This window comes from Sturnira hondurensis, unplaced genomic scaffold (assembly GCF_014824575.4).
Source record: "Sturnira hondurensis isolate 20B ecotype Veracruz unplaced genomic scaffold, ASM1482457v3 Scaffold0020119, whole genome shotgun sequence".
Taxonomy (NCBI): Eukaryota; Metazoa; Chordata; class Mammalia; order Chiroptera; family Phyllostomidae; genus Sturnira; species Sturnira hondurensis.
In genome coordinates, this window is record NW_028092750.1 from 3905397 (window position 1) to 3977485 (window position 72089).

The following is a 72089-nucleotide window of genomic DNA, read 5'->3' on the forward strand; positions in this document are numbered from 1 at the left end:
CCTCCTCAAAGGAGACCTGATGCCTGCCAGACACCGCGGGAGAACAACCTACTGTCCGAGAACAGTCTGCGCCCTCACTCATCCTGGGACACAGAACCAAAACCGCCCGGCTGTCTACAGTTCAGGGATGTTCCGCCTTTTGGCGTCTCTGGGCCACACCGGAAGAAGAAGAGTTGTCTCAGGCTTACATGTGACATGTAAGCACAAAAAAATCTCATCATGTTCTAAGTAAATTTATGACATTGCGTTGGGCCACGTTCATAGCCCTCCTGAGCCACATGAGGCCAGGGGCCATGGGCCACGGGTTGGACAGCCCGGGGTACATAAACGCACGAGGCACTCTTCCTCTGTCTTCATGAGCACAGCTCTGTTCTCCCAGGGGTCTCCTGCCCAGGCAATCTGATAGCTCATTACAGAAACTTTCCAAAAGACTCCCGAATTCTCCAATGGAAAACATCAACAATCAGTGTATACCTCAGATTCCCCATCCCACTGTTCCACTGGACTGTGGGATGGGGAATAGGGGAAACCCTTTTTATTACTTTGTCATAGAGGAGAGTGACAACACAGCTATGTTAGTAGGTTAGTGTAACTAACAACTATTCAGCATGTCCTAAGTGCTGGGGACCATGCATTTGGCTATAAAGTTTTTCTCTGCCACCCATACCGCACTGTGTGCTTCGGAAGCCTCTAGTCCACTGGACTGTGGTTGTAGGAAGAAACAAAGTTTTCCTTGATCCTCTCAAGGCCCCAGGCTGGGCCCAAAACTTAAACTGGCAGGGTTCAATCAGCAGGAGAAGAAGAATGTGCACATTTATTAATTACATTTGACGAGACGTGGGAGCCTGCGTCAGGAAGTGAAGACACACAGAAATACCTGAGGACTTCTCTGCGAAGTTTGACCAAGAGCGGAGAGTGGTGGGAAATACATAATAGGTTGGGGAGTATGAGGCAAGTGTCATAAACTGGGGGAAACTGAGTCAGGCCTGTTAATTAGGATTCTTCTCAGGGTCTCTTTGTCTTTCTTCACAGATAAGGATGTTCCTTTCCACCGGGTGGAGGGAAGGCACTTCTCACAGGAGGGTTTCCCGACCTGTTTCAGGGGATAAAGGTGGGGAGAAGGCCCCAGTGCCCTTCCTGCTTCTGCCATTTCCTCAAACTCCTCTGGCTGAAAATATTCAACACGTCAAGGTCGCCTTGTATTCCTTACTCAACCTCTGCCTTTAAAGTCCCTTCTTAAATCAAACGTCCACTTCTCTATGAATTCTGACCCGACCAACCCTGCTTGGAGCAAGCTTTGCCAGCACGCGTTTCTCCCAACTGAAGGGAGTAATAAACTCAGCCTTGATTCACCACAGATTCTGTTGATGGTATTTTGGGAGCATCCAAAAGGGGCACTTAAATCCAGATGGACCTTGCTGGACCTGCCCGCTGAGATGATCTCCCCACCTTTAAAAAAAATGAACTGCCTGCCACCTAGGTTTCCCTTTTTGAAATTTCCTTTCATTTTGGAACATGGAAAACCCTTTTTATTACTTTGTCATAGAGGAGAGTGACAACACAGCTATGTTAGTAGGTTAGTGTAACTAACAACTATTCAGCATGTCCTAAGTGCTGGGGACCATGCATTTGGCTATAAAGTTTTTCTCTGCCACCCATACCGCACTGTGTGCTTTGGAAGCCTCTAGGCCTCAGCATCGCAGATGGAAGACATCTTCTTTTGGGGGGGCAGTGGGGGGCGCTGGTACAGTTAAGGGCACAGATAGGAGTAAGGTTTCTGACTTGGCTGGCTCTAAAATGCAATGGTCTTGGATTACGAGGATGGGCCCAGTGTAATCATAAAGGCTCTTAAAAGAAGAGAGACACAGAAGAGTTAGAATCAGAGAGATGCATTGTGAGAAAGAATCAGCCAGCCCTGACTGGCTCTGAAGATGGACAATGGCAAGGAGCCACAGTCCATCAGTCCCAGCCCTTGGGTTTGTCCCTGGCGCCTATTTTCAGAACCACTGATAGCTTAGCCTGCATTTCCCCATTTGCTTGGAATCAGTCCACACCCCCATTCTTTGAGGTGTGCTGGCTTGGCCTTTCCCCCAGTTTCCAGTTCTTTGGTCACTGCTGGTGTCCAAGTCCTGTTTCCTCTGTAGGTGCTGGTTTCTGCTGTGGGCACACGAGGTGAAGACTGTGCCTGATGGGAATCTTAGATGCCCAAAGGCTTAGGTGCTATTTTGGCTCCCAGAAACCCAAAGGCCTGGCTAAAGGAAATGGGATCTTTTATAACCAAGGAGTGGAGTATGTCACCTCCCAGCACACCTGCTTATTTTATGCGTAAGAACTATAGTCCCAGAAGCTGCAGATAGCTAGAAAGCTGGCAAAATTTTACTAAAAATAACCTAGAATTACAATGGCTATTTTGAGCAGCATTCCAATTAAACAAGCTCATTCATTTGAGAAGTGCACTCAAAGCAAGGGCTCTGAAATCAAACAAACAGAATGGAACAGCTTTTTAATTGGCATGAAGATTCCAAAAAGCCTTGAAGGTTCCAAAATAGCTTCACTAAAAGACTTATTACAGAAGATGAGTGAAAAATTGCAGACACAAGGCGTAGCAAGAACAAAAGACTGTGACTGACATGACCCCTATTGCCGTCCCCTCCCAACTGACTTTTCACTCTAAAAAACAATTGGACCATTACTTTTTAAAGTAAACCTACCCAAGGTTACAGACAAACCTCCTCGGGTGAACAGTTTCTTAAATCCAGGAAAGATCCTCAAAAGTTTTTGTCAGTGGCTTACCCCTGAGCCCAGTGAGAGAAGGGAACAAAACTTCACACTGCCCCTCCCTTTCCAAATCCAAATTGGTTATTGAGTCTTTCTCTTCCAGGGAGAGCTGTTGCCTTTTTGCTTGTCTCTTCGATGTCCAGAGAGCTTGCCTTGGCCCTCGCTTCTCGCCTGGGGCCCACAGGCTGTCCGAGCCCCCTTTCGGCTGTCTTTGGAGTCACTCAGGATCCTGGGAAGGCAGTCGACTTCTCACGTTCTTGGGTTGATGGGGTTGTTTCGTGCCGCCAGGAATGTTTACTGTTGGCCCCAGCTGAAACCAGGGAAGGTATTTGATTTAATAACCCTGTGATCAGAAATTTGGCTAAATTAAAAGCTGACATGCAAAGCCCAATAATATTTCCGATGCCTTTCCCCTAAGTTAAATGTACCCAGACTGAAGAAAACAGTCTGATGTAGGTGGGTGGGTGTTTCAGTCCTTTAATATAATTCGGGCAGAAACCCAATGTTTTGAGGCATTGAAAACAGCTGTCTTTTTTTAAATGAATCTAGTCTTTGCAGGACCCGAAGTCTGGCTGCTGGTCCAGTGCATTCTCTGTTACACCAGTGATTTGCACATTCTTTGCCTTATATTCTTTGAGAATCTGATGAATGCTATAGGCTGTCTCCCAGAAAAAGTGTGCTATGTGCTTCTTAGGTGTTAAGTATAATTTAAGCCCTGGCTAAGGTGGCTCAGCATCCCGGTTGGAACAGCACCCCGTGACCGAAGGGCTGTGGGTTCGATTCCCAATCGGGGCACACACCTAGGCTGTGGGTTGATCCCAGGTCCATGTACAGCCCCTGGTTTGGGTGTGTACAGGAGACAACCAGTTGATGCCCCTCTCTCGAATCAATGTTTCTCTCCCTTCCTTTCTCCCATCTTCTCTGATAGGAATGAGAAAATGTCCTCAAATGAGGATTTAAAAATTAAATATAATTTTTAAAAGATTTTATTTATTTATCTTTAGAGCAGAAGAGAAGAGAAGGAGGGAGGGAGAGAAACATCAATGTATGGTTGCCTCTTGTGCATCCGTTGCTGGGAACTAGCCTGCAACCCAGGCATGTGCCCTGATTGGGAATCGTACCACAGTTGTTTGGTTTGCAGGCCTGTACTCAATCCACTGAGCTATACCAGCCAGGGCTAAAAAATTAAATATAATCTAATAGACCTCCAAACTTCATCCATGAGCAAAGACCTCCTGGAAAGAGGTTTGCAGACTCTAGGTTAGGACCAGTATCATGCTGTTAAATGCGTAACAATATCTTCTTTCCATTACTTTTGCTATAAATGTTGGTTGGTAATTTTATTTTTTCTAACAAGACAAAATTGAAATAATGATGTGTGTTATAATTCTACTTGTTTCTCTAATGTCACTAATAATTCCTTGCCAACCAGATAATAGTTTTAAAATGCTGAAAGAGTATTTCTCAAATTTTATGTGCTATTCACAATGTGAAGACAACAGTCACACTTACTTTTTTAAAGACTTTATTTGTTTATTTGTTTGTTTGTTTGTTTTAGAGAGGTAGAAAGAAAGAGAGTGAAGCACTGCTGTACGAAACACCCCAACCAGGGACCTGGCCTGCAACCCATGCAGATGCCCTGATCTGGAATTGAATCGGTGACCTTTCGTTTTGTGGGAAGATGCCCAGCCCACTGAACCACACCGCTCAGGGCCATGTCTTACTTTTAAGTTTAAGCTGCATTATGAACATTATCCATCACTTTCTTAAGTCTAGACAATCAACAAAATCTGATAATAATCAAACAATAATTTGATTTGTAATGTTTGCTGATTTATGCAGTGCAAACACTCCCAGGGCACAGACTTCTGAGCACCAAGAGAATGTAACTGAATGCGAAGCTGGGTCGGTCTGCAAGAGCACAGTATCAGTAGTATTTAGCTGCCATAGACACAATTCACTTCCAGGACACAGATAACCATAGAACACAGTTGTTAGAATTGGAGAAGTTTTGTCTCTTTATTAGCATTTTAAAAATACAATTTATTTAATAGGTTCATGTCATGTAATGTTTAATAATGGCTGTGTTTAACAACTTGGTTGCAAGTCCCTGACAATTCAGCAATGGGCTCTTCAGTGCCAGGTGTGAGCTGGCCCCAGCAGGCCACCAGCAAGGAGCGGCAGTGCCCAGCTGTTTTGCCTCCTATCCACTCACTGAAACTTGCTTAGCTGCCTTAGGTCTTGGAACCCTCCCCTGCAATTCTCAAGCCTACTTTCTTCTTTGTCTTCACCAAAATTACCTAATTAAAGGAGGGGCATGATTGCAGGGTCACTTCTCTCCACCTATGATGTCGGGATGACTAAGTTGTTTTTCTGTCGTTCCTCCCTCCTTCTGCTGGGTTCCACTAGGCACTTTGTGGTCGAGTTTCCCCGAGTTTCTGAAAGGCCTGGTTTGCTTAGATACATCTATAGACCTGCTATCCAGGACCAGGCTGACAATGCTGTATGTAGGACTAAATTTTATATAATGGTGGTGGCGGCGGGCGGGGGAGGGGGGATGTTTTAAGAAAAAAAGAATACAAAATACAAGTTCAAGTAAGGTTCAGGGCTTTAGGAATTTCTGTCCCTGGATTTCATTGATTTCATGATTAACTTTAGACTCTAATAAGTTTTTAAAGCATTTATTTAAGCAAAAGAGCTGCAGCCAGGAGGCACAGATTCGGGCAGCATCTGAAATCGTGCTCCACGAGACAAAGGGAAGTTCGCCTTTTACAGCAAAGTTCCTGTCCAGGTTTCCAGTGAGGTCCATTTTATACAAATGAGATATTTGGATCGGTCCAAATTGCACAGTCTGGATTTGTTATCATTATGTCTCCTGATTGGTCAGTGTGGAACAGTCCAGGGCAGGTGTTAGTGTACTGATCGGAAGCTAAAACCAGGAACTCTCTTGTAAGAGTTGACTCCGCCGGTGCAGTGCAGCAAGTTCAGTCTGAGGCTCTTCTGGGTCTGCAGAGCATGTGACAAACACCTGTGGGCCAAGGGCCACTAGGTTCTTATTATTTATAAAACTTGGGTCCTTGGTTGGCCATGGGGAGTCCATCTAAGCAGATAAATTCTTCCTTGGGTTCACATCAAATGAATCTTCCTGGGGCTCACAGTTATTTCTCGAAATAGAGGATAGTTGGAGGTAGAGGGGGGGTGTGCGCATGTGAATGTACGTGTCTGTTCATATCGGCATGATGGCGGAACATCCGGAGGGGCGCTAGGGTGCTGCTTGGGAGAGCCGGGACCAGGCTAACTTCACATCTAACTGGACTCCTGTTCATTTGCTGTGTGACTACAAGCAAGCTATTTTACATCGGGAAGCCTCAGTTTTCTCATTTGTAAAATGGATCACACTGAGTCCCTGTTTTAAAGTATCCATCAGTGTGATTTATATTGAAGGTGTATGTGTGGGGGAAAGTAAATACCACAATATAATGTGTATAGAATGAATGTAGGGTCTGTTTATGATTAACACAATGAGGGGTGGCATGGCCATAAGCAAACCACCTGTTCTGTTTCAGTTGTTGTGGGAAAGACTTGCCTGCCGGGGAAAAAGAGGGACAGCTGAATAAGACACTGAGCCTTCCTCTTTTTTTAGGTGTATTTTATTGATTACGCTACTACAGTTGTCCCAATGTTTTTATCCCCTTTATCACCTTCTTCCCTGCACCCCACCACCTTCCAGCATCCCCTGCCCCTTAGTTCATGTCCATGGGTCGTGCATATAAGTTCTTTGGCTTCTCCATTTCCTATACTGTTCTTAAGCTCCCCCTGCCTATTTTGTGCCTACCTATTATGCTTCTTATTCCCTGTACCTTTCCCCTCATTGTCCCCCTTCCCCTACCTGCTGATAATCCTCCATGTGATCTCCGCATCTGTGATTCTGTTCCTGTTCTAGTTGTTTGCTTAGTTTTTGTTTTTGTTTTTTAGGTTCACTTGTTGATAGTTGTGAGTTTGGTGTCATTTTATGTTTCATAGTTTTTTATCTTCTATTTATTAGATAAGTCCCTTTAACATTTCATATAATAAGGGCTTGGTAATGATGAATTCCTTCAACTTGACTTTATCTGGGAAGCACTTTATCTGCCCTTCCATTCTAAATGATAGCTTTGCTGGATAGAGTCATCTTGGATATAGGTCCTTGCCTTTCATGACTTGGAATAGTTCTCTCCAGCTCTTTCTTGCCTGTAAGGTTTCTTTTGAGAAATCAGATGACAGTCTTCTGGGAACTCCTTTGTAGGTAACTGTCTCCTTTTCTCTTGCTGCTTTTAAGATTCTCTCCTTATCTTTAATCTTGGGTAATGGAATTATGATGTGTTTTGGTGCGTTCCTCCTTGGGTCCAATTTCTTTGGGACTCCCTGGGCTTCCTGGACTCTCTGGAAGTCTATTTCTTTTGCCAGATTGAAGAAGTTTTCCTTCATTATTTATTCAAATAAGTTTTCAATCTCTTGCTCTTCCTCTTCTCCTTCTGGCACCCCTATGATTTGGATGTTGGAATGTTTCAAGTTGTCACAGAGGTTCTTCAGCCTCTCTTCATGTTTTTGAATTTTTGTTTCTTCATTCTGTTCCAGTTGGATGTTTATTTCTTCCTTTTGTTTCAAATAATTGATTTGAGTCCCAGTTTTCTTCCTTCACTGTTGGTTCCTTGTATATTATTCTTTATTTTACTTTGTATAGCCTTTATTTCTTCCTTCATTTTGCAACCACACTCAACCATATCTGTGAGCATCCTGATTGCCAGTATTTGAACTCTGCATCGTGTAGACTGTCTATCTTCTTGGTGCTTGGTTCCTTTCCTGGAGTTTTGATCTGTTCTTTCATTTGGACTATATTTCTTTGTCTGGGTGCACTTATTACATTGTAAGGGGCAGAACCTTAGGTATAGCCCAGAGTGGGGAAACCCTCTTTGCTGTTTGGTGGCACTGTAAGTGGGGGAGGGGTCCAAGAGGGGAATATGCCACTTGCTGGCTCTCACTCCACTTTCCATAACTTTCCTTGCTTCCCATGTGCAGATCGTGCCCGTTCGGGTGCTGATTTGCAGGTGGGTGGGTTTGTGTACATTCTAGGACCCCATGGGCCTCTCTAACAGACTCTCCCATGAGGCTGGGAGTTTCTCTCACCACCACAACACCCACAGATTTTTGCAGCCAGAGGTTTTGAGTCTTCGGTTTCCCTGCGCTGAAACCTGGGTTCCTCAGTCTGTCTCTCTCCCCAGTTGTTCTCCCTGGCCTATCAGTGTGAATGTGGGACCACCCGCTTCACCAGCCACTGTCTCATCCACTCAGTCCGCCAGCCACCTCCTTGCCACATGTCCTCACTGCGCATCTCCTCTCCTCCTACCCATCCAGATGGATGACTTCTTCTTTAACTCCTTGGCTGTCCGACTTCCATGCAGCTTGAATTTCTGGCAGTTCTAGTTGTTTTATGTTTTTAAATTGGTTGTTATCCTTCTTTGATTGTGTGAAGAAGAGAAGCAACTCTACCTATGCCCCCATCTTGGCTGGAACTCGAGATTGGGCCTTTCTTAAGTAACCTATATTTAAACTCAAGGGAACTCCTCTAATTAATTTCTCACAATAGCTCTCCAGCTAAGTTCCTAGCAGCAGTAGTGTTGTGACGTTAACTCACTTTTCTCCAGGAGAGGGGGTGTGTCCTTCTCAGGAGAAGAAACATCTGTGGTCATCCCTGGATTACAGTGTGCCTCCCTGCTGCCCGTCCTCTCTCTCCAACTCCAAATCTACATTTCAGAAAATTCTCTTTGATGTGTTAAATAAGGGTGTCACAGATTTCCCAACCTCACCCTCACTGGCTGCTACTTCTCACCCCACCTCCTGATCTCATTTTCCATCAGAGTTCTCTAAGGCCTTCAGTTGCTGGCACGTTCCCAGCTGGTCCTCACTTGCAGACTGGAGCCCCACCAGCACCTTCAGTAATGACGCCTGGGCCTCACGGCAGGCAGGCTTCAGCAGTGTGAAGGCACAAGGATGAGACGAACCCAGACTCCACCACTTACCCAACACACCACCTCGACTGGTCATTAATTTAATCGGTTCTTAATTCATATATTTATTGTGAAGATTAAATCAGTTAATGTGCATGAAGGACTTAGCACAGTCCTGCCAGACAGTAGAGAATCAGTAGATGGAAGATATTATTATTATATGTTTATGTTGTCATGTGTCATATATTCTGTGCATACTCCCAAGGCAGGGTTTGCAAGCAATGCAACTGCTTCTAGTCCAACTGCACAGCTGACAAAATTTACTGAAATGTTAAGATTTTTGCTAAAGCCAATTACTTTGCATTGTATAAAAATTCCTTTCCTATTTCCCTTCAACAATAGTTTCTTTAATTTATATATATGCATTACTATGACATTTAGAACCGAATGTATCCTTGGTTATCACTAAACATTAAATAAGATGTTGATACTCTGTCCTTGACCAAACTTTAGTGATTCTCCTCTGAGCCCTTTTGACTAGGGCTGGACCTTGGCCCCAGTCTTGCTGGGCCTGCGTAGTCCAGTTGTAGCAAGCATCCTGCTAAATTAGCTTAGACAAAATTCCTCCTCACTCAATATCTGATTCAACCTGATAGCTGATTAAATTCCACATGGCCCACTCTTGGTATCTGATTACCCTGGCCTGCCCTCAGCAAGAATCTTGTTACTCAGATTAGCAAGGAAACCCCCTACTGTTAATGTCTCCTTTTAGTAATTTTTGATTCACCGACCTCCCCCGAGCTCTGCTCCTCAGCTGTAAATCCCCAGCTATCTTCGCTGTACATGGAGGTGAACCTGACCTCTCCTCTGCTGTGAAGTCTTGACACCTATCAGGGTAGTCTCGGATAAAGTCTTCCTTGCCATTTAACAAGTGTCTGCATAATTTTTTCTTTTATAATATATCCAACCTAACTGAAGAAAGTGAAGGTGGAATTGATTATTCTGAAGCTAGACAAGATTGTTTTAAAATATAAAATTCAACAAGAATTGGTTTTCTGAAATAGTCAGTTGGATTCATTTGAATTCACACAGACATCTGCTTTGCAAAGGAATTGTTCTGTTTTAAAATTAAGCATCCTGCCCTGGCTGGTGTGGCTCAGTGGCCTGAGTGCTGGCCTGCCGACTGAAGGGTCGCTATTTCAGTTCCCAGTCAGGGCACATGTCTGGGTTGCAGATGTGGTCCCCAGATGCAGGCATTTGAGAGGCAATGGATGGATGTTTCTCTCTCACATTGAAGTCTCTCTCCTTTTCTTTCTCCCTCCTCCCTCCCTCTCTAAAAAAAAATTTTAAAATCTTTAAAAAAAAATTAAATATCCTGCCCTGGCTAGTGTAGCTCAGTGGATTGAGCATAGGCCTATGAAGCAAAGGGTTGCCGGTTCGATTCCCAGTCTGGGTACATGCCTAGGTTGCAGGCCAGGTCCCCAGTAGGGGACACATGAGAGGCAACCACACATGGATGTTTCTCTCCCACTCTTTCTCCGTCCCTTCCCCTCTCTCTAAAAATAAATAAATAAAATATTTTTTAAAAAATTAAATATTCTGTCCTACCTGGTATGGCTTAGTTGGTTGGAGTGGTGTCCTGCCTGGTCACAGCGCAGGGTGCATGAGAGAGACGGCCAGTCAGTGTTTCTCTCTTACATCAATTTCTCTCTTCCTTTCTCTCTCTCTCTCTCTGTCCCTCCCTCTCTTCCCCCTCCCTCCCTTTTTCTCTCTCAAATCAATACACATATTTAAAAGATACATTGTTTAGATATATATATAAATTTATATATATATATATAATATTTATAAATAATAAATATTATAATAAATATTATATTATTTATAAATAATAAATATATAAATAAATAATATTTATTTATATATATTTATATATATATAAATTTGGCTGGTTTATCATTTTGGGGAGCAGTATCATGTATGGTCCCCTATGCACATTTATTCAGTTGGGTTTTCTCCTTTGATCTGGTCTTTATTTCAATGTTATTTATTACCATCCAGCCATGAGAACTCAGGCAGGATAGAGGGGAAGCGCTCACCCTCCCCAACACCTATCTGTGTCAGGGGTGTCTGGGTAAGAAGACTGGCCGAGAGAGCGGACTTCAGGTCTTAGATTTTGTTTCTACTGTGTTGGATGTACTACAATTTGTATAACTACTTAGGAGTTCATGTGTCACCTTCTTTGTTTCCAGTTTTTAGCAAATGTAGATCAAGATAAGCAACATAGTGCTCTGCTCCAGAGATAGTTGGGTCTTAATCCCCAGAAGTTGTGAATATGTTCATGGCAAAGGATTTTTGCAGATGTGATTAAGTTTAAAATGTATATATATACAAAGAGGTTATTTTTATTATCTGTGTTGACCCAATACAATCAAAATTGTCCTTGTAAGGCAAAGAGGCAGGCGGGAGAGTTAGAGGAGATGTGGCCACTGAAGTAGAAGGGAGAGGCAGAGAGGGGCGGGTGGAGGGAGAGTGACAGACAGGTTTGAAGATGCTTCACTGCCACTTGGAAGAGGGAGGGGGTGAGTAAAGTTGCCCTCTTGAGTGAGGGTCGCCGAGAAAATGGATTCCCACTTAGCACCTCCAGAATGAACAAAGCCCTTCAGATTTCGGATTTTAGCCTAGTGGGAGTGATCTTGGACTCCTGATCTCAGAACTGTAATATAACCATATAAGTTTGTGTTCTTTTAAGCCACTACATTTGTAGTAATTTCCTACAGTGGAAATAGAAAGCTAATTCAGCTGTTATAAACATTCACTACCGGTCTTTGTGTAGATATATATTTTTATTTCTCTTGGTCAAATTCCAAAGAGTGAAAAGCCAGGCCCCAAGATATGTGTAAGTTTGATTTTATAAGAAACTGCCAAACTGTTCTCAAAAGTGCCTGAACCATTTTGCATCACCACCAACAATGTATGAAAGTTCTAATTCCATATTTTTGTCAGCACTTAATAAAAGTAAGTCTTTCTCTAATTATTATGACTAATGATTATCTTTTCATGTGCTTATTTCCCAACCACATTTTTTCTTCAGTGAAATGTCAAAATACTGTGCCGATCAGTAAGCACTTTTACTGAGATATTCACATATCATACAATTCACCTCATTTAAAGTGTACATCTTAATGGTTTTTAGTATATTCACAGATACTTGTAATCATTACCACAGTCAATATTAGAACATTTTTTATCACTGCAGATAGAAATCTCATACCTGCTTTCACTTCTTGTTTCCCGTCTCTTCCACCACCCCAACCTTGGTTTACTTTCTGTTGCTATAAATTACCTATCCTTGGTGTTCATGCTAATGGAATCACATGATATGTGGTCTTTTGTGAGTGGCTTTTTTCACTTAACATGTTTTCAAGGTTTATCCATGTTGAAGCATGTATTAGTATTTTGTTACTTTCTGTGGCTCAATACTGTTCCACTGCATGGATGTACCATATTTTGTGTGTCCATAAATAGGATAAACAAATTGGCATTTTTGTTTTATTATGAATAAAGCTGCTCTAGATATCTATGCAGCTTATGTGGATGTATGTTTGCATTTCTCCAATTTGTATGCACAGAGTAGAGTTGCTGGATCACAGGGTAACCCTGTTTAATTGTTGGAAATACTATCAGACTATTTTCCAAGGTGGCTAAGCCCTTTTACTTTCCCACCAGCAATGTCTGAGGATTCTTTTTCCCCCCTTTTTTAAATAAACAATGAAAGAAGAAGTAAAGAAAGTAATCTCAAGGACTTCTGGGCAAGATGAAGGCATAGGTGGAAACACTGTGTCCCCTCCCACAACTAAGTTTAAAGACAGCAAAGTTTTAGTAACAAAAATGCAGCCAAAACAGCAAAAATTGAACTGTATGGAAGTCTGACAACAACGAACCATTCAGCCAGACCCATAAACCAAGCGAAGGAGCGAACAGTGAGACAGACTGCTCAAGCTAGGGCCCTAGCGATGGGAATTAGAGCCTGAAAGCACCAACTCGAAAGACTTTCTCGGGGCCCAGGGCCTGGGAGAGGCTCCCAGGCTCACAGAGAGTTCGTTGGAGAGACCCACAGGGTCCTGGAGAGTACACAGGCCCACACACCTGGGAACCAGCACAAGAGGGACCCAATTTGCTTGTGGGAAGCCGCAGAGGGGACAGAAATCTGAGAAAGAGCGGAGCAAAGCAAAGCGCCATTTTTTTTTCCTCTCTGACCCCGCCCCCACATACAGCATCACAACCCAACAACTGGGTTGCTGGGCCCTGGTGAACACCTAAGGCTCCGCCCCTCATACATAACAGGTGTGAACAAACCAAACATTATGACTCAAGAACAGCTCAAAGCCCCAGAGCCTATAATTCTAAGTGACCAAGAAATAGCCAACCTTTCAGATGCACAGTTCAAAACACTGGTGATGAGGATGCTCACAGAATTGGTTTTTTTTTTTAGCCACAAATTAGAGGAACATATGAAGGCTAAACTGATTGAAATGAAGGGAAATGCACAGGAAACCAATAGTGATGGAAAGGAAACTGGGACTCAAATCAAGGGAGTGGACCAGAAGGAAGAAAGAAACAACCAAACAGAAAAGAAGGAAGAAACAAGAATTCAAAAAAATGAGGAGAGGCTTGGGAACCTTCAGGACATCTTTAAACATTCCAACATCTGAATTATAGGGGTACCAGAAGGGGAAGAGGAAGAGCAACAAGTGGAAAACTTATTTGAACAAATAATAAAGGAGAACTTCCCCAGTCTGGCAAAGGAAATAGACTTCCAGGAAATCCAGGAAGCTCAGAGAGTCCCAAAGAAGTTGGACCCAAGAAGGAACACACCAAGGCACATCATAATTACATTAACCAAGATTAAAATGAAGGAGAGAATTCTAGAAGCAGCAGAAGATAAGGGGACAGTCACCCTCAAAAAAGCTCCCATCAGACTGTCAGCTGATTTCTCAAAACAGATCTTACAGGCAAGAAGAGGCTGGAAAAAAGTATTCCAAGTCATGAAATCCAAAGACCTACATCCAAGATTACTCTATCCAGCAAAGCTTTCATTTAGAATGGAAGGGCAGATAAAGTGCTTCTCAGATAAGTTCAAATTCAAGGAGTTCATCATCACCAAGCCCTTATGATATGAAATGTTAAAGAGACTTATCTAGGAAAAAGAAGATAAAAGATATGAACAGTGAAAGGGCAGCAAACTCACAGTTATTAACAACCACACCTAAAACAAAAGCAAACTAAGAGGACACCTAGATCAGGAGCAGAACCATAGAAATGGAGATCACATGGAGGGTTAGCAACAGGGGAGTGGGAGGAGGAGAAGGGGGGAGAAGGTACAGAGAATAAGTAGCATAGATGGTAGGTAGAAAATAGACAGGGGGAGGGCAAGAATAGTAGGGGAAATATAGACTCTAAAGAACTTGAGACACGTGTTAATAAACTAAAGGGAGGAATGGTGGGGGAGGGGGTGTGCAGGGTGGAGGAGAGTGAAGGGGTGGAATGGGACAATTGTAATGGTATAATCAACAAAATATATTTTTTTTTAATTTTATTTATTTATTTATCTTTAGAGGCGAAGGAGAGAGGGAGAGAGACATCAATGTATGGTTGCCTTTTGTGCATCCCCTGCTGGGAGCTGGCCTGCAGGGAACTGGCCTGCAACCCAGGCATGTGCCCTGACTGGGAATCGACCTGCAATCCTCTGGTTCACAGTCCTGTGCTCAATCCACTGAGCTACGCCAGCCAGGAACAAAATATATTTTAAAAAATAAAAATAAAATATACTTTTAGAAAAACTAAAAAAAAAGAAAGTAATCTATTTACAATTGCATGGAAAAGAAATAAGTGCCTGTGAATTGGAATAAACAAAGAAGTGAAAGACCCATGCCCTCAAAATTATAGGACATTGAAGAAAGTGAAATGAACATATAAAAAATGGAAGGATAAGTCATTTCTATATAATGGGAAGATTAAATTATTATAATTACAACACTTCCCAAAGCTATTAGTTCAATTCAAACCTGATCAAAGTACTTCTCAGTAGGGAAAAAAACCTTAAATTTTTTTCCATTCCCATATGGAACCAAAAATACCTTAAATAGCCAAATATAAGTCAAGAAGGAAAACAAATATTGGAGAGATCATACTCATGTTCTCAAACTATACCATAAAAGTATAATAATCAAAACAGAAAAGTATCAGCACAAAACAGATGCCTAAATCAATGGAAGAGTATAGAGACCCCAGAATTAAACCCTCCTATATGAACAACTAAACTATGGGAAAGAAGTTAAAAACATACACTGAAGAATTGACAGACTTTTCAAAATCTGGTCTTGGAGAAACAAAATTTATACATGCAATAAAACTTGTCTACATTCTTACATCATATACAAAAATAAATTTAAACTGATACAATCTCTGCCTACTTCTTCCATATTTTCTTTTTTTAAATATATTTTATTGATTATACCATTACAGTTGTTCTATTTCCCCCCTTCATTCCCCTCCACCCTGCACACCCCCTCCCCCACCATTCCTCCCTTTAGTTTATTAACACGTGTCTCAAGTTCTTTAGATTCTATATTTCCCCTACTATTCTTGCCCTCCCCCTGTCTATTTTCTACCTACCATCTATGCTACTTATTTTCTGTACCTTCTCCCCCCTTCTCCTCCTCCCACTCCCCTGTTGCTAACCCTCCATGTGATCTCCATTTCTATGGTTCTGCTCCTGATCTAGGTGTCCTCTTAGCTTGCTTTTGTTTTAGGTGTGGTTGTTAATAACTGTGAGTTTGCTGTCCTTTCACTGTTCATATTTTTCATCTTCTTTTTCTTATATAAGTCCCTTTAACATTTCATATCATAAGGGCTTGGTGATGATGAACTCCTTGAATTTGAACTTATCTGAGAAGCACTTTATCTGTCCTTTCATTTTAAATGAAAGCTTTGCTGGATAAAGCAATCTTGGATGTAGGTCTTTAGATTTCATGACTTGGAATGCTTCTTTCCAGCCCCTTCTTGCCTCTAAGGTCTCTTTGGAGAAATCAGCTGACAGTCTGATGGGAACTCCTTACTTCCCTCTTACCCACCTCTCCCTGCCTTCCCATTGAAGTCAGTACCTCACTGATCTCTGCCTCACAGATAATTCTGGACCATCCTTCTCTCTTTGCCTTCCAACTGACTCCATTCCTGCCCATATTCCCTTCTTTCTCACTGATGTCAGGCATGGTTAAGTCGCCTTGCTTTTTTTAAATATATTTTATTGATTATGCTATTACAGTTGTCCCATTCTCCACCCACCCCCCACTTTATTCTCCTCTGCCCTGCACACACCCTCCCACCCACATTCCCCACCTTTACTTCATGTCCATGGGTTGTACATATAAGTTCTTTGGCTTCTATATTTTCTATACCATTCTTAACCTCCCCCTATTTTCTACCTACCATCTATGCTACTTATTCCCTGTAGCATAACCTTTTCCCCCTCTCCCCCTTACCACTCCCCCACTGATAATCCTACATGTGATGTCCATATCTGTGATTCTGTTCCTGTTCTAGTTGTTTGCTTAGTTTTTGTTTTTGTTTTTGTTTTTTAGGTTTGGTTGTTAATAGTTGTCACTTTGGTGTCATTTTATATTTCATAGTTTTTTATCTTCTATTTATTAGATAAGTCCCTTTAACATTTCAAATAATAAGGATTTGGTGATGATGAACTCCTTCAACTTGACCTTATCTGGGAAGCATTTTATCTGCCCTTTCATTCTAAATGATAGCTTTGCTGGATAGAGTCATCTTGGATATAGGTCCTTGCCTTTCATGACTTGGAATACTTCTCTCCAGCTCTTTCTTGCCTGTAAAGTTTCTTCTGAGAAATCAGATGACAGTCTTCTGGGAACACCTTTGTAGGTAACTGTCTCCTTTTCTCTTGCTGCTTTTTAAGATTCTCTCCTTATCTTTAATCTTGGGTAATGGAATTATGATGTGTCTTGGTGCGTTCCTCCTTGGGTCCAATTTCTTTGGGACTCCCTGGGCTTCCTGGACTCTCTGGAAGTCTATTTCCTTTGCCAGATTGAAGAAGTTTTCCTTCATTATTTATTCAAATAAGTTTTCAATCTCTTGTTCTTCCTCTTCTCCTTCTGGCACCCCTATGATTTGGATGTTGGAATGTTTCAAGTTGTCCTGGAGGTTCCTCAGCCTCTCCTCATTTTTTGAATTCTTGTTTCTTCAGTCTGCTCTGGTTGAATATTTCTTCCTTCTGCTCCAAACCATTTATTTGAGTTCCGGTTTCCTTCCTGTCACTGTTATTCCCTGTATATTTTCCTCTATTTCACTTTTCATGGCCCTCATTTTTTCCTCTATTTTGCAACCATACTCAACCAATTCTCTGAGCTTCCCGATTAGCAGTGTTTTGAACTGTGCATCTAATAAGTTGGCTATTTCTTCATCACTTAGTTGTATTTATTCTGGAGCTTTGATCTGTTCTTTCATTTGGTCCATGTATTTTTGTCTCAGTGTGCCTGTTTCATAGTGAGGAGCAGACTGAGGAGTCTTACATCACTGCATCCTTGCAGACATTTGCTACTTATTACTCTAGCCATCCAGTGTATGTGAAATGTTCTCTCATTGTGGTTTTGATTAGCCTTTCCCTAATGACTAAGCTCATCAAGCATTTTTTCGTGTGTTTATTGATCATTTATACATCTTTTTGGAGAACTGTGTTCAGATATGTTGAAGTGTGTTCAGATATGTTGCCCATATCTTTAATTGGCTCATCTTTTTATTATTGGGTTGTTAAGTGTGCTTTATACTCTAGATACAATCCTCATATCAGATAAGTAATTTGCAAATATTTTGCTCATTCTGTGTGTGGTATTTATACTTTCTTGATATCTTTGAAGCACAAAAATTTTCAATTCTGACAAAGTTCAATTTATTTATTTATTCTTTTGTTATTATACTTTGGGTTCATACCTAATAATCCATTGCCAAATCCTACATCATTGCCAAATTCTGTCTTCTAAGAGTTTCATAGTTTTAGCTCTTACCTTTAGGTCTTTGATTCATTTTGAGTTAATTTTTGTGTATGATGTGAGGCAGATGTCCAACTTCATTCTCTTGCATGTGCCTCTCCAGTTGTTCCAGCTCCGTTTGTTGAAAAGACTACTCTTGGCGTGCCTTTTGAAATCAGTTGACTTGAGGTGTATGGGCTTATTTGTGAACTTTTAGTTCTATTCCATTTGTCTGTATTTCTGTCTTGTGCCAACACCACACTGTCTGCATTACCATTCTTTTGTTGTAAGTTTTGAAATGTGAAGCCCCCTATTTTGTTCTTTTTCAATATTATTTGTGTATTCTGTGGCCTTTGCAATTTCAAATGAATTTCAGAATCATTGTGTCAGTTTCTGCAAAGAAGATAACTGGAGATCTGATGGGGATTGCACTGAATCTGAAGATCAATCTTAACAATGTTAAATTTTCTGATCCATAAACATGAGGTGTTTTACTCAGATTCTCTTTAGTTTCAACAACAGTTTGTAGTTTTCAGATTATAAGTTTTGCATTTCTTTTGTTGAATTTATTCCTAAGTATTTTGCTTTTATGCTATTGTAAGTGGTATTGTTTTCCTAATTTTATTTTTATATATTTTATTACAAGTGTATAAAATACAACTGATTTTTTAAAATTGATATTGCATTCTGTACTTTTACTGAACTTGTTTTTATTGTAATAGTTTTTTAGTAGATTCTTTAGTATTTTCTACATGGAAGATCATGTACCTATAAATTGAGATAATTTTGCTTCTTCAATCTGAATGCCTTTTGTTGAGTGCTTTTGTCATGAAATAATGTTGCATGTTGTCAAACACTGTTTCCGTGTCTATTGAAATGATCATGTGATATTTATTTTCTATACTATTGATAATGTAATGATATATAACATTAATTAATTTTTAGAATGTAGAACCAACCCTGCATTGCTGGGTTAAATTCCACTTCGCCATTATGTGTGTGGCTATCCATTTTTTCCAGCTCCATTCTGTTTCTACACTGCAAGATTCGATTTCCTAGCAAAAGTTGAGGGGTTTTGTGTTCATATTCATAAAAGCCATTAGTCTGTAGTTTTCTTTCTTTCTGATGTTTGTCTGATTTTAGCATCAGGGTAATGTTGGCCTCATAAAAGGAGTTGGGAAGCGTTCCCTCCTCTTTTACTTTTTGGAAGAGTTTTGGACTATTAGTATTAATTGTTCTAAAATGCTTGGTAATTCAGCCAAGAAGAATTAGTTTTTTCTTCTTTTCCAGTGTCCTAAGATGGAAGTTCACGCTATTGATTTGATTTGAGATTCTTGTTCTTCTTTTGTTTTGCTTCAGTGTCTCAACAATGGAATATTACAGTGCTTTGGCATCCAGACTTCAGCTGTTACGGCTGCTCCCTCGAGATGGGGGCTAAATGGCCCTGCGCAAAATCCAAGAAAGTCTTGATAAGCAAATTTCCACTTGGTAGGCCATAATACAGAGTAGGCCATTTGTTCAAGTAAACAGACTCTTTATCTGTAGAAATTTTCTAAAATAATTGGTGGAATTATTTTTTGTTTTACAGTTTAATTTTCCTCTGGAACAGAGAACTATGTCGAGTGGACATAGGGGGTCTACAGACTTATCTAAGTCATGTGGACACAGATGGTTTCAGTTCTCACCTCCCTGAACCGATCCTTCTGAGACATTTCCTGCCTGAGTCACTGGTAACACCCACAACCCTCCTACTCCCCTGGGGGAAAGCACTGAGTGTTATTTTTACTTCCCCTTTGTCCAATGCAATCTCTCACCCTCAACTCCCACACTTTGCAATTGCTTCCCAAATGCTTTTTCAGCATCTCTTCTGTCTCCATTCTTTCTTTCACATAAATTTTTATTTCTGAAATAAATAAGCAATTTTCCCCCCAAATGACTTCCAATAGTTCCACAATGTTTGTATGGGGGTAGGGAAGTGGGGGGATGAGAGTGGGGAAGTAGGTTTACAGTTGTGAGTACGAAAAACACAGTTTATTGTTGTATTAGTATTTATTAACTATTATATTATTTTCCATATAAATAACTGTAAGCCTACTTTTGTCCCACCCTGTACATTAAACTATCATGTGCACATCCTATCAAATAATTTTTATTTGTCGACTATACCTCAGTTAACCTCTTGGAAGAAAGTTTCCCAGTGCTAAAAATAAAACCTGAACTTGATAGCACTCACTTCATGATGCTCCCTGAGCTGGTCCAACCTCTTAATTCACTTCACACTACATACATTTTATTCAATTTATTTAAACTAAAAATTAAAAGAAAAACAGTTTACCTGTTTCTCTCCATTATTTAATATAGGCATTCACAGCTAAAATTTTTAATCTAAAAACTGCTTTAGCTGCATCTCATAAATTTTGGTATGTTGTTTCTACATTTTCACTCACCTCTAAGTATTTTATAGACTCCCTTTTGATGTCTTCTTTGATCCTTTAGTTATTTATGAATATGGTGCTTAATTTCCACATATTTGTGAGTTTCCCAATTTTTCTGCTATTGACTTGTAATTTCACTCCACTGTAACTGGAGAACATGCTTTGCATCATTTATAGCCTTGTGATTTTATCGAGGTGTTTTTTGACCTACAATACTGTGTATCCTGGACAATATTCCATGTGCACTTGAGAAGAACATATATTCTGTTGTTGAGTGCGATGTACTATAGATACCTGTTAGGCCCACTTTTCTTTCTGATCTTCTGTCTCATTTTGTGTTTGTTATTGAAAGCAGGGTATTGACATCTCCAACTATTGTTGTTTAACTGTCTAGTTTTCATGTCTGACAGTTTCTGCTCTACATATGTTGGTGCTCTGTAACTAGTTGTATATGTGTTTATAATTGTATTATTTTCCTGATTGATTGGCACTTTTATTATTAGAAAATGTACCTCTGTACCTTTAGTAGCACTTTTCATTTTAAAGTCTATCTTATCTGATAGTAGAATAGCCACTTCACTTTTCTTATGGTTGCTGTTTGCATGATATATACTTTTTCCATTATTTTACTTTCAATCTAATTTTATCTTTAATAGTTTACTTAAAGACTTTAATTTTAATTTAACTTAAAAATATTTTACATGTTGGGTTGTGTGTTTTCTGAACATTGAGTTGTGAGAATTTTGAATACATTTTGACTACAAATCCTTAATCAGACATTTGTTTTGCAAATATTTTTCCTAGTCTGGCTTGTCTTTTCACTTTCTTTTTATTTTTTCTATAACTGAGCATTACTTCTATTTTAAGCTCTCACTTGGCTGCAGCAACAATTGTCTTGTTGATGGGGGTCTACCTCCTTCCTCAGGGCTGTGTCCAGACTCGGGAATTTTTGAAGGGCTACAATGGAGAGAATTGGGAGGTACCAGGTCTTTGCATCACTGGCCCCACAGATGCTCCTTGTCCACTCCAGTGTTGGTTTTCAGTCTGGCCCCTCCAGTCATGGTGACTGCCTGGCTTGAGGGTGGAGGCATCTGTGGCTTCCTTGCCCTGTGATGTGGCGGAATCTCTGTCAGGTGGCCTTGCTGCCTGCAGCAAAACATGTGGGCTGATAAAGGGCTTGAGGTTTCAGGTCAGCTGACAGGTGCAGAAAACCTCAAGGAGAAAGAATACATCAAGGACTTCACACATAGTAAATGTTTGAAAACTTTTTGGCATTTGTCACCGATGTTCTGTCAATTGTTTTCTTATGTGCGCAGGTTAATGCAGTTATTTTTTCAGGGAACAAATACTTGAGTGCCTACTATGTGCAAAGCACTGAGAATTAATGTCTCTAGCCTTACATCATATTAAAGAATGTTTAGGAAACAAACAATAAACTGGTTAAAATAAAGAAAACCTAGACAGTTTCAGACAGGACAACAGCCATATTTAGGGTAACAACTTGTCTTCTTTTATTATTATATTATATTGACTATGCTATTACAGTTGTCCTGATTTTTCCCCTTTGCTCCCCTACACCCACCACCCCACCTCCCTCAGTCAATTCCCCCCACCATTGTTCATGCTCACAGCTCACGTGTATAACTTCTTTAGCTACTCCATTTCCTAGACTACTTTACATTCCCATTTCTTCCTGTAATTACCTATTTGTACTTCTTAATCCTCTCTCTTCATGCATTCTCCCCCACTCTCCTCCCGTCTGGCAACAATCTGATAGCTAACTTCTTTTCTCTTCCTGCTTTTAAGAGTTTCTCTTTATCTTTAACCTTTGCCCTTTTAATTATGTGTCTTGGAGTGGGCCTCTTTGCATCCATCATAATTGAGACTCTCTGTGCTTCCTGGTCTTGCATGCCTATTTCCTTCATCTAACTAGGGGAGTTTTCTTTCACTATTTTTCAGATAGAGTTCCAAATTCTTGCTCTTTCTCTTCTCCTTCTGGCATCCCTATAATGTGAATGTTGGACTTCTTGAAGTTGTCCCAGAGGCTGTTTATACTACCCTCATTTTTTTTCTTTTTTCTTCTTACTGTTTTGCATGGTTATTTTTTGCTTCCTTATGTTCCAAATCATTGATTTGATGCTCAGCTTCATCCACTCTACTACTGTTTCCCTGTAAATTGTTCTGTATTTCAATTAGTGTGTCCTTTATTTCTAACTGGGTCTTTTTTATGTTGCTGAGGTCCTCACTGTGTTCCTTGAATATCCTTATAACCAGTGTTTTGAATTCTGATTCTGATAGGTTGCTTATCTCCATTTCATTTAGCTTTTTTCTGGAGTTTTGATCTGTTCTTTTATTTGGACAATGTTTCTTTATCTCCTTGTTTAGGCAGCTTCCCTTTGTTTCTATGTATTAGGTAGAGCTACTTTGACTCAGTGTCTTGGTGGTGTGGCCTAATGTACTAGGTGTCCTATAGGGCCCGGTGACACAGCCTCCCCTATCACCCAAGCTGGGTATATGAGGTGCACCGTTTGAGTAGGCTGAGTACACTCTCCTCTTATAGTTGAGCCTTGGTTGCTGTTGGCAGATCAATGGGAAGGATTCGCTCAGGCCAGTCAGCTGTAAGGATTGGCTGTGACCACTCACCACCAATCTCCACCCTCCATGGAGGATCAGCAGTGCAGGGGCAGGGTGCTGGTGCTCCAATGTGGTCTGTAGTTGTCCACTGGGTGTGCTTGACCTGGGGGTTCCTGGGTGCTACAGGCCAAGATCAGGCCTCACCTGTGTTTTGCCTGGGCTGTAAAGCAATCTGAGATGGCTGCTACTTGTGCTGGGCTTGGAGATTCCTAAATGAAGCCAAGCTGTGAACCTAATCTGGCTGCCTCTAGGGCTCACTGAAGCCAGCTGTTGCTTGTTTGATAGGATTTAGAGCCAAGACCAGCCATTCTTATGGAAAAGCAGTTTGGGTGGGCCCAATTAACTACTTTGAAAATTATAGCCAAACAAACTCCAAACAAACATGGCAATGGTTTATGTTTGGGTGATGTTGTCCCTTGCACATGCTTCTATCAAAAAAAGAAAAACAACAGAAAACCCAAAGAAGCTATTTCCACATAAGGCACAAGACAAAATTAACTACATTTACATATTGAAGATGAAAACGAGTGGTTTTTGGCTTTGTTTTGCTATTATATGTCTATAGATTAAAGGGACTCAAGTGCATTATCCACGACAGAAAATTACTTTGTACAAAATAAAATTGTTAATTCTAACTTTTATTCTTATACAATTTGAAGACTAGAGTTGAAATGATTGCTGTAAGATTGAATGCTGGTAAGAACTAGACTATAATATAGAGCAATGCAGTGGTGAGCTGAGTGAGTACATTTGAAAATGAAGTCACAGACATGATTTTTCTCTATATTTTTTGTTTGTTTGGAGAAAATTATAGTCAGCAAGCAGTCCTGGATGAAAGAGCAAATAGAATAGGTGGATTGGATAGTTAAGATGAGGAATAACCCTGGCCCGGTGGCTGAGTTGATAGGAGCATCATCCGGTACACGGAAAGTTTGCCGGGCCAGTCCCCCGTACGAGCACTTTCAGGGGGCAATCTACGTCTGTCTGTCTCTCTGTCTCTCTCTCTCCCTCTTCCCCCTCCCCCTACCCACCCTTCCCTTCTCTCTCAAATAAGAAACATATCTTTGAGTAAGGATTTCTTTAAAACAATAAGAAACAAAAATATCTGTTTAGAGTTAAAAATGGACAGTGGTTTATTTTGCAGAGAAAAGAGAAAATGGTGGTGGATGGGAACTGCCAGAGCGGGAATTTCTCTCCCAGCCTGCCACACCTCCTCCACTGCTGATGCCTACATTTTTCACTTGGGCTCTTTTACAGGGGCCCCTTGAAGGACCTCTTCAGCTAATGTGAGAAAGACCTTTTCGGTGTTTATATTTGCTTTTTCACTAGTCTCAGAAAATCTAATACCATGCTCCCTTGCAATCTGTTCTCCTTTTTCTTTGGGTAGAACTCTTTGACCATCTCTATCACACTTCTTTCCTAATACATTCTTTTCACATGTTCACTGGCATGCTCATCTATGCTTCTAAACCAGTTGCTGATGTTTTCAAACATTTACTGTTGATGAAGGCATACACTAGCATGATACCCGTTGCTCCTCAGTACTAGGAGGTTGTGATGGTATGAAATTGCTCCTGGACCGCCATACCTCATATCCATGGATTGATCTTCTTCCCTTGTAACTCGACTGTTTTACTCTTAAAGTCTATTTGTATGGTAGAAATAGAGGTGGTATTGAAGGCATCATCCCAATCACATAAAAGGACACCAGTCTTCCCCACTCCAGAGTCCTGGATCAGGAGCAGCTGGGGACCCCAAGGGTAGGTAGATCCCTTTCACTATAGCCAACTCTTCTCTCAGTCATTCTCAGGCCACAGGACCTGGGAAGCATGGGGGAAAGTAGGACTCGAGAGGGTGTGGGCAACCCAGTAATGTCCTCATCCTGGAAGCACCAACTGGGGTGGCATCCTGTGGTCCCAGAGCAGCAACCGGGCTCCACAGCCTCTCCCAGCCCTCAGGGCCCCCTACCACCTCAGGGCTGTCCCTAGTCCTACCTGGTGAGCAAGCAAGCTCTGCCATGGAGGGAGCAATCCAGGCAAGAGTGAGGACAGTCTCTCCAGAGCAGAAACCCCACACTGTGGTGCAGTGATGGCAGAGGAGGACTCCAAGCTGGGGAGGTTGGATTCATAGCCACAGGGAACCAAGCCGACCCCCCCAGAGCCACTTTTCTGCTTGCTCTCTCACACTGGCATGCCTGTTTCCTTCCTCCTCCTCATTTTGGGGTTTTCTTGCTATTCTTTTTCTAGTTCCTTGAAGTGTAAAGTTAGATTTTTTTATTTTTCTTGTTTCTTGAGATAGGCCTATAATGCTATGAATTTCCCTCTAAAGACTGCTTTTGCTCTGTCCAGTAGATTAACTCTACCTGGTAAATTACTTGCTACATTTCATTTAGCTCTTTTTCTGGGGAGTCTCCTGTTCTTCCATTTGAGGCATGTTTCTTTGTCTCATCATTCTGGCCACCTCTTTGTGATAATTTCTAAATATTACGCAGATCTGCTATGACTCCCAATCTTGGCAGGATGGCCTTACATAGTAGGTATCCTGTGAGATCCAATGGCACTCTCTCCTTGAACACCTGAGCTGGGTGCTCCAGGGGTGTCCCTTGTGTGAGTTAGTGGGCCCTTCTATTGTGACTGAGTCTTGATTTCTATTGGCCCGACGGTGAGTGGGATCAACCCTTAGATTGGCTGACTGTGAGGATCGACTCCAACCACGGGGTACAAGCTGCTGTGCAGGTGCTGACCACATGAAGCAGAATTTGCCTCAGCAGAGTCTGGTGCCTACTGAGATCTCTCTTTGGATATGCCACTTGTGAAGCTAACTGATCCTGTTCTGATGTTGTTTGAAGCTGTTTGAAGACCTCCTGGGAGGGACTCTGGTATGGACAAATGTCATATGCTGCCTGTGACTGGCCCTTGGCAACATGTTGGGAGCCATAAAGCAATCCAAAGTTTGTGGGTCCTTCTTCTTGGCCTGGGTATTGGTGGGATGGATTAAGCTGCACAACAAGGCTGACTTTTTCCAGCACTTGGCCTGGGTGACAGATCAGCAAAAGTCCCAAGGAACACTGAGATTTGCCTCTGTCTGCCTCTGCCTCTGCTTCTGCCTGCTGGCTCCCTGTTAGGCTCAGTCACTGAAAGAGCCATTAGGGTGCTCCAGCTGCATGAGGTACGTTCTCAGTGAGTCACTAGGTGGGGGCAAGTGGTGTGCACCAGATCTACACATACTCAGACTTGGTGCCAGTGCTGGGTCTGAGGCTACTCAGCAAATTCCCTAGGGTACGCCAAGTCTAGCTGCCACCTGCTTGGTGCTTTCATATCTTGGTGGTGGGATAGGGTCTCAAGGAGTCATCAGGGTGAGGCCAGCAGAGTTTATGAGGCCCAAACAGACCAAGATTTGGTTGTGCAAAGTGGGCTCTGCACCTCTCAGGCATGCAAGGGGGAAATGTTCCCCATCCTAGTACTGCAGAACTGTGTATCTCAGATTCTGCCCGGAGCCTGATCGCAGCAGGATGAGGCCACTGGGAGTTAGGAGGGGAGATGGTGCTGGTCAGGCTTTGGGGGAGGGAGGGAGAGTGACATCCACCCCAGGGCCACACCGCTTAGTCACTTACACCCCTGAGTCTGCCCAGGCCTCCACACCCTGGCCCTGGCAGCTGGCTCCTCAGCAGGGCACGCTCCACAGGGCAGGGGCCATCTTTTCCTTTTCTTGACATTGTCTTTAGAAGAGCACAAGTTTTAAATTGTGATTAAATCTTAGTTGTCAATATTTTCTTTCATAGTTTGTGCTTTTGATATCTTATCTAAAGAGAGCTCTCTCTAACCCAGTGTCATTGTCATTTTCTTCTGTGCTTTCTTCTAGAGGTTTTACAGTTTTAGGTTTTACATTTAGGCCCATTTCTAGATAAAGTTTGTGTGTGCTGCAAGCTACAAATGGAGGTGGGTTTCGTTTTTGTTGTTTGGCTTTTATTAGATCGGGATATCTAATTCTATCACTATTTGTTGAAAAGACTATTCTCTCTCCATTAAATTATGTAGAAACTTTGTAGATCTTATTTTGTAGGTTCCATTGCATTGCTGACATAGATGGTCTTGTTGTCTGCCAGTATACACAGTTTTACCTCTTTCTTTCCCAATCTGGATGATACTTATTTCTTTTTCTTTCTTGTCTCTTGCACTGAATGGGACCTCCAGTAGAATGTTGGATAGGAGTGATGAGAAAACCATCCTTGCTTTGTTCCTGATCTTAAGGAAAAATAATTCAATATTTTGCCACTAAATATGATATTAGCCGTAAGTTTGTAGATGCCAGTTACGGTTAATTTTACGTGTCAGCCCAAGTGTCTTAAGGCTGTACAAATGGCCAGTAAAACTTTTTCTCTGGCTATTTCTGTGAGAGTGGCCCAGAAGAGATCAACAGTTGAATGGGTAGACTGAGCAAAGGTCACCCTTGCCAAGGCTGGTGGCCATGATCCAACCTGTTGAGTGTCTGACTAGAACGAAAAGGCAGGCCTGCCTGCTTGACCCGAGACATCCATCCTCTGCCCCCAGACACTGACACTCCTGGTTATTGGGCGTTTTGATTCAGACCAGGACCTGCACCATTGGCCTCCCAGTTTCCAGGTCTTTGGACTTGGACTAGATTACACCACCTGTTTTCCAGGTTACCCAGCTTGCACAGACTTCTCAGCATCCACAACCGCACGAGCCAATTCCTAATATGTATAGTCTCCACTGGTTCAGTTTCTCTTGGGAAACCCTGACTAATACAATACCTTTCATTGGATTGAGGGTATACTCTTCTATTCCTAGTTTTCTGAGAGTTCTTATCTTGAATCGATATCAAATTTTGACAAATGCTTTGTCATCTTCAATTTTTTATGGTTATGAAATCATCCTAACTGATGAACATACGTGTGGCTCACAAATTTGCTGTTACAAACGAAGTTGTGACGAGTGGCACCACATGGATACCTTTTCATGTGTGTCTTCAAGATGACTCTCCAGGAGCAGGAGTATTGGGAAAGAATGTGTATTTATGATTTTCTATCATGCGTATTAGCGCTGCCTTCCATGGGGATCACACCAGTGTACATTCCCACCACCGATGTGGGAAGTTCTTGTTTCCTTGCAGGGTTGCTATCAAAGTGCATTTTCAAACTTTAGGGTTTTCCCAACTTAAACTGCTAAAAAGTTGCTTTAAATTGTATCTCCTATTATGAGTGACAATGACTATTTTTTTCATCTGTTTAAGGGCCTTTTATGTTTACTTTCTGATTCCTATCTTTTGCCCCTTTCTTCACTGTGTGTGTGTGTGTGTGTGTGTGTGAGAGAGAGAGAGATTTTTTCATTAATTTTTAGGAACTTTTTAATATATCTTTTTTTGGTCAATTTGTTATTTTTTGACTTCGCTTTTGGTGTGTGTGTAAAAGCTATCTGTCAGCTTATCTTTAAAAAGTCACATTCTTTCCGTTATTTTTTTCCTGTGCACATTTGGGAATGTGGCCTAAGAGAAACATTGTAATTTTATCAATTTCTCTGACAAATCATTTTGTGAGAAGTGGCGACCCTTACAACAACAGTGTGCTGACTCCTGCTAATTTCTTTCACAGAAAGTCGTCAGCATAACTTATGTGCTTCTTCTTTCGCTCCTTACATCACACCTTTAGGATTAGAAGGTAGTAAAGGTCAAGGAACACCGAGCCACTCTTTGGTGCACATGGAGTTAGACCGTACCCTTTGGTTCACGGTCGTCTTAAAATCATTAGCGGCCCGGGTTCATATAAAATGCTCCGCATCTCTGAAAGTATACTCGCCATCAGCATCACAGCCCAGCCACACGTGGTAGTCGAGAACCCCTAGGGCCTTACTTTACAGCCCAGACTCTCCAGCTTGCAGACTTCCAGGAGCCTAATTTCCTAGCTCTTACTTGGATACCAAAGTGCTGAGTTGACAGGCCTGAACTCAACCAGCTCTTTATTTAGCTTGTCCTGCCATTGCCCTCAGTACAGAACAGCATCTCACATGATGTTGCCACGTACAGTGATAAAAGAAAGTTTTTTTATGATTAATATTTATGATATAATGTTACGACATATCTTCCTTCCTTCTTTCTAACTTCTGTTTTCTATGGCTTTTTTTAAAACCCCCAACTCAACTCACCCCCGCTTTCCTTAGCTTTTGGGGGTCAGTATCTTGGTTCCTTTTTGTGTGTTTCTTCTTAGCACACATAGGAACATTTCTTCCTAGAGATAGTTTTGTTCATGTGTGGTACATTCCTGAGAAATTTGGTGTAATGAATCACAGAATGTATTTTTAGAACATCCTGAACGTTCTGTTCCTTTTGCCTGCTCAAACTTGCCAATGACACCATGACCCTAGCACCTTACAAAATGCCTGCATTTAATAGTGAGTAATAAAATTTGTCAATTTGGATTGACCCTGCACTTCTCCTCTGTCCCTCCAGCTGTTGATAATATTGTTTGTCGCAACCCACCACCAAAGCGTGAAGCACCCAAGATGTCAAGGTTTCCTGACTGACTGAGTCCCCCAGAAGCCTGTACAGCCTATAAAAACCACCAGAGATCCCAGCACACTCAGACCTTGCTGGGAAAATGTTGGGCCAAAGTTCCCACCAGACCCCGCACCGTAGATCTCAATCTAGTTACCCACACACAGAGCAGTGCCTTCTCCCCAACTCACAGGGGCCAGGCTACAAGGCAGTAGGAGAAACAGACACATGGCAGAACTCAAAGTTGTCTGTCTTCTTTCTCCTGGCCCCACGTCCATGACTCGCTCTGTGTATTCCGGTTCTCTTTTGCCTTAGGAAATTTTTTCCTGCCAATAGATTTCTGGTGGACCATCCCCAAGTGTCCCTCTGATATGTCCAACAGGCTTAAAACTTAAGAGGGAAAACAACAGTGACTTTGAAGTCAGACCTGGGTTTGAATGTCAAGTCTTCCACTTACTAGCTATGGGTCTTTCTAATCTGTAAGTTACTTGATCTGTCTGCATCTCAATTTATTCATCAGTAAAGGAATGATAAAAATACCTTTTTGAGGGGCTTTAGGGAGAATAAAACAAATATAAACAAAGTGCCTAGTTCAGTGCCAGTGCCTAGTTGCTACAAAGACAATAGTAGCTACTACTTTTATTAAAGAAACATCTGAGCAAATGTATGCTGACATTGGTCACACTTGTGCTGACAGGTCCTGCCATGATAGAAGACAAGATTGAGAGAGAGCATTCAGAAGAGTGGATACAGTCATTAAAGGCACAGAGAAGATAGGGTGATTATTGTAGACAGGAGTGTCACATGAAAAAAACACTCTTATTTGGGGAAAGAATAAGAGACCATGCTGTCTGGTGCAGAACTTCCATGTCAGATGAATGAAGAGTAACTTGGTTCAGTTGGAGAAGGATAGGGAATACAATAGTTTATTGTCTCTTCACTGAGCTACTCTTCTTGACTTGTGCTTTGGACCATTAGATCACCATGAAGGGGTTTAAAGAACTTCCAATTTTGATTTGGCTCAGCCCGACTTGGGAGACGGTGTGGGAATTGCATCTCCCAGCAGCCGTTCTGGTGATGTGAGCCTGGACTTTGCACATAGCCTTTCCCATCAACAATGGGACAATGTTAACTGCTTCACAGGGACATCACAGGAATCGGCAAAGAAGATGTATGGAAGGGTGTGGAACTATAGCCTCAGAACCTCAGGTGCAGACCAGGTGCCAACCCCCAGGGTCTCACCCATGACATGATTTCTGCTGCCACACTATTCTCTTCTTGGAACGCAAGGCAATAAAGAAAATTTCACCATCTTTGGCTAATGAGGCCAATTTTGCAAATCTTATTACTGATCTCATCCCCTATAGGAATTCCTCCAATTGTGTCAGAAGAATGGGTTTCATTCAGATTGTGAAATCTTTGTCTCTCACCTTTGGCTAAAGTAGAATTGTCTCAGCTCAGCAATTAATGGACTTTTAAATCTGAAAAACACTAGAGATATTAGAACTCTGTCAGTGGGAGAAGTCAGGGAAGTAACTTAGGTCTGGGTACTTACTTCCCTTAATCTCACTTCCTAGGCAGAGTTCCAGCTTAGGTCCGGAAGTCTGAGATAAGAAAGTAAAGAACTTGAGCCATGATGAAGTAGGGAGGTCCCCATCCTGGAACTTCAGTTCAGGCTTCCTGAGTTGCCTTTGGAGAGCTCAAATTGACTGAAAAATCAATCATTATGAGTAACTGGTTTGTGAGAATGGGAGTCGCCCATGCTATTCAATGGAGAAAGATCAGTCTTTTCAACAAATAATGCCAGAATAATTTGACTATGTAAAACAAGCAGTTACTACCACCATGCCTTAACAACAACAAACACATCTGTCCGTAGCTGGCACCATATAAAACAATTAACCAGAAGTGGGCTAAATGTAAAACAGTGAACAATGCACACACACACACATATACAAACACACCTGCACACATGCATGCTCCCATATACAAATAATAATTCACAGTTTGTTGTTTGCCAAAGCCCCTGAGTTTTGAGTAGATGAAAGGGATGTTATGTTGTATTCTAGAAAGTGCACTCAGTTGTCACCTTATTAACAGACTAATGGGTAGCTAGGGCAAGCAAAGAGACCAGGGGAAGACTATTACAATAATCCAGGTAAGAGCTGAGGGCAGTAGCATTAAAAAGAGTAAAAAGTGGTCAGATTCAGGATGTATTTGGAAGCAGAGCTGTAGGATTTCTTGACTGATGGACTATGCTTTGTGAAAAAAAGAAAGAATTCGAGGGTAGATTCTAAGTTTTCCTTCCTGAGCAACTGGAAGAAAGGTGTTGCCACACACGGGGCAAAGAAAACTAAGGAGTTGGTAGGTTTTACGATCCATCACCACGCTTTAACATGTTAGAATGCTGCCAGTCAGCAACCTCGCCCAGGCGTGGTGCCAGGAAACATGCTGTGACTGGTTCAGTGGCGTGGAGGCCAGGGCTACTGAAGGTCACGTGCAAGCATGTGCATGGACCCGGGGAAATCCACCCAGCCATGTGCCCATTTTTTAGTTCATCTCTTCTCCTTTTTTTTTTAACATCTCAAGTCTTCAGGTTCCTGGCCAGCTAAGAGCCTGAGGCCCACTCAGCTTTCCTCTAAACCTAGAGGAAAAGGTTTACTGTCCCCTGTCTTGGGACAACCAGGGTCTCAGTGAGACAGGATGTTTACCACATGGAGCACAGCACCTGGAACTTGACAAGATGTTCAATAAACAGAGTTAGCCCCCATGAGGCAAAGACTGACTGGCTGTTTGGTCCCTTCACCTTGATTTGCTTGGAGAGATCTCAGTAAGGACTGGGCATGTCTCTTCAGAAAGCTCCCAGCCCCTGGTTGAAGGGTGTCATAGCAGAGGGCAGAACACATACTGACTTGCAGTCACACTACTAGGTAGAGACTGGTATGACCAGGGGAGATAACTAAGTCAAACAGAGAATTTCCAAGTGCAGGAATCTCCAACAAGATTTTGTCTGTGAAATCAATTTTCTGAAAGAATTTAGTTGGTAAGTTAGTGGGTTGGTTACTCTTAGCTCCAAATCTCACTGGTCATGACTCTAAAATAACCCTATTATGTGGAGGAACCATATTACTTTGTAAAAACAATCATGAAACACAACAGAAATAGAAATCGAAGAGCTAAATATTCATTATCTTTTGCCTCAACAAAAAAAAAGGCCAGAGGGAGGAAAAGAGAGTTCTTTCAAAATACAACCTTCCCAGGTTCTTTCATGTTTTGTTCTTTCAAAACATGGTTTCCTAAATGTGCAATTTATAAATAACTATTGGAGTGTCACCTATCAGGTAAGTAAACTATGTGTATTTGTCATCTACTGCTACATAACAAAATAGCCCCAGATTTAGCAGCTTCAAACAATGAACACTGTTTCATAGTGTTTGTGGGCCGAGGATTTGGGAGTGTCTTGCTCGGTCTTGCGGGGCTACATTCAGGCTCCCGGTGGGGCTGCGCCCTCGGATGCCCACCTCAGTTGTGTGGAGTCGCTTCTGAGCCAGCCCTGTGGTTGTCAACGGGAGATGCTAATGCTTCGCTGTGTGGGCCTCTCCATGGAGTCGGCCACGAAACCGCTTCCCCCGGAGCAAGTGACCCAAGAGAGACAGATGGCACAAGAGAACAACCAAAATGGAAGTCACGGTCCTGTTACAGACCTCTTTCGGAAGTAACATGCCATCATTTCTGCGGTATGGCACGGTGCGGGGAGGAGCTGCCCAAGCGTGCCAGTACCAGGAAAGGAGGACCTCTGGGACCGACTGCTGGCTGACTACTACAATGTCCCAGTTGTTCTGCACACAGTTGGTCTTCAGCCCTGTAGTTCCCCAGTCTAGAACCCTGTGGTGACACGTAAAGATCTGAGGTGGAATGAACTTGGTGGGTGTCCCTGGTGCGGAGCGCCCTCAGTGGGGAGGCTCGCACTGGTCACTGGCCACGCAGATGTTGAGGCTTTTAGTGAAAATTCATTTATTCTATTCGAAGTCCCAGGCATGCATCTTCTCATGGCAAATGTACGGCGCTATGTTTGTATGTGAAGCAAACTCAAAATGCAGCACATAGTTTATAAAGTATTCAGGAGACAGAACAATGGAAACCGATGTAGACATGCTGAGCACTAACCAGTAAGAACCAGTTCTAGGCCCGTGTGTGCCGCTGACTAGAACTGGGACCTCAGGCAAGTCCCTCAACCCCTCTGGGCTTATTATATCAGCTAAAGCTTGAGGGTCTTGTATCAGGTGATTTCTAATCACACTACTACTTCTAAAGATGGTTATTTACTGATATTCTAATTATGGAGAATTCCCAATGAGATACATTTCAGAGTACAATTTTTTTAGACATTAGCATTTCTACAGTAAGAAAAATGTATCACAAATGGGCCTATAATCTTACCAAATCGGGGCATTTTAAAATAAGACATTTTTAATAGGACAAGTGTATTGACAGCGTTCTCTTAGGACAAACTCTGCCGTATGCTGGCCCTTGGGAGATTCGAGGCCAGTGTGAGAAGGTGGGGTGAGCCCTGCAGTTTCTCCCACAGGGGCCAGGGAGGTGGGTCCACAAAGTACAGGTTCCCAGGCCACATACAGGGGTAGTATGTGGTCATATCTATCCCCACAGGTCTCGGTGTACACATGTTTAAGACCTTTGATGAAGCAAAATTTACATGCCATAAAATTCACCTATTAGAAGTGTACAATTCCATGATTTTTTAGCAAATAACACGGTTGTACTTCTCTAACCACAATCTAATTTCCATCATTCCCCCAAAATCCCTTATATCCACTTATAGCCAATTGTTCTTTCAACTCCCCACCGCCCCCCCCCCAGCAACCACTAAATCTACTGTCTCTCTAAACTGCCTTTTCTAGAACGCTCATACCAGTGGGATCGCACAATACGTGGTTTCTTGCATGTGGCCCTTTCGTACAGCAAATGTTGTTCAGGGGGCATCCATGCGGCAGCCTCTCTCAGCAGTTCGTTCTTTTAATTTCAGAGTAACACTCCTGTGTGCGGACATTTCACCTACCTCCTCACCAGTGTATGAGCATGGGGGATGCTTCCACGTTGGGGCCGTTATGAACGATGCGGCTGTGACGTTTCTGTCAAATCTTAGTGGAGACATGTTTGCACTTCTCTTAGGTATATACCCGGGTAATGGCATTGCTGGGTCACACGGGTTAAACTCTATAGTTAATATTTCAGAAAACTGCCAACCTCTTCTCCAGAGTGGCTACACCATTTCCCACTTTCACCAGCAATGTACGAAGCCCATGTTTCTCCACATCCTCCCAAGTTCTCCATGGCCTGCCTTTTTTATTACAGCAGCAAGCATTGCTTAGCTGTGAGGAAAGTGTGAACCAGGGAGTCTCTTCTTCTCGGGGGAACCCCAGCTCCAGAAAACCTTATGCCTAACTGGCAGTCAAGTTTTGGGTCAGGGGCCACTGAAACAACTGTTTTCTGACTAAACTCTTCCTGATTGTCCTGAGAAGCGATCCCTCCTTAGCTGTGTGGATGCCCTGGTGTGTTCGTCTCCACCACCCGACAGCCCAGTGCAAAGTTCTGAACCATGCACCTCCCATCCCAATAGTTCATTTTCCTGTAATTGCCAATCTTTTTGTAGCTAACATTTAGGCCTCAGAAAGAGACAGTGTACTCCAGAAAACGGTCAAAGATGTTTTTCTATTAATCTAACATTTTGTGGAAAATTATTCTGCAGGCGAGAAAAGTTTCGTGTATTTATTGAGAAAAATTCTGTATCCTTTTCCTCTGTAGTTAAGTTTAAAGATCTCCGAGACATGGGTAGACCTAGAGGGTAATATGCAAAGTGAAGTAAGCCAGACAGAGAAAGACAAATGCCATATGACTTCACTTATGTGTGGAACTAAAAAACAAATAAATCAACAAACAAAACAGAAACAAACTCATGGATACAGAGAATATGGTGATGGTTGCCAGAGGGGAGGGGTATTGGAGGAATGGGGGGAAGGGTGAGGGGATTAAGAAGTACGAACTGGCAGTTATAAAGATAGTCTCGGGGATGTGAAATACAGCACAGGCGAGATACAGTCAATGACGCTGTACTGGCCACGTATGGTGGCAGGTGGGCACTAAAAATACCAGGGCGATCACTTTGAAAGTTACATAATGTCTAATCGCTACATTGTACACCTGACACTAATATAAGATTGTGTGTCAGCTATAATTGAAAAATAAAAAAAAATTTTTAAATTTCTAGCTTGTGAGCCATGTGAAAATGGATAATAGTACATTGTTTGGCCCGTGCGCTGTAATGTGTGGACAAATAAGTGAATAAAGGATCTCTAAGGCCCTGTACAAATGTAAATATAAAAAATACATATAATGTGTACTGTTATTTTTAGAAGCCATATTTTTTTACTAAGTATAGCAGTTACTCAGTAAAAACGTGCTGAATGAATCTGCCCTAAGAATAAATTTCTATTTTAGGGGACTAAAATAATACGAAATAATGACTTAGTGTTGCAATAAAATTTTGTCAATTTTATTAAAACTTCACATAGTTAAGTAAGTTTGTTTTTTCTGAAAGCCCATTTTATTGCATTACTTCATCAGAGTAAGGTGGCCCAGCAAGACCATCACTGATAAAGACACGTACAAAGTTAGCACCACATCTCTAGAAATGCAGATCTCCATGGCAACTTTCCAGATATGTACAACCCCTGTTTACACATACACACATGTATTTACAGCTAATAAATAACATGTAAAGCCAAAGCACTGTTAATATATAATTTGTAGTGAAGTCTAGAGAAGCCAGAGTTTCCAGGGCCGTACACTGATTTGATTTACGTTCCTAAATTTATGCACCTTGCTCAAAACCCAAATCTGGAAAATTAATGAATTAGCAATAAAGGGGGAAAGCCAACCACAAATCACACATTTTAGTTTCAGAGAGAATTCGTGCCAAAGTGGCTGATGTCGATCCCAGCATTCACCCTGCTCTGCACAGGCACAGCCAGGCCCCTCAGATGAAGGGCCTATAACCCCTACACCTTTCATCGCCCGCCTTCCAAGCACTGAATGATTAGCCCGCAGGTGGGGCTTTCTCTGTGGAGGTGTGTGCAGGTGCCCGCAACCTGCTCAGGGTCCGGGTTCCCCACAATAGCCTCTGAGATATTTGACTTCTTTGTAATTTTATATTCATTATATAGAAAAGCATTCTGAACACAGGAGATCTAGATCATAAATGATGGCTCACTCGCTCCCGACTCGTTGTGAAAAACAACAACTCTGACGACACGGCCTATGGCTGTGGCACCTGAGGATTCCTTCCATCGCCCCCAAGGGTTTTAAGCGCAGTTTATGAATATGTCCCAGTAGCTTTTCCATCTCTCTACTTAGTAAGAACAGCCCTTGTCTAAAATTCGTAGGCCTTCGAGTGATGCAAAATTTGGCTTTGAACACGTTTTTTATCGGAACCAAAGAAGAAAGAGACACACTTGAAGTGTGACTGGAGTGTGACCGAGACAGGCCTGGGACTGAGTAGGAACCGCTGGATAGTAAATGACTTCAAACCGATGAAGACACTTTTGAAACTCTGGCACTAAAGTTATGAGATCACTTTCTTTCTCCATGGCTAGAATTATGTGCCAGCTGCCCATGACGGGCTCCTTTTCACACCTACCGAGGGAGTGCTGTTAAAATACAACTTGGAGACAAAGCAAGAAAAGGAAGGAAGAGATTAAGCAATAAGCTGTAAAGCCTATTAAGATTTAATTGTATAAATTTTACATCTCCTTTAATTTGTAACCGAGTTATGATGCAACCAACCACAGAGAGTGTTTAAAGGTTCAGTCCAACTCCATTCTCCCTTCCTGGCTCCAAACTGCTAGTTCTGGTTCACTCCTGAACTGCTTCTGACGACAAGAGCGGAACCGCTCCAATGAGGCAGGTGTTGAGACCAGTCAGGAAATCGGTCGAACTTAGGCCAGAAAAGAATACTTTCTATACTCAGACTTGGAGTGAACTTTGAGAATCTAGCAATCCAGAGAAGGCAGAATTCCAACTGAAATATGAGGTTCCAATCAATTGTAGGCTATGGCTAAACTCATCCCATAAAGAAGCTTTATTATTTCACCACGGCCCAAACAATGCTTGTTTCTCTCTCAAGGGACGAAATGCAGTGCTTTTACTACCTGCTGTTTTTTAATGTTGTAGGATGTGCTATTTGGCCACTGTACTCCTCAAGTTGAATCAGCCACTTTTTAGTATTTGAGACTGTCTCTTAAAATAACTAGCAAGGATAGCTGGGATTAATACTCAAGAAAATTCACTTTCAACCACCCAAAGCTCTGGACATCTTTTGTAAAAGTTACATCCTTCTTCACTGAATTCATGTGCTGCTCTTCCTTCTGTAGGTTTGCTCAGTTTCTGAGAAAAAAAAAGAGAGCGAGAGAGAAGGAAGGGAGATTTATTATTTGCTTAGAGTTTTATAACCCTCTCCCCTCCCCCACCACTTCAGGAGGAAAAGGATTTCAACCGCAAGTTCTGAATGAAGTTGTAAGACCTGGATAATGGGCCAGAGAAAGCGGCAGGTTCCTAGAAAGGGCAGGCACGCCAGCATCTGCTTAGCCATGTCCCAATAAAGCATATCATTTTCAGAAGGCTAACCCAAATGATTTCGAAATTTAGGAAGATATATTACTTCTACAACTTGCCAAATGAAATGCCTGGGGTTTTTTCTTGTGACATGAGAGTTCTAAAGAGTTATATCAGAAGGTAAGAGAAACAAAAGCTTTTGTTTGGTTAATTGAATCACAGGGAAACTGCAGAAGCTTATTAATCTGACTCATAATTACCTCTTAGATAAAGTTCTGGTGCATTTTTTAAAAAACCTATTGTCTCAGCAACCCATAATCAGACAAAATGTATCATTAGACTTTCTCAGGTAAATTCTTGTAACCTTTAAGTAATATGACCAGAAATGCCTTATACACAAATGGATTTATTTCCTAATCTGGGATTCTTTTCTCTTCTTTTTTCTTTTTTTTTTTTACATTCACACATAGATTTAAAGTTGTGAATAACTTTGGCAGAATGTATGTGTATGTGCATATTGTGTATGTTTTTATGTGACATGAATTCAAGTATAGGAGTCCCTTTCTCAGAGTCAAAACAAATGTGAAATTGCCTCAAATTTGTGATGAGGAAAAACAAAGCAAAGAACCTCTTAGTAAAACAGTCTCCACTAAAATAAGAATTCGGTTACTCAGCCTGGCTCAATGCCAGTAACTATTCTCCGTTTCAAGTTTATCTTGAGTGTCCTACACAAACATTATCAATCCAGAGGGCCCCACCTTGCACTCAAAGTGCATATGCCATGATTCCATTTTTGTAAAATAATATAAATATTATCCACGTATAGAGAAAAACCTGGAAATACACACAGGTGTATCTCAGAGATACTGCAGGCTGGGTCCCAGACCCCTGCAAAAAAGCAAGTGTCACATTAAAATGAGTCACAGGAAAGTTTAGGTTTCTCAGAGCACAGAAAATTCACAGTATACTGTAGTCTATTAAGTGGGCAATAGTATTATGTCTAAAAAGTGATGCACATACCTTAATTAAAAATACTTTATTGCTAAAAATGCTAACCACCATCTGAACCTGTTGGGAAAGTAGAACCAATAGACTTGCTGGATGTGGGGTGGCCACGAACCCCCAATGTGCTAGAAACTCAGTATCCAGGGAGCACAGGAAGGCGAGGTCGGCCCGTACATTAAAACGGTAACCTAGGTTCGTCCCTGGGCCATAGAGTCATGTGATTTTCTTTCCTTTTTGCCTCTTTTTTTCTAATTTGTCCACAACCCATAATTTTCCATGGATAACATACATTATAAAATACAAATTAAAAATAAAAGAGATCTTTCATACAGGGTCTTTAATATGCTTCTTCTGATTAGGCAACTCTTATTCTGTATTTTTGTCCACAAATGTAACAGGGAGCAGGCAAACCATAAGCGACTGCTTTTTCTGTTTGCAGATAACATTGTGACCAGCCTTCCCCACTGCTTCCTGCGTCCCTGTAAGATGTGAGCTTTCTCCTGGCAGGCGAATGAGTGAAGGAATGAAAGTGGCCTAGAGCAGCAAGTCGGGAAGGGATGGGGAAAATCACATGCTTAGTCTCCACTTAATACTGACGCTCTGGAAAAATTCATCTGAGAGCTGCCACACGGATTAGCCTGAAAGGTCAGGTGGGAAAGAGCCAGGGAGCTGTTTTGAGATGGAAAAGAGAATGAGAACCGTCTCTTACAGTCTACCTCCACTAACTCCCCACCTCTGGAGTTTTGAGATGGATGCTTGGTGGCTGCCCCTTGGGCCCTCTGCCCGGAGTCAGCCGGCACTTAGAACATCATAGAAACAGTGTGTGGCTGCAGCTGCTGCTTCGCTCTCCTGGATACGCCCCAGGAGGAGCCGCACCCTCAGCCACGAGACTGCTAACGTGTGCCATGAGCTCTGCACACAGAACTGTGGAGGTGGCAGGAATGCTGTGCAGGGGAAAGCACACGTGAAGATTTTGTGGTTGTTCAAGAAGTAAAATAAAATCTAAAAAGTGCACCAGGGATGGAGGTCAGAACCGGAAGAAAGAGACAGAATAAAAGAATGAGTACTACCCAAAGCAAATGGAACAGTCTGATGCCCATATGGAAGGGCTGGGAAGACTCCGGGAGGCTCTGACCACGGGAACGAGCGAGGGCCCGCGGTTCTGGGTACAGAGCCCCGCGCGCAGCAGCGCTCTCAGCGCGCCAGCCCACCCACCCCGGGAGCTTTGGCCCCTGATGCTCACCAGCCAGAGTTTTTATTCAGGGACTTCTCGTGGCACTTCACAAATACCACAGAAGACTTTCCCTTCTGCAGATGAGACACCTTCTCCCGGGAACAGAAGATCACCCTGGGAGGAGAAACATGGGTGTGAACACGCCACGTGGAGCCATGAAAAAGGCAGTTCAAAGACCAGTGGTTGAGTGAGGGCTGCTTAAATTCCACGGGATCCATCTAATTAATTGTTTTGATATTTTCAACAATTAACTGCTGACACGCAGGCCATTCTGGTCAGCAACACCTCTGAGTCAGAGGGTTATTTGAGGGCCTGGCCCACTGTTCAGCAACGAAGCCAGTAAATCAATCTAAACTGCATACAAAGAGCCTGCAGTGGCCTTGAAACCACAAGGCTCTCACCACGAGATGATGCAAAATGGGTTTCCCCACCCCCAAGTGTGTGCCTTAGGGGCTTCCCAAACCAGCCTCCAGGGGCTCTGCTAGGGAAATGGGGGCGCTGCTTCTCTAGCCACAACCTCTCCTTCTCTTTTTGTTTGTTGTAAAAGAAAATGACAAAAGAGAAGTAATAACTAATCGATATTAATTTGAAACATCATATTTGCATTAACAATATTATAGTGACACTGTAGTTGCAAAATCCCTGTCCATTTAGTATAAAGGTTTTCAACCCTATGGGGTTCTCTATGCGATTCGTTGTATAGATACGTGTGGGGTGGGCCCGGGGAGCAGGGTGAGATTCTCTTGGCATCTCATCCTCCTGGAAGAGGTTGGCGCTAGTCTTCGAACATCAAAGTAACATGCCCGAGGTTCTTTCCATAACTGCTTTGTGCTTGCAAGAAGCCATGCAAAACGAGAGGCTGAGATTCCCGACTTTTCCTCTCAGCTGCCACTCATAACTGTGACCAATAGGGGCTCCTGTCGTCCTCCCGTGAAATTCAGAAACACTACTACTTCCCTGGTGTGACAGTTAGAGAACACTCCACAAAAAATAGATAGGTGTAATTATCTAGCTGGTACGGTTTTCTTAAATTTTTAGATTACAGTTGACATTCAACTTTATATTAGTTTCAGATGTACAGCATACGGTGAACATTTATGTAATTTATTCATTAATTCCCACGGGAAGTCTAGTGCCCACCTGGTACCACATAGTTATCGACTATATTCCCAAAGCTATGCTGGACTTTACGTCCCCGTGACCACTTTGTAACTGCTAATTGTACTTCTTAACCCCTCCCCCTTTTCACTCAGCCCCCCAAGCCCTCTCCCATCTGTCAACCAGCAGTTTGTTCTCTGTGTCTATGAACCTGATTGTTTTGTTTGTTTGCTTATTTTGTTTTTTCAGATTCCACACACAAGTGAAATCATATGGTATTTATCTTTCTGTCTGACTCATTCCACTTACCAGCTAATACAGGTTTAATGACAAAGCGTATTAAAACTTCACCTGAGTGTGGAAGGCTCCAGAAACACTATCTCTAGGTAATGATATTAGAGAGAAGTCTGAAGGGAAGGAAGAAAAACGAATGCAATTACTTCTTTTGAGTCTCCCCTGCTTTCACTCTGATCTTCTCAACAGTAAAGCCAGAGCTGCCCCACCAGTCGGACCAGCTGAAGTAGGAGTCGCTTTTCCACTTGAGCTTCAGCATGAGCAGCTCTCCGATGTCCACCTCCGTGTAAATGAGGAAGGAGTACGTCTTGTTTGTGGAAACCTCGGGCCTGAACACAGAAACCAACAAATTTGGTTAGTTCTGGGAATCCAGGGGGGCTCCCCCCTTTTCTTCTTCCCAAGATGTAAAGCATTTTGTTGTTTGGGGGTGTTTTGGTTCACAGGCCAGCACTCAATCCACTGAGCTACACTGGCCAGGGCAGTTTGGGAGGTATTTCAAAAATGCGGAAAATGTCCAGCAAAATACTCAGGATGAATGCCAAAGGCGTTTAGTGTATTTCAAAAGATAGCTCCGCCCCTTTAATCAATGCTAACTTTTATCCTAACAATATGAACTATTTAATACAATTTTAAGAGGAAAAAATCCATTAGCCAGCTACTCAGAAACATTATTTTCATGGATTCTCTTTCAATTTGCATTGATACGTGAGCACGTGTTTCATTTGTAACAATCACGGTGCACGGACAATTCTCTGTTCTTTCTTTGTTCACTTCGTATTTTACCTTCCACACTTGCCCTGTTTTCCCTAGTTTTTATAGAGCCCCCATTTTCAGAGGCTAGATGGGTGGTGCTGATTTGTTAAATCCCAGCTCCCTTAACTGCGGCCTCAGTTTGGACGGACATTTACTTCGTTTCTGGTCCACGCCATCACATGCACCTCTGTAATGGACATTTCTGCCATACAGCTTTTAAAATTCTTTTGGATATTTCTTTTTCTCCATGGCTTGCTCCTCTCCTATTCCTCAGACCAACAGTCGGGGCAGGTGGCGGTGCGAGACAAGCCCACAGGCGGGAGGTCAGGCCATGCGCTACTCACAGGGTGAAAGGGATGTTCTCGCTCTCAGCCACCGTGCCGTACAGAGAGATCTCGAAAGCCTGGTTGGTCTGCATGTCATTCTTGGTCCCAGAAAAGTGAATCTTTACTTGGTAATGGAAGACTGTAGGGAGAAAGTTGAAGCAAGTGCTGATCAGTCTTAATGGAAACACCACAGCCCCCCCACGAAGCAGGCAACTCAGAACCACAGACTGGATTTCGCTAGGAGTCAAGCAAGAAGTGTTTATGCAGGACAGTCAGGGCGGCTTAAAAAGATTTCTTTGTGTCTGTACAGTGTCCGCTACTAGACAATTGAAACCTTGAGTTCTACTCCTTTTCAAAAAAGTGTGGTTATGGTGGATAGGGAAGTCCAGGTGTGTCTGAACTGCCTAGCAGCCCCAGAAAGCAGTCATCTTTGATGGGGTACTGGGGAGATGACGTCAAGAGGCCACATTTCCCATGATGCTTTCTCCATGAACTCCACCTCTTTCTTGGCCAGCTGGTCCCTTGGCAGCCTATACCAAGCATATTTGGCATTTGTTACTGTGTCAGTGTCTGTGACTACATTTCTCCATGTTTCATGGGTCTGTCTGGCCTCCTTACCCTGTGTTTATGCTCCCTGGGGTCAAAGGATCATGCCCATCCTCTGTCCCCCATCGTCTACCACAGAGTCTCACAATAGAACTTGTCCCGTTGTATCACCAGCAAGGCTGTACAGACCGTCAGCTCCTAGAGTGTCCTGTGTGGGAGACAGCCTCTGGAGGCGGGTACCTGAACTTGAACCTCTCCTTCCTGCTCTGCCCAACCCTACCAAAAATTCTGAGGAGATGGGATGGGGGAGAAGACAAGGGCATAGGAAAGGCAGCAGGCTTAAGGCACAGCTACTACAGGTGAAGAGAAAGCATTTGAGGTGAAACGGAGCCCTTGCAGGAGCGGCCGGGCCTGCCAGAGCCCCCCGGACATATGACGGAGCTCTGAGTGGTGCTGCGTGAACACCTGGGTCTCCTCCACACCTCACACACACGTCCTCGTTCTGAAGAGTCGGGGAGCCTGAGGGGTCTCTCGTGACTTACAAGCCTTCTCTGAATTAGAGGTGCTCCAAACCTCTGGGCCGCCAAGTGCACCTCAGAGATTATCACAAAGCACCTTACGAACCCAGAACTCTATCCGATACCTGCTCTGTGGGACTATTCTTTAATATCTTTCCTTTCCTGGCACTTCCACTGACTCCACATCAGCCAGCCCCCCTAATGTTAGTCCTTCTGGCCAGGTGTCTGGTTATCCCCTCTCCTGTCTCCCTTCAGTTCCTGTAGGTCCTGTTCTAAGCAAGCTGCCGGGTTTGAAATTCAACAGAGAACAAATTCATAATGAAATGGATATACTTCAGGAGGTTTGGTATATTCTCCCTCCCAGAAATAGTTATATTTTAAAGTAGAGGTGGTTCCTGCCTTCTCTTAAAGCAAACTTTAGAAGCTGGCAAACTTTCTCTGTAAAGGGCCAGATAGTAAATATTTTAGGCTTTGTAGGCCATACAGTCTCTGTCTCAGGAAAGCAGACTTAGTCAATACAGAAACAAATACAAGCGACTCTATTAATGAAACTCTATTTACAATAGCAGGTGGTGGGCCAGATGCAGCCCATGGGCCATAGTTTGCTGACCCTGGATGGATGGTTCCAAATGAGCTCTGAGCCTGGTGCTCACAGGCGGGTACCCACTAACGGTCACATTACAGAGGAGGGCGGCCAGCAGCGCTGCCACACAGGACAGTGTCAGGCGTGCCCTGGGCCTTGCTGGCAATGGGAAGCTGGACTTCAGTAAAATGGATCAGCACAACTCCCTCTCTACGCACAAACACACAAGTGAGGGCTCAGTGTTTAGTGACATCATTTTATCACCTCTGTTGCAATGAACAGCATCAGTGCGTGTGATGCAATGAGCAGGACAGAAAAAAAGGAAACAGGCCCTGGCTGGTGTAGCTCAGTGGATTGAGTGCGGGCCTGCGAACCAGACGATCATGGTTCGATTCCCAGTCAGGGCACATGCCTGGGTTGCAGGCCAGTTCCTGGCAGGGGACACACTGGAAGCAACCATACATTGATGTTTCTCTCCCTCTCTCCTTCCCTTCCCCTCTAAAGATAAATAAATAAAATCTTTAAAAAAAAGGAAACAGGATCAGATTGGTTTTCCTGTTGATAGCAGTCTCAAGCTTACCTTTGTAGGGCATCTGAGAACGAGTTTTCAGGTACATTTTGCTGCTTCTTTTGGCTCTAACCTTGTTGACCTCATAGCCCATGTTGTTGCAACGGTTCTTTCTGCAACTCAGGCAGAGCCCTTTATCAAAGGCTTCCTTCGAATTGCACCGGTAGGCCTTACTGGGATTTTCTTCATTCAACAGAGAGTCAATGAAGAGGTGAATGGAGCGCTCATGGGAGCACTTCACCAGCTGGTCCACATCTGGGGAGAAGCGAAGCAAAGAGAACTTTAACTCTGTAGAAGTCCTCAATGAGTGCCTCACCTAGCACGTCCGGAAGAGCTTAGGTGTGGTGTTAAGAACCAAATGACCTCAGGATCTAGTCCTATGACTTTTTGATTGTATGTTCTATGTACGGAGATATTCTTGGTGGCAGCTTCTCACCCACCTCCAATAATGTCAAAGTTGCAAACGTACAGGGAACTTCTGGCTTTACCACTGTCTTATACTTGTGTGTTTAGGAAGCTATAATACGAGATACCCAAGGCAGAAGTTGATTTTGCCCAGTTTTAATATATGCTTTATATCTAAAGCATATAATGATTCCAGATGCTTCTAGAAACCACATCATAAGAGCATAATTATTAAGTAAATATTAGTTTATCATAGATGCTACATAATATTCTAGGGTTCTATTACTACTAGTGATTTTTACATTAAATGAATCATAGAAACAATCATCAGTGTTATAAGGATGTACCTATTACCATAAGCTTTTATAATAATTGAAAATAGTAACAGGATGCTGTAAGTTTTATAATGTACACAAAAGTCCTGAGCATATTACCTACAGGTGCTTCCCACCGTCCACAAAGTATGCAACGTTCCCTTACAACAAACAATACATTGAACACAAGCTACCACAATCATCAAAGCAACTATTAAGCCAATGATATATTTTCTTCTTAAAATTTGAGGGCATTTGTTATTAGAGAATGATTGGTTTGTTCAAAATAACTCTTAAGTTATCTTGTTAACTTTAAAAGTTATAAGTCCAAAATAACTCTACTTGTTTTGCAAATGCGTTTGCAGTATGAGAGCAGGTGGCCAGAGAGCATTTGTGCTCCTGGAGGGCAGCAGGGGCTCCCTGTCTAAGCCACACCTGTCCTGTCTTTGCACTGTGAATGCAGGACTCAGTGCAGTTTGGGTCCCAGGACATGAGAGAGAAAATGCCTGACTGACCACAGGAAGGGGATCGTGCTGAACCTGGCACGTCATCTGAGCAGTAACTTGGCTAAATGTGCATATTAAAATGACCTATTTGTGGAGAATGGTTTGACACTGGGCCAAAAAGAGTTAAGAACACAACTCGCGTTTCATTAACTTCTAAATTATATTTACCTCCAAGGCCTCGCTCTGCAATCACGCGGATAGCTTCCCCAATGTTGCAGCCGGGTTGAAAAGTGCCTCCATTGGGATAAATGTCAACATGCCCCACTGGTTTCTGGATTCCAATACTCCGGCCAGGTGACCCTCTGGTGAATGTGTGTAGGACATCTACAAAATCCGCGTCATCAGGAGAAAGGCGACTTGGAGCTTCTGCGTACTCAAAGTTAGGTCCAGCTGGATCTAGGCCTTTGTGGGGGGGAAAAAGCCTCAGAGATTTTTGAATTCCTATTGTTCTGTCTCCTTCAGGATCATCTTAACATTCCACTGCTCACCACTCGAACAGAACTGGCAGCCACACAGATTCTTATTAGTTCTTGTTCAATAGAGATTAGATCTTTGAATCACTGGGAGTTAGAAAAGTAGGCTTAGGTCCTTCTAAAATGGAATTTGAGTCTCTTAAACCGACCATGAATTAGAAATTTTCACAGGATGACTTGATTTCCTTTCGTAAATTATTTTTAAAGTTGGTGAGGGGCCCTTCCTCAGTGGCAGGTTCTTCTTTCCTCTCTGAATGTGCCAAACCACCTACTACCACTGGCCCAGGTGAACGTTTTCCTGTTTCCAAGTGGCGGTCCTTTTTCATTTTCCCAGTCCTGGCGGGAGGAGTGACATGTGGGCTGCACACTAGCAAAGCCCGGGGCGGGGGGGGGAGGGACATTGGTGGGCTTCCTGTGCTTCTCTCTGCTCTCTTTCTCTTTGGCCAGTAGATCTGGCCACGAGAGCAAGGGCCGATATTCCATCTTGCTGCAGAAAGAGAGCCCTCCAGTGACACAATCAAGTGGCTAGGCAAACCCAGAAACACACACACACACACACACGGGCATTTGACAAACATTCTCGCCCTCTTTCAGGATGACGGGCATCTCAACTCTTTTGTTGTAAGAGAAATGGCACTGCTTTCTTACCGGTGATTCTGTTGACCTTCTTATTGGTCAGACTTCCTGCAATGCCTGCAGCGTGGGCTCCAAGGCTGTATCCCAAGAGATGGAAGTTGTCCAGAGGATAGTTAAATTCCTCCTTCGGGAGAGAGAAAGAAGAAAAAGGCTCTTACAGTTCTTTGCAAGAGATCAAAGCTAAAAGAAGTGAAATGAACATAAGTGTTGTTTCCAACATATTGGCAATACTGGAAACTAATTCTACCTATTTAAATTTTGTGTTACAGATAAGACATACACTCTAGTGTTGAGTGTTCTCTTTCCTTAACAATGTATTTGATTTAGAAAGTATTTCAATACATCTGAAATTGAAATGTATGGAAATCTTAATTTCCATACATCTGAAAATATCTGTATGCATATAAATGCTGTGTCGATTTAAATATAGATATATGTACGTGTATAGACACACATACACAAATTTAGCTTTAGCCCACTATCTCTTACTCTAGATGCCCTGCATCACTTTATTCTTGAATGTTAGCCAAGCAATGACTAAAAATCAGGAACTATTACAGGGGAAGGGAATGCAGACACGTATGGTCCAGCCTCCTCATTCAACAGATGGGATGAGGAGCCAGGGAAGCGATCCGATTTGCCCAAGTTCGTGTTCCTGGTTAGCAAAAGAGGCAACCTTTTAAGGGTCAGTCCAATAAACATAGCTTATTGCTTCCTGCCATGGAAGCCAAGCAAATGACTTCAGTAATTTGGCCCTGTCTGAGAATTAGCTTCCTTTCAGCCTCAAGAAAACTTCCAAAGGTAGGTTTCAGAGGACGGTGTCAGGGAGTCGTGCGGGTAAAAGTGTCAGCTAAGTTGGAACTCCTGACCCTGGGCCACCTCACTCACATCCTATGGACTGTCCCTGCCATGTTCTTCCTGCTCAACTCCATCCCTCCCATAACGCTCAACAAAAATGTGGGCCTTTAACCCACTCTAAGGAACAAGTTCTAGTAACATCTTCATCAAGGAGATGAGTACCCTAACAGGTCAGAGCCAGGATAAAACTGCACGCGCCAGCCAAATGACAGGGTAGGAATGGCCCGAACAGGACACCTTCCTGATGCCCAGAAATAACAAGTTTTCTCTGTTCTTCCCACTTAGTTCTTGGTCTCAGCAAATCTATTCACTATGAAAATATCAAAGGACAGAGCAGGGCAGGACCACGCCTTGGCTTTATAGTTTTATCCTTCTTATTATAGTGCTGCTTTTGGATAAAAAATAATGCCAGTGTCCATCCTGCAAATTTGAATTACCCCCAGAAAATACCTATATCTAAGTGAAAAGGGACAAAGACCAACCCCTTGTCCAGCTCTAGCCAGCAGGTCTGCGCCGGACACATAAGGCCCCTACCCCCAGGCTCACCTCCATCCAGTTGATGAACGTGGCCACATCCTTTCCCACCAGCTTGGTGTGGCCGGCGGACACTGGGTAGTGCTGCTGGGCCCGCAACAGCCAGTCCACCACGATGACGTTGGAGTCGGGCTCCCTCTTATACAGGGCAGCCACAAGTTTGGGCACCCAACTTTCATACATTCCTGTTACCTGAAGAGGACGATACAAGTTTTCTTAAAACACCCACCTGCAACTTGTCCAGATATGTCAGCCCATTATACCTACATTAAGCGGGGGAAAATAAACCTGAGAGGAAACCGTAGGCTCAGACAGACGAACCAAACCACACGAGAGATGGTTCAGAGACTGTGCCCACCCCTCCCGAGACAAACTTGAGGATGCCCACAGAAGGGCACGCTGAGCTCAGGGATGGCAGACGGCAGCTCACCGTGCTTCCAATTTTAACAGCACGGTTTATGAATTCAGGAAAACGCCAATAATTTATGCTATTAAAAGAAAAGATCAATCTGAACAAGTTAAAATTGTGCAGTAGAGTTACAGACCGTCTTTATTTTAAAAATACATTTCAGTGCTACCAGTTAGGCTAATAAATGTTTCCCAATAGAATTATTTTGGCAGCTATAAACACCCTTTTTTTCTTATGAAAGGGTCACACATAACATTTCATGTGCTGATAAAAAAATAGTTTTAAACATGATAATAGTTTTAAACACGCTCATCTCTCCCAAAAGAAGATGTGTTTGCTTAGCAATCTCTTTGCCAATATATAACAAAATGATCAACTTCAGCTCCGACTCTTTCATAAATGGCTCAAATTCTTCATTATCAGTGTGGAAATTAGTGAAGTTCGATGCTCATATTTCCCTAATTATTATATTGGGCCTGTTTGGAGCTAAGCAGACTGCCAACAGTAATTCTTTGTTTCTTGTTTAATAAAAAGGCCCCAAAATTTGAAGTCAAAAGAACTATGGGGTCCTCAGATTAACTCTGATTATGTAGGCACTGGACACCTGTGAAAAGATGCACGCTTCAAAACAGTAGAAATGCATTTTAAAAACTGCAGATTATAAATTGTACATCACCCTGCCATAAACTGGCACACAGCAACAACCTGATTTAAATTCCCAAATCTACCCACCCTTAACATGGCCTGAGAGCAGATCATATAGTAGCCAGAGTAAAGGTTAGTCGCCATGTACTCAGCAAAGAAGATTCTGAAATCCATGTGCCCGGCAGTTTTTCAGGGGAATCCTGTAAAACCTTTCACCTTATGGGAAACATCATTCAGAACTTTGATCTACGTGGTGGGTTCTTTCAGACTTACGCTTCCGTTTTGTTTTGTCTGTTTTCTAGACTAAACTATCTAAACACGACGGCTTGCTTCACTCCTGACGCTAACAAACTACACAGTCTCTCAACATGTTGCTGTGCTTTGCGATACAGTAAAGCAGGCCTGGGACTCAGAGGGTCTTGGTTCCGGCCCCAGCTCTCCCACTCACTACTTCTACAAACAGCATGGCGCTGCTTTCACCTCACTGACACCTTCAAAGGGGACAGACTCGGGGGACCTCAGAATCACCCTCCACATCAGAAATTCCTTCTTGGAAGCCCTGGCTGGTGTAGCTCAGTGGATTGAGCGCGGGCCCGTGAACCAGAGTATCGTGGTTCGAATCCCAGTCAGGGCACATGCCTGGGTTGCGGGCCAGTTCCCTGCAGGGGACCCATGGGAGGCAACCATACATTGATGTTTCTCTCCCTCTCTCCTTTCCTTCCCCTCTAAAGACGAATAAATAAAATATTTTTTAAAAAGAAATAAATTCCTTCTTGGGTCCATCTGGTTTCCAGTTTATTTGCAGTGATAAAATCCCATCTCTGTGGCTATTTTAAGTGGGAAGAGAAAACAAAAAAAAATACAAAAGTGATGTTAATCCATCAGGAACTTCCTTAAATCATCTTCGAATGTGGCCCAGCGAGTCTGCTTCAAGTCTGGGCAGAGCCTGGGTCTTTGAGAGGACCTGTAGAACCCCCACCTCACACATGAGACCATGAAGCATTGGTCCTGCCCCCCCCACCCCCACCCCCACCCGTCTCCTCCATTCGAGACCAGGGGCCACCCTGAGCAGCAGCTTCTCAAGAGAGAAGGATGTCATTCCTTCAGAAAGTAATGTGAATGCCTCCTCCTTCCAGCTAGGGACCTCCCACATCACAATGCAAAGCCTGTGCTGAAAGCCGGGGCAGAGCTCCAGCGCGGCCCTGCGCCCCTGCACTCTCAGCATGCCTTCTGGGTTCTCGCCACAAAGCTGCAGAGCCTCCCCACTTCCCTGAGTCCTCAGCCCTTGAGTCACTGAGCAGTTTACCTCAGACAAGGCAGGAAACTCTGGTTTGCTGTTAGGCCTTATTAAAAGTTTTTCTATACTATCAGTGTTTCCAAATGAGGCAACCTGCCAAAGAGCAAGTAGCCCAACTTACTCCTGCTGTGACTGATCCTTGTATTAACTGCCTATCAACTAGCCGAATCCTTCCTGTTTGAATTCAACATACTGTAACTAACAGAAACAGGTGGGAAACCCAAGGAAGTCCCTACCGTCTTCAACTCTGGAAAGGTATTATTTTCTAGACTTTTCTTCTGAGCTTCCTTAAATCTGTTCCAGTTTTTATTTATTTTTTATTATCAGATACACAGCCCAACTGAAGCCCCTCCCCCCACTCTGGCCACCTGCACCAGGGGGTCCAGCCAAACTCACCAGGGAGCTCACTGAGGTGAGCTCAACCCAGCCAGGCTGGTTGTGCAGACCAGCCAGCTCCATGCAGTGACACTCAGCCCCAGCCAGCGGCCAAGCCCCTGAGCCCAGGCCCTCAAAAGGTCAGGGCCTCAAGGTAAAGAACACAAACAGGCTGAGCAGACAGGAGGACCGGTGAGGACAATGGCACCAAGCCCTGATAAGGGGTTAGCTGCGTCATCTCAGTATGTTCTTTCTTATGAGAAAGAACAGAAAGTACGTTTTTAAAAACTTCATGAAGTATAAAACTCTCTCAGGGATAAGCTGTGGGAGACATTCAATTTATTTCTGTCATATAAGTGCTTATTAAGTTTAAACTTTTCTGAAAAGTATTAAAAGCCAAGTTCTATAGACAATCAAAATATCTCTAAACCACTATCAAAAAGTAAACCACCATTTACTTTTTCTATTTAAATCTTCTGAAATATAAAAAGATTTATGTTAGGAATTTGGATATGTATACTTATCAAATGATATGTAATTTAATATATTAACCCTAGTAAGTAGATATATTTTGTTAGAATAAACTTCCATGTAAATTCTATTAGGAGTTGCCTTCATCTCCATAAAAGTTTTAGCAACTGTCCTTCGCTGTCAGTAATGGTTGGGAATAGAAGTATGTCAATCGAATTAGATTCATCGAATTAGAATTTAGTACCTATTACTGTATTTGCAAGCTCTGACACAATGAAAATATCTCCTTAATCATCCATTTTATTGAAGTCTTTTTTAATAAACAATGAAATCTGCTCATGGGGGAATTAAATTATTCAAAACCACCTGAAGTACATAAGTAAGAACTGCACCCCGTATAGTGACTACCTGGCATATTTAGAAAGAACTAGTTTATTCACATTCTTTTCAAGTAAATGTAACTGCAGTTTTCACCATTTCTAACCATCTTGCATGACAGTTCACCGGCTAGCCCTTTTTCACCTCTGGAAAAGCTCCCTAAAGTTTATAATTGGACAATATCAGAAGTGGTGGGATGTCTAGACCAACCTCTCTGTTTTACAGATCAGTAAACTGAGGCCCAGAGGTGAGAAGGGCTTTGATCGGAATCCCAGAGCAGGAGAACCGAAAAACCAGAACTGGAACGAACACCTCCTCACTCCACTCCGGTCCCCCTCTCACTCTCACGGGTTGTCTTCCTTAGAAAAGAACCTCAGGGGACGTCCTGGTAAACCAGGATCATGCCAAGTTTCCAGCGATTCCCAAAAATGATAACTACATTCTGCTCTACAGCTGAGCAAAGCCTGTTCTCACCTCACGGGAATGGCTGGTTGGAGGGCACCGATGGGGCCCCCAAGGTAAAGCAAAGGTCAACGTGGCCTGGGTGAGGTACTCATGAATCTGTGACTTTATATTCCACAATCCTGCCTTCTTTCAACTTTAAAGCAAAGCCATCCAGAAACAAGCAGAAGCGTGGGATGTGGAGACCCATCACTGGGTTCCTGACACAGCCATCACTGGTTGGGACGTGAGTCCACCCCCATCCACTCCTTTCTAAAGAGCCTCTCTTACCGTCCAGCCATGGATGACCACGAAGGTTTTGCTGCTGTGGTTGAAGTGGCAGTCAGCCACAGATTCTGGTACCCCAGGACGGAGGTGGCAAGTGTCCTCAGCTGTGTCTTCAGGGGTCCTTAGAGAAAATTTGCTTTCAATGTCTTTAAAATCTTTTTCTCCTGTAATTTCTGAAAAGGAAAAATTGGATAGAAAGTTAATTGGAAGATTGTTTCCTTTTTCACCAGCAAGATGTCTTTTTAAATGTTAGCAATAAGAAAAGTTAGTGACACAGGAATCTTTTGTATTGAGTGGCTCCCACGCCCATGGCAGGACGCATCAGTTCAGGAGATTTTCAACAATCATGTAGTGTGTTGTTCAGAAATACTTGGGCTGCGTATGAATCACAGTTAACTCTTTCTCCAAATATGTCTTTTCCTACTTTTGTCTTTAGTCTTCCACAAAGTCAAAGCTTAAAAACCTACCACAAAGGTGGTTTGGGAAAGAATCCACTTTGGTTCTTCATAAATAATCCCAAAACAAAGAAGGACAGAAAGGAAACTTTTATTGTCCCTCTGGACAATCAAGTCCAATAAGCTGTATTGCAGATAAAATCAGACTATTTTACAAAGCAAACATGGTCAAAGGGAAATTATAGTATGGAAAAAATATTTGATTTCTTGTCAAGTCAAAAGTAATCTGTTTATTCACTATAAGAAGGCAATAACTTATAGATTTCAGACTTCACTATTTAAAACTTTCAGAAGATAATTAACTTGGGTTGCATTAAAATACTTCTCTTTTGGGGGGGTGGGGGGTATAAAGATGTGCATTAAAATACTTCTAATTTCTGAAGCTAAACTTCCTCTTTTCACAATTCAAAAGCTGAAAACCTGTGATTTTTAGATAACATTGCAAAAGAGAGGCCAAAAATAAAAATAAGAATGCTGTCATACATGGGATAACAAGCATCTGATGAATCTTACCACAGATTTATCTGAGGACTGGCCAACATTTTTCTTTTTAATCACTTTTCAAAATTCCTGAAGCACTCTTGTGGTTACCTCTTGCTAAGTGAGTCATTATATGTAACAAGTTGATCACACACAGGTACTCACACACACAATCTCCAGAACCTAAACATTCTAAGATAATTTATTCAAATCAGAGATTGATATATAAAGCTCCTTTTTAATTTCCTATAGTAAGATTACACTTGAAATTCGCTAATCCATCAAAAATACACTCTGCTTTTCATCTTATTTGAAGAGGCAGGGCTTCTTCCTTTCTCTTCCTAACCAGAAAGCACTCTGGTGGCTTATTATTTATCTGACAGCGGAAAAAAAATACATTGTATGTTTATGATCTGATTCTGCTTTCAATATGCAAGAAGTTCTTTTATTGTTGGAAAGTGTTCTAGATAACTTGAAGCTAAATTAGTTTCCCTCCCCCATATCTCTCCCCATCAAATAGCTCATGCCCCCTCTCTACCCGTCTTATTTTAACATGTTTGATTAAGCAGTCTTTTTAGAGCAGGATAATCTGAAACCTGGCAGATGGCTCTCACCCACCACCTATTTGCCAAACTGACATTTAAAGACTTGCCTTTCACAACTCCAGAGAACACTACTCACTTTTAGTCTATTTTTCCCTAGAATTATGCAATGTGATGGCCCTGGTGTTGCTAGTAATTTTGAAATGGTTAAGAGTATTCTTTGTAATTATTAAGGCTGGCTTTGTACATTTGCACACCCACAGTGTATTCAGTCTGTAGACCCTGTATCAGATTGTCTGAATAGCTCACGGAGAGCTCCGATTTCCCACGACTGAGATTTAATGCTGGGTACGTAGCTGGCAAAGGAGAATAATTGGAAATTCATACATTCTCAAGCAAACTTTNGATTAAGCAGTCTTTTTAGAGCAGGATAATCTGAAACCTGGCAGATGGCTCTCACCCACCACCTATTTGCCAAACTGACATTTAAAGACTTGCCTTTCACAACTCCAGAAAACACTACTCACTTTTAGTCTATTTTTCCCTAGAATTATGCAATGTGATGGCCCTGGTGTTGCTAGTAATTTTGAAATGATTAAGAGTATTCTTTGTAATTATTAAGGCTGGCTTTGTACATTTGCACACCCACAGTGTATTCAATCTGTAGACCCTGTATCAGATTGTCTGCATAGCTCACGGAGAGCTCCGATTTCCCAGGACTGAGATTTAATGCTGGGTACGTAGCTGGCAAAGGAGAATAATTGGAAATTCATACATTCTCAAGCGAACTTTTATCTGGAGACCTTTATTTCACTTTCCAAGGAAATTATTTTTCATTGTAAGTTACAGAAAGCATAATGAAGTGTTTGACCAGAATATACTACCACTCTATATGCTATGTGTGGCTTTCAATTCTAAGTCAGTTCTATCTGACTTTGAAATCGTAAACATCCGTCTTACCTTCTCCTGACGTTCTGATAGGAATTTTCCTTCTACAGGCATTTGTAACCCTTCGAGGATATCTCAGCATCCTGAAAATATGTGCTTTGGGAACCTCTATCAGCCCTGACTTAGCTGACCTGGGCCATGTAGAGACAGGGAGGAGGGAGGGGCCTGAGAGCAGGCAGTCAGTCTGTGCCACTGTCCAGCACACACAGGGCTGCGCCTGCCTGGCAGGTGAACTGGCTCTACTTCACTGTTAGTAAGGAAATTGCTGTCTCCATACCTGGAAATGGCATTGGTGACTCTGCGTATTCTTTCAAGGGGATACGAATTTTTATCAAGTCCCTTTAGAAATTCGAGCCATCTTAGAATAATAAAAAGGGGATCTACCTAAGGTGTATTTCTTTACAAGAACCTCCATCCTGAATTCAGTTTTTCATATCAGCAATGCCACCCTGGCCCCATCATGCCTGTCCTTATTAAGCACCAAGGGGAAATACTGGGGGGGGGGGGGCAGGCAAATTATAAATTAATGCATTCTGTGGCTATGTAATCTTTATTCCTAAATTCCTAAATAGATAGCTAAAACTCTAAGCGTGCACATAAAGACAGAGAATTTATCTTAGTGTGGATAATAACTGACAGAGACAAAGTTAGGCAGAGAAGTCAAAGCACTTTAAGGATTTAAATTTAGAGAGGGTGTATCATTGTTTCCTGAAAAGGAAAAGCATGGAGCATCCCAGAAAAGATATTCTAAAGGCAGCTCACCGTCGTTAGACTAATTTGATTGACATTTAGAAGAATTCAGGAGGTACACTAGCTCAATTATAATGTGGTTCTTTTTGAAGTTTCTACTTTCTCCCTCGCTCTCTCGCTCTCGCTCTCTCTCTCATACACACACGCTCCTAAAGGACCTCCTCAGTAATTTGTATGCTCTCTAAGACCGACGGTCCAAGTTATTGACTCAAGCAGCTTCTGCGGAATGCCAAGGAACAAGATGAATTGGTGGAAACAAAAAAAACAAGTTCAGTGAGAAGGAAAAAAATCAATATTGTTATCTGACTGAATTGATTGGTCCTTTCAGATATTCCAATGCAGACAATACAGACTTATTTAATGAGCAGATTAGCTTTTCATTTATGCATATAAAATGTTGGTAAAAATAGAGGTAGTGAATTGCATAGCCCATTTTTTCCTCCAAGAATAAAGCAGGCAAGGAGGGCTGAGCTAAAAATACACCCTCTGAAAGAAAGTAAAAATTTTCCTTTGAAACTCTTCCCCACTGCCTGACTCCCACCTTTCAATACAGCTATTAATCAATCAATCGCTTGCCAAGCTCTGCAAGAGGGATCTGCTATTTTGCTGTCATCAGCCAGCATGTTTAATTCAGACGTGAGCCTGGAATTCACTGTGGCCAGTCAAAAGGAACTTCAGCTGCTGAGCACTGACCCGTACGCTGGTCTCCTGGCTCTTCAGGTTTCCTGGAGAGGCCACACAGAGGTTTGCTGTGGCTTCCAAGAACAAGGAACCTGAGGGCAAGGCCTCCTGTCCGCATGCTCTTCTTAGAATGAACTGGGGAATGACTGAGTCAGAGTCAGAGCTGGGAGGTGCTGCTTACCATTCCCTCACCCCTGTGTGTTCCTGCTCTGAACCTCTTGCATTCTCAGATGAATCCCTCTGGAGGAGAAAAGGGATGGGGAGTCACTGAGGTAGGAGAGGCACAATATAAGGGGGAGAGCGAGAGGCTAGACTGGCAGGCATTCATTGCGAGTCTACTTAAAAATGCTTCCTCGGTGCATGTACAGCCAGGAAAAGCAAGTGGTGGCTAAAATCCAATTTAATGTATGAATCACTCGTGTCCACGTAAAGCAGAGTAAGAATTAGAGGGGCCTGAGAGAAATTTGAGTCCGGTCCAAACTCCCCTTCAGAGTTGGGGGATATCAACTCTGAGAGGCGACACTGATGAACCCCTAAGGCAGGCTAGCAAGAACTTACACTCCGGATGACACACCTCTGTGTGTGCTTTGTGGGGAAAGGAACACTACACTACGGTGCACTTGTTGAAAGCAGGAAGGAATGTGGCGTCTGTCCCACGGTCTTTCCGGATGGTGTGAAACGCTATGGGGGGTGCGGGGGTGGGGGGCGTGACACCCACGAGATGATTAAGACTTTCTAACTGAACTCTAGTGTTCTCCAACTCATCGACGGAAAAGATACATGTCCTCTTTGGCCAATTCAGCTTTGGTGGGATCTACTTTTCTTAACCTAGCAAAAATGTTCTTTCACAGAATTCAGCTCTGAAATAAACTCTCCTCGGCAATAAAAGTCGTGGACAAACCGGACTGCAACCTGAACCAGGCTGGCGCGTGCCGCCTGAGAGGGCTTCCAAGCACCGCCCGGGAGAGCAGAGGAGAAAACGCCGCCTCGGTTTACTGCTTGTTTCAGTTGCCGGGTTTTGGTTTTTGTTGGGGCGGGGGCGGGTCTGTATTTTATTTATCGTTAAACACACGCACGCACAGCTGTAAGTTCTGTGTTGGCTTCAATAGGCCAAGTAGTTAATCCTTTTAGTTGCTGCTGTGTTAGCTGAACCAAGGTTCAAGTTAAGCAGGCTGCGTTTGTGGCGTCTCTAACCCCCACCCTCACCCCCGCCGCACTAAAGAAATTCGCCTCTGGCCTCCAAAGCTTTATCCCTGGCGAGCCGGCGGCTGCGGAACAGTAAGAGGAGCCAGTGCAAATCTGGCAACCCCCAGGCCCTCGATCAGGAGGGATGCCCAAGCTGTCGGGCTCTGAGAAAAGCCGAGCGTGCGAGAGCGGCAGCTGGAGAGCTTGCCCGCGTCCGGACGCCTGCAAGATGCAGCGTCTCCGGGCCTCCGCGCCACGGGTCCCGGGTCCCCCACTCCCATCTCGACGCGGAGTGAGAGTTCCCTGTGCATCCTTGCAGGGAACCCTTCCCCGCTCCCTGGGTCCAGAAGGGACCACTTTCTGCCAGCGCTCCCACAGGCGGGGGCTGAGTCGCCGCCACAGCCTAGCCAGGGTCACCTTGGCCCGCGTGCCTTTCATTCCAGGGCCGCCCGCCACCCTGCCCCGATCGGGGATGGGACTGCCGGGCACTGCCGTCTGGACCCTTCCTCCCTCCTCCGTCGTCCCGCCCCTCGCACTGCCCCTGTCCCTTCCCGGCTGAGCCCAGGCGCCCGCAGCACGGCCTCAGCTGGCGCGGAGGGGGACAGCGCGGGAACCTGGGAGCGCGGGAACTGCTAGCGGCCCCCGCGAGATCGGAGGGAGAACTCTCTCCCTGCCTCTCCCGGATCCCGCCTGGGTGACCTCTCCGAGCAGCGCTCGGGCTAGGCGAGCCCTCGGTGCGCATCCGAATCCCCTGCCGACTCCCGCCTTCTCATCCTCCAGACGCGTGGAAGGGGCCGCTGGGCCAAGTCTGCAGGTGAAGGGGCGTCTGCGCGCAAAACTTACGGTTGGCGGCGGCCACCCCTCTGCGGAAGGCGGTCAGACTCTGGAGACACACGCCCAGAGCCACCAGGAGCAGCGCTCTGCTCTGCATCTCGAGGCTTGTCGCTTGGTCTGAGCTGCGGGGCACGGGGCACGGTCCGGAGTGTGGGCAGACTGATGCACCTTGAAGCCCGAGGCAGAGCCTCGGTTCTGCGCGGGGCAAAGCAGAGAGCCGGGAAGCTAGAAGTAGCAGGTTTCCTCGGAGGAAGAGAAATCGAGTCTGACACTGTTTCCACGCCAAGGCTGCTTATGTGACTGGAAATATGCAAATAAACCTCATCACCTATTGGCTGTAAAATCATAAGTTGGGAGGAGGGCCCTCAATTCACTTCCAAATGTTGGAGCAAACTGTAGTGAAGATCAACCCTGCCAACGAGAAGAGGGTGAAAGGGCAGAGGGGAAATGTGCTTTCCCTTATTCGCTCTTCCTAAGGATCTGGCTCTCCAGGGCCCCCTATGCAAGCACCAAATACGGGTTCATGTGGATTTGTGGTAAATACTCCTCAATCACCAGTTTTCCAAGGAGGGGGCGTTAAGCTGTTAAACTGCATTTTGTCCAAACTTAAGCCCACTCTTCTTTTGGTGGATCTTTTTGTACCTTACAGGGTTTCTTTTCCCCAGAATTCTTACAGAGTGTCAGTTTCAGGGTCCGTAAACACACACTGTTCTGCAACGTTGGGCGATCTGGGGCTGACCTGGGGGAGGAAAGCCCTCTGGTCCTACCTAGTTTCTAATTTTTGCCTAATGCAAATTGTACCCAAACTCATCAAAGAATGCGAGTACAACATTTTATTCTCAGAGTCATGATATTGAGGTCAAATGATCTAAAACTGTGTTGTTCTGTGAAGTGGGGGAAGCCAGTCACCAAAGACACATTGTAAAATACCCACAAATGGGCAACTCTAACAGAAAGTGGTGGCCTGGAGCTGGGGGACGGGGGAGAGGAAGTACAGAGAAGTTTGAACACTAAAAATATTGACTTGCACACTTTATATTGGTGAGCTTTGGAGTGTGTAAATTATATCTTAATGAACGATTAACAAAGCTGCATTAAGGTATGCAGTTAAAATAATAAGAATCATGAAATCTTATATTTTTCCAAAATGCCTAGAATACCACCATAACATCTTTTTAAGTGTAAAGGATTTGCATTAGCCAGAAAGGACAATTAACTCTCTACTCTCCACTTTATATCTGGGAAACAGGCTCAAAAATCAAAACCTCTAATTCACTGTCTCATATTGGGTTATGTCTCTGAATAGCTTTAATGCTTCCTGCTACTCATCCCTCCCTCCTCTCTCTCTCTCTCCCTCACACACACACACACACACACACACACTCCACATGTGTATGTTAGAAGGATGAAAGGCCATACTATTTAAACTAGGCTTTCATTTAAAGTTTATCTCAAAAATGAAATACACCTGATAGTACCCCCATCATTCCAAGTGCACTATTCCGAAGACCAGAGTTCTATCTTTTTCAGTTGATGCATTAAATGGCACAACACAATATATTGTCTCGTGTCTTGTATTGAGACTATTAAACAATATGCTGTGTACATTCATTCTATCCCACAAAGTGTGTGGAGGAATTGTGAAACTTGCTAGGAATGAAACTCATCAGAGAGAACAGACTATGCCGGCGGGGGTGAGGAACTATGATGTGGCAGTCCTCCAAGAGTTATATGGGACATTCTAATTTTAAAAATGTTACAAGATGAGTACAATTGTATTGCATGTGCTCGGGTATAAAGGACATAAACGGAAGTGCAAAATGCCTACCATCTTTTACAGAATATTCATGCGGTCTATTTTCACACATAAATTTATTTTTAAAAAATCATTTGCTGAGACAATCAAACCAATCTGCTCTTCTTTGCCTTTCAGAGAACTGCAAGAAGATTGCCAAAAAGAATGCTGATGCTTATAACGAATGTTTAAAATTATTTTCCAGGTTAACAGATAACAAAATCAAAGAGTTGGAGTAATTCTTCCCCTTTCTTTTTAAAACATGAAGCAGGTTTTGGAGTGGCCTGTAGTGCTATACTCCATGCCCATTAGAGTTGCAGAGATTTCTAGGAAGAATTAAGCCACAGCAGCTCAGCCTGCTGGAAAAGTAGACAGATGGGCTCCCATCCCAGAGACCCGCGGAGGGCGGGTGGGTGTGGCGGCCAGCACTGTCCTGATTGGCTGCTGTCGGAGCTATCCAGCGCCTGCGACCCGGTGCTGAGGTTCCCCTGACTCCAAGCCCCGACTGTACGTGCGTTAGCAGCGCGTCTCCACCAAACTCCAGCAAGGTTATTTGATCGCGAGGAGTATGAGGCCTGACATTTTCCGTAACTGACTTTTCCATCGTAACAGACTTAAAAAGTTTGAGGTTGAAAGGAGCTAAGTTTCTTTATAAACGATTAACTAATCGGTACTCATGGCAGGCCCCTTGCTCCTGGTATAAGTTAAACTGTCATAAGTAAAAAGGCGAACGGGCACACCTAAAGAACCAGCCAGAAGCTCCAGAATTCCACATGTAGGGAAATTCTATATATCATTTCTTTTTCCATCATTTATCATCTGTCGTCTACCATCCACCTATTATTTAGAAGGTCCTGTTGTTTGCACACACTGGGCACTGTTCATGCCTTTCATGTAATCCTCATAAAAACATCCTGAACCCAACAATATTCCCACTGTACAGATGAATAAGGATAAAATATGAGGAAAAGCCCTGACTGGTGTAGCTCAGTGGATTGAGCGCAGGCTGCAAACCAAAGGGTCGCCAGTTTGATTCCCAGTCAGGGCACATGCCTGGATTGTGGACCAGGTCCCCAGTGGGGGCACATGAGAGGCAACCACACATTAATGTTTCTCTCCTCTCTTTCTCCTTCTCTTCTCCTCTCTCTAAAAATGAGTAAATAATATCTTTTTTTTTAATGCAAGGAATATAAGCATTTTTTGTTTGGTGATCCCAAGAAAGAAGGAAAATGTATTTGATGTGTTAAGTTTTAACACTGTCATTGCCAACTGGAAAAGTCTGGAAAGCAGATTTTTTTTGTACACCCGTGGTTCAGCGCAGATTTTATTTTGTGACGGTTTTTGCTACATTATGATAAAATGCCTGGGCCCTAAAAGAGCATCAGTACTGAAGTGGATCTGGTGTCTATCACAGAAATTATATTTAGTGTAGGAAAATGGTATGGTTAATATGAATAAATTTACAACTACAAAATCATAAATATAAAAAATGTTTAAATCTATTGAGTTTTAAGTTTTAAAGAAAACATGATGTTACCCTGGCCAGTGTGGCTTATTTGATTGGCACATGAACCCATACACCAAAAGGTTGCAGATTCAATTCCCAGTCAGGGCACATACCTAAGTTTCAACCAACCCCCGATCACGGTGCATATGAGAAGCAGCCAATCGATGTCTCTCACATCAATGTCTCCATCTCTCTCTCTCTCTCCCTCTCTCCCCTTTCTTTCTCTCTCTCTCTCTCTAAAATCAATAGACATATTGAAATTTTTTTAAAAAACAAGATGTTTACTAAAAGTTGCCATTAAAGTCTTTTCCACTGCTACCCACATGTATCCCAGCATTAAACTGTAGACAAGGGGAAGCACTGTCTACATCTGCACAGATGGGGATGAGACAGTGAGGAGAGGATGAGGCCCTAGCTCTGAGATGTGGCACCTGAGGCTAGAACTGCTCCTACTGGGAAGTTAAGTGGAGATGCTGTTCTCATGGACCTCTTCTTTGATTCCTCACCCAACAGAGCTGTACTGAAGAAATTCCAAGTATCAGTTCAAGAAAGAATTAATCTAGCCCTGGCTGGTGTGATTCAGTGGATTGAGCACCGGCCTTCTAACCAAAGGGTTGCTGGTTGGATTCCCACTCAGGGCACAAACCTGGGTTGCAGGCCAGATCAGGTCCCCAGTACGGGGTGTGGAGGAGGCAACCATACGTTTTTTCTCTCCTTCCCTTCCCCTGTCTTAAATAAATAAAAAGAAAGAAAGAAAAAAATTAACCCGGACAGAATATACCATAGTTTCCCCTTTGTAACATTGGATGTCATATTCTGGAAAACTTAAAATGCAAATAAATATTATATTTAGCGAATTTGCTACTGTCTCCTTCCTTCACCAAGTTGCGAGTAAAGGGATCAGGAGAAGGAATTGTGGTATATGAAGAGAATTATTTCAAATGATAAAAGTGGCATTAAATTATCCAGACATATTTTAAGAATTTAAATTCTCTCATTTTTGTGGATATTCATTCCTTCCCCTCTACCCCCCCAAAAGAAAAGAAACAAAAACAAAGAAAAAATAACTATTTTAATATCAGCATTAAAATATTGACTAAAGTTACAAGAAATAAAATATTAAAAAGATGTCAGTGTATTGCAATGGCCTGTCTGGACAAGGCACTATGGTGAGAGAGACACATCAGAACAGGACAGGGAGGCAGATGCTGTCCCAAGGGAGCTGCAAAGGCCCCAGGGGCGGGGGAGGGTGCAAGCCTCTCCTGGAAGACAGAGCAGACAATCTAAAAACGATGTCCCACAAGTAATCCACTGGATTTAGAATCTATGTTCATTTATAAGTAATTTCCTTCTCCTCTAAAAAAAGCCCCAAACTTAAAAACTTTAGTCTATGTAGAAAATCCAAGGAGACCTAGTTGGTGACTTGAATATGAAAGACCACAAATATATGAGAGGGGACCCTAAAAAAATTAAATTATCTTCTGGAGGGCGTACCCCTTGTAGTACAGGCTTCTCCTGCTAGGTGAGTGTTCTGGGAAAACATCTATAGCATCAGTGTAGCAGCTGGCATTGTTGTGAGAGGCTGAGTCCAGCTTCGATGGATTTTTTTTGAAGGCTCAACACATTTGCCCGTGTCATGATGGGTGATTTACAAGCGCACCTGCGCTGAATGTTCAGCAGTTTTTGACAAAAAAAAACAAACAAAAAAACCCAGCATCACTCTGTGCCCCACCCTCCCTATTCACCCAATTTCACTCCAAGAGACTTTTTTTTTGTTTCCCTGGATGAAAAAAGTCGTCAGAGGGAAATGTTTTGCCAATGTGGAAGAGGCGAAACAAAAAACAGCAGAAGCACCAAAAGGCATCAAAATCAACAAGTTCAAAAGCTGTTCTGAGCAGTGGAAAAAACGTCTCAATAGGTGTATTGCCTCAAATGGAGAGTACTTTGAAAGAGACTGAAGGTTAAACAGGTAAGAATAAATACACAATTTTTAATAAATAAATTCTGTTTTGGGGGGAATCCCCCCTCATATGTTTCTGAGGGCTTCTTCGCATTTTGCAACAACCTTAGAGAAATCATCAAAACCCTAGACTGACAGTAAGTGGAGCGGGCCTCCAAGTAGTTTGCTTGATGTGCCCCCTGCTGACTTCCCGGGGACACTGTCACATCTCGGAAAAGGCCCTTTTAGGAGGCTTGAAACAACTGACAAGTAATCAGTGGCTCTTGTACTGTACCGGAGTTTTTCTTGTTTCTTTTGTTAAATTATATGTAACCATGAGGTGTTCTGCTCCCCTTTGTGGAACTTCCTACAGCGTCCCTCCGTGCAGGAGGGCTGGGGGCTCTCAGACGACAGTTGTTGGGTGAAGGAGTAGCACTGGGTAGAAGACAATCCAGTGCTAAATGGGAGAGAAACCCAGGGTGTTTTTTTATTTTAAAATTTCACTATGTTTAGTGATTAGGAGACTTGAATGTGCACATGCACACATGCACACCCGGCTTCTTGCCGTAATCCAGTCTACACAGACCAAGTCCGTCTGGCTAAGGAAAGGGAGAACAGCGTTGTTTAACTGGGGATTTTTCTTGGCCTCATATATTTTTCATCTTCCTTTTAATTAACTTTTGTTAAAAATGTAATATATTCTCGACCAAAATAAAACCACAAGACAAAAATGCAAGCAGTACAAAAGTGTGTGCAACCAAACACAAGTCCTTCTCTGACTGCAGACTTCCTTGCGTATTTTCTGGAAAAGTCTGTGCATTTACATAAATGCACATCCATCCACACATTTACGACTTGTTTCTCACTGTGGTGTCAGCATGCCATGAGCACTGCTCTGCCATTTATCTTTCCACCTAATACTGTGCCTTAGAGATGAGCTCACCCTAAGGGCCCCTTTTCTTTCTTTCTCTTTAGAGCCCTGTCTGACTCTCCTCTGTGGTCGTACCACCCCTTTTTCAGCCACACATCTATTAATAGGTATTTAATTCTTTTAGTAATGTGAACCGTGTTCTAATGAACCAAGAGGAATTCTTTGAGATTATGGGCCCAAAAAGTATAAATATTTATCATGTTAGTAAGTAAACCTACTAGGTCCTCTAAGGAACATGAATAAATTTACATTTCTATCTGCAGTGTAGAAAAGTTGAGTGTTGTGGACATTCTGTCGATTATTGTGTGTTACTGAACTACTGAGTCTCTCCCGACCTGGGAAGTGAGGCGTGGATTCTTGTTTTAATTCTCATTGTAAATAATAATAATAATAATAATGATGATGATAATAATAATGGCTAACTCTCATCTAGTACTTGCTGTGTGCCAGGCATTATTCCAAGAATTTTACATATATGACTAATGTAATATTAAACTGCTTTATTAAGATATAACTTACATATCACACAAAATATCCATTTAAGGTGTACAAATAGTTTTCAGTATGTTCACAGGATCCTGTAAATATGATCAATTTTCTTTTTTCTTTCCTTTTTTAATCCTCACCCGAGGATGTGTCTATTGATGTTTAGAGAGAGGAAGGGAGAGAGACAGAGAGACAGACAGACGTAGATCAGTTGCCTCCCATACACGCCCTGACGGGGAATCAAACCCACGGCCTAGGCATGAGCTCCAACCAGAAAACAAACCTGAAACCTTTTAGTGCACAGGACAACACCCCAGCCAACTGAGCCCCCTGGAGGACAACACCCCAACCAACTGAGCCCCTGGCCAGGGCAAACATAATCAGTTTTAAAACATTTTATTTACACCCAAAGGAGTTCCTTAGCTATCATTCCACTCACCTCTTTCCCCCAGCCCTAGCTCTGGGCTACTTTCTGTCTCTACAGATTTACCTGTTCTAGACATTTCATACACATAGAATCATATAGTATGTGTTATTTTCTGAGTGGCTTCTTCCACACAGCCTAATGTTTTCAAGGTTCATCCATGTGGAAGCATGAGTCGGTACACTCCTTTTTATTGCCAAATAATATTTCTTTCTATGGATATAACACATTTTATTTATCCATTTATCAATTGATGTATACGTGGGTTGTTCCCATTTGGGGGCTACTATGAATAACGCTGCTATGAATATTTGTGTACAAATTTTTGTGTGGACAATATATTTTTAATTCTCTTAGGTACACATGGAGGAAAGAAACTGCTGAGCCGTGTGGTAACTTTGTTTAAGTCTTTGAGGAACTGCCAGGCTGTTAAGCACCTTATAGTTTCCCAAATTTCCCATCAAACCACCTCCTTGTGTTGAAAGTTAGTGTTCATTTCTTGATCATTACACTCACAAAGTTGGGGGTGAAATCCCTTCACAGCCTCTACTCCTTAGCACTAAACCCAGAGCTGGGCACCAGGGTAGATACTCAAACATGTACGTGAACAAATGATAGATAGAGGGAGGGGGAGATAGTGGAGGGGGGAGGGAGGAAGAAAGGAACGTTTGAAAGGTGAAAATCTGTATATACTGCAAGGTATTTATATTGTCTCAAAACTTATTCTCTATTTTCCTTGTCAAATAGTTAAATAAATGAGCCAGATTAAAAGGATGAGTTGAAACCTTTGAAGTCTTAAAGAAGTTCGTGTATGAATGAACATGACGCTGGTGCTGCTCTTCACCGAGACAGCAAACTGCCAGAGGCCAGAACCACAGCAGAAGAGTTCAGATCTGAGATGCGTTGTCTAAACATCTGTGACGACATGGTGGTGCTTTGACTTTTATTATGACTTCAATATGTGATGCAACTGATATAATTTTATAGGTGATTTTTTCTCTTGAAATGTTAGCATCAAACTAATTACCATTTTATGTATTTTGTCATCACTGCTAAAGTTCTAATACTATTTTATCAAAAACTTATTTATAGCCCTGGCTGGATGGTAGCTCAGTGGATTGAGTGCAGGCTGCGAACCAAAGGGTGACCAGTTCAATTCCCAGTCAGGGCACATGCCTGGGTTGCAGGCCAGGTCCCCAGTGGTGGCCACATGAGAGGCAACCACACATTGATGTTTCTCTCCCTCTCTCTCTTTCTCCCTCCCTTCCCTTCTGTCTAAGAATAAATAAAATCTTTTTAAAAAACATATTTATATGTTGTTCAGTACCAATTCCAATACCTTCCATTCAAGACATTTAAACAGTCTAATAATAACACAGTATGTCACACACGAGCAGATTTCTCAGTTGTAAACACTAAGCATCATACTCGGAATTGAGAATAGACCTGGACCTGGCCTGATTCTCAAAGAACCTTCAGGAAAACAAGGGCACAAATTGATCTTCAAAATTACTTCTCAAACCTCTACTCTCTGATTTCCTATATCAACATCATATTTCCTCTCACCGCGTGGGGACTTGATTGACCCTTGTCCAAAATTCTACCCAGTTATCTTAACTCTGCTGCATGCACGCTACCCTGCATGGACTCTTTGGACCATTTTAAGCTACAGAAGTTCAACCCAGTTGACTTATTATCTAATAGCAATGTAAGAGGAACACAAATCTGCCAGGACCTTGAGTCGACATAATTAAAGGCTTTCCGTAAGGCCTTGAACCTAATTTGTCTGCTTGACTGGCCAGGAGTAAAGAGCTCAATCCTGCCTGAAGGAGAAAGACATTTCCATCTCAGACTTCAGCTGCACCAGCTTCACTGAGGAGTTCGAAGGAAAGCAAACTTCCTTAGAACCTTATAGAGAAAGATTAAGAATAGGTGGCAAGGTCCACAAGGAAACAGGAAGAGACCACAAAAGTTGCAGCTCTGGGCATATTCCTGGCTGCCAGGACCCCAGCCCCAGGGGTCACTCTGACCCCAGCAGTCTCAGACGCCTCTAGATGGGATGCTCTATCCACTCAAGCACTGTAAATCCTGCTCTGTATAATGCGTTGAAGTCAGCTTCTATCAGCTAGGACAGCTTGCTAAAGCTGATTATTAAATCTTTAGAAAAGTTCCGCAAGCAGGTTAATGGCATTTGTAGCTTGAAATAAGCCACCGAGGGAGTATTTACACTACAGAAATTGGCAAACAGTACAAACTAAGACTTTTTCCTCAAGACCATTGGCTGTCAAATATTTACCAGCAAACCACTTATTTCTACTCTGTAAAAAATCTACATGTAAATCAGTGATTCTCAGCCAGCAGTGATTTTGGCCTTCAGGCGATGTCTGGAGACGTTTTTGTTGGGGGGCGGGTATTGCCATCTACTAGGTAGAAGCCAGAGATGCTGCTAAACATCTTACTACAACTCCACATAAAAAAAAGAAAGAATTCTCCAGCCCCAAATGTCAATAGTGCTGAAGCTGAGAGACCTTGGTGTGCACCTTGAGAAAGCAGAGCTTCCTGATAGGTCACACTCATTAAGACCAAAATAAACTTTCCACGATGAAACTGACTACCCCTGTAATTAGTCTCTTTCCCCACTAAAGGGCTCATGGGGCCACCTGACAACCACTGCTAGTGCTCACATGTTGAAAAGCAGCTCTGCAGACCCCGCCCAGACGGCTCATTTAGTTCAAGCATTGTCCCAACACACCAAGGCTGCAGGTTTGATCGTCAGTCAGGGCACGTACAAGAATCAAGCAATAAATGCACGAACAAGTGGAACACACACAAAAAAACAGTGTTTCTCTCTTTCCCTTTCTCTCTCTAACACCAGTAAATAAAATTTTTTTAAATTAACTTTGCAGGAGCTTCACGCATGAACTCTTGCTACGTCTTCTGCCGCAGTCGTATCTACGCAGGTGTTGCCCTGCCCGCCTCCCAGTGACTTGTATTTCATTGTCTTTTTCAACCTATTTTGGTGGCATTCTGCTATCTGCAACCAGCCCCCATCCACCTCTCCAACTATCTTTTTAAAAAACAAACAGCTTCATCAAGATATAATTCACATGTCACACAATTCACTCATCTAAAAGTGTAAATTTAATGGCTTTTAGCATATTCACAGACTTTCACAACCATTACCACAATCAATTTTAGGACATTTTCATCATCTCAAAAACAAACCCCAAACCTAAGCAGTCAGTCCCAATTTTTCCCAAGCCCCCTAGCCCTGGGCAAGCATTAATCTACTTTCCTTGACTATAGATTTGCATATTCTCAATATTTCATATAAATAGAATCATACAGTAACTGTTGTAATCGTGTTGAATAATATTTCCTTTCATGGATATGTCAAATTTTATCTATCCGTTTACCAGTTGGTGGACGTTAGGGTTGCTGTCACTTTTCGGCTGTTTCGAGTAACACCGCTATGAACATCCATGAGTACAGGTTTTTGTGTGGACACGTGTTTCCGAGCTAGGAGTGGAACAGCTGAGTCAAATGGCTGCCCTCTGTTTCAACAGGAACTGCTAGACTACTTCCCGAAGTAGCTGCATCACCCTGGCCAGGGCAGCTCAGTTGGTTGGAGGGTCATCGCATAATCAAAGGGTTGCGTGTTCAATTCCCAGTCAGGGCACATGCCTAGGTTTTGGATTCCATCCCTTGGCCCGGTGCATATAATCCCCAGTCTGGCACATACAAGAGGCAACTATTTGATGCTTTGCTCATTGAAATACTGATGTTTCTCTCTCTCTCCTTTCCTCCCTCTAAAAGCAATGAAAAAAATGTCCTTGGGTAAGGACAGATTAATTACTTTAAAAATAAAATAAAAGTACCACTTTTACATTTCTACCAGTGGTGTATTTGAGTTCCAATTTCTCCACATCCCTACCAACACTTTTTACTATCTGTTTTTTTATTGTAGACATCCTAGTTGGTGGTATCTCATTATCGTTTTCATTTACAGTTACCTAATAGCTAATGATATTAAGCATTTTTGTGTGTATATTGGCTATCCATATGCCTTCTTCCAAAAAATATGTATTCAGTTCTACTGCCCATTTTTCAGTTGGGTTAGTTGTCTTTTATTATTGAGTTGTAAGACTTGTTCATGTATTCTAGATACAAATCCCTTATCACATGTATGATTTTCAATTTTTTCTTTTTAAAAAATATATTTTATTGATTATGCTATTACAGTTTTACACCCCTCTGCATACCCCTTCTTTCCAGCAATTCCTTCCCCTTAGTTCATGTGCATGGGTCATGCATGTAAATTCTTTGGCTTCTCCATTTCCTATACTATTCTTTTTAAAAATATATATTTTATTGATTCTGCCATTTTAGTTGTCCCATTTTCTCCCCTTCACTCCCCTCCACCCTGCACACACCCTCCCACCCACATTCCCCACCTTTAGTTCATGTCCATGGGTCATGCATGTAGGTTCTTTAGCTTCTACATTTCCTATACTATTCTTGTCCTCCCCGTCTATTTTCTACCTACCATTTATACTACTTATTCTCTGTACCTTTCCCCCCCTCTCTCCTCCTCCCACTCCCCTGTTGATAATCCTTAATGTGATCTCCATTTCTGTGGTTCTGTTCCTGTTCAAGTTGTTTGCTTAGTTTGCTTTTGTTTTTGTTTTAGGTGTGGTTGTTAATAATTGTGAGTTTGCTGTCATTTTACTGTACATGTTTGTTGTAGACCTCTCTGCCTAGTTTTAGGAATTGTATCTTGACCCCTTGTGGCTAAGGGTGAGGGAAGACCTTTGGAATGCGAGCCACAGGAGACAAACTTGTCTCTGGTAGCAAACACTGCCTCAGTTTCCTCTCCCTGCCCCCAAAGCTTGGTCGGAAGTCAATGACGGGTAAGACTCCTCACAGCGGGGGGCAACCTAAGCCAGACTCCATCACTTGGGAGGCCTTCGTGGAAGGACTCAGGGGGCTGCAACAAAGAGCAATGGACTCTGGCCCACAAAAGGGTTTTTGTTTTTTGAGGTTCACTTGTTGATTGTTGTGAGTTTGGTGTCATTTTATGTTTCATAGTTTTTTATCTTCTATTTCTTAGATAAGTCCCTTTAACATTTCATATGATAAGGGTTTGGTGATGACGAACTCCTTGAACTTGATCTCATCTGAGAAGCACTTTATCTGCCCTTCCATTCTAAATGAAAGCTTTGCTGGATAGAGCAATCTTGGATGTAGGTCCTTGCCTTTCATGACTTGGAATACTTCTCTCCAGCCTCTTCTTTCCTGTAAGGTCTCTATTGAGAAATCAGCTGACAGTCTGATGGGCACTCCTTTGTAAGTTGTTTCTTTATCTCTTGCTGCTTCTAGGATTCTCTCCTTCATTTTAATCTTAGCTAATGTAATTATGATGTGCCTTGGTGTGTTCCTCCTTGGGTTCAACTTCTTTGGGACTCTCTGAGCTTCCTGGACTTCCTAGAAGTCTATTTCCTTTGCCAGATTGGGGAAGTTTGCTACTTGTTCAAATAAGTTTTTCACTTGTTGCTCTTCCTCTTCTCCTGTGGTACCCCTACAATTCAGATGTTGGAACATTTGAAGATGCCCTGGAGGTCCCTAAGCCTCTTCATTTTTTTGAATTCTTGTTTCTTCATTCTTTTCTGGTTAGATGTTTTTTTCTTCCTTCTGGTCCACATTGTTGATTTGAGTCCCAGTTTCCCTCCCATCACTATTGGTTCCCTGTACATTTTCCTTTATTTCACTTACACCTTCATTTTTTCATCTAATTTATGACCATATTCAACCAATTCTGTGAGCATCCCAATTACCAGTGTTTTAAAGTGTGCATCTGATAGGTTGGCTACCTCTTCATCGCCTAGTTGTATTTTTTCTGGAGCTTTGATCTATTCTTTCATTTGAGCTCCCCCCTTTTTTTTTGGTCTTGACGTACCTGTTACAAATTGTAAGGAGTGGAGCCTTAGGTATTCACTAGGGTGGGCAATTCCCCCTCACTGTGAGGCTGTATGTTGGGGAGGGGTCCAAGAGGGAACAATGGCGCTTGCTCTGCTCTCTGACAGATTTCAGTCACTTCCCCCGCTTCCCACAAGCAAACTGAGCCCTTCTGGTGCCAATTCCCGGGTGGG

The 72089-nt window shown here is 42.8% G+C and overlaps 1 protein-coding gene and 1 pseudogene across 3 annotated transcripts; both read right to left on the reverse strand.

The window, feature by feature from the left end:
• Nucleotides 1-24023: 24023 nt before the first annotated feature.
• LOC118975039 (ras-related protein Rab-10-like) lies at nt 24024-36123 on the reverse strand (annotated as a pseudogene).
• On the reverse strand, nt 36000-59144 carry LPL (lipoprotein lipase). Of its 3 annotated transcripts, XM_037028658.1 has the most exons (10): nt 58868-59144; nt 52987-53156; nt 48692-48871; nt 47300-47411; nt 46347-46580; nt 44966-45208; nt 42757-42877; nt 41806-41988; nt 40277-40381; nt 36000-37860 (listed from the first exon to the last, which is right to left on the reverse strand). In XM_037028658.1, coding segments are annotated over exons 1-10 (1437 nt in total). In that variant the 5' UTR covers nt 58956-59144; the 3' UTR covers nt 36000-37859. The 3 variants fall into 3 exon arrangements, with proteins under 3 accessions (XP_036884553.1, XP_036884555.1, XP_036884552.1); XM_037028660.1 differs by lacking the exon at nt 52987-53156 and having other exon boundaries at nt 58868-58949; XM_037028657.1 differs by lacking the exon at nt 36000-37860 and having other exon boundaries at nt 40273-40381.
• Between the last annotated feature and the right edge of the window lie 12945 nt (nt 59145-72089).

What these genes read in the sequence shown, in the direction of transcription:
- LPL (XM_037028657.1), bottom strand. Translation starts at nt 58,955, where the DNA reads ATGCAGAGCAGAGCGCTGCTCCTGGTGGCTCTGGGCGTGTGTCTCCAG. An exon ending in GAAGGTCAACAGAATCACCG is followed by an intron (nt 46,581 to 47,299) that starts GTAAGAAAGCAG and finishes CCCCCCACAAAG; the next exon opens with GCCTAGATCCAGCTGGACCT. An exon ending in TTCTCAGATGCCCTACAAAG is followed by an intron (nt 42,878 to 44,965) that starts GTAAGCTTGAGA and finishes TTCTCCCTACAG; the next exon opens with TCTTCCATTACCAAGTAAAG.